A 71,081-nucleotide genomic window follows, 5' to 3' on the forward strand; every position below is an offset into this window, starting at 1 on the left:
GTGTTGCGTTAATGTTTTGTCTAATTGTTTTGATTTTTTTGGCTAAAAAAGTTGGCAAATTCGTTGCATTTCTCAGTGGAGAGGAGGTCTGGGTTTGACTGTTTAGGAGGATTTGTGAGTTTTTCAACCATAGCAAACAGAGTTGGAGAATTGTTGACATTCTTATTAATCATTTCAGATAAATGCAGCTGTCTGGCCTTGCACAGCTCATTGTTATAACTACACAGGCTTTCTTTGTACAAAGATGGAGCAAAGATGGAGCAAAGATGGAGCAGATGGAACAAAGATGGAGCAAAGATGGAACAAAGATGGAGAAAAGATGGAGCAAAGATGGAGCAAAGATGGAACAAAGATGGAGCAAAGATGGAACAAAGATGGAACAAAGATGGAGAAAAGATGGAGCAAAGATGGAGCAAAGATGGAACAAAGATGGAACAAAGATGGAGCAAAGATGGAACAAAGATGGAACAAAGATGGAGCAAAGATGGAGCAAAGATGGAGCAAAGATGGAACAAAGATGGAACAAAGATGGAGCAAAGATGGAGAAAAGATGGAGCAAAGATGGAGCAAAGATGGAACAAAGATGGAGCAAAGATGGAACAAAGATGGAGCAAAGATGGAACAAAGATGGAGCAAAGATGGAACAAAGATGGAACAAAGATGGAGCAAAGATGGAGCAAAGATGGAGCAAAGATGGAACAAAGATGGAACAAAGATGGAGCAAAGATGGAGAAAAGATGGAGCAAAGATGGAGCAAAGATGGAGAAAAGATGGAGCAAAGATGGAGCAAAGATGGAACAAAGATGGAGCAAAGATGGAACAAAGATGGAGCAAAGATGGAACAAAGATGGAGCAAAGATGGAGCAAAGATGGAGCAAAGATGGAACAAAGATGGAGCAAAGATGGAACAAAGATGGAACAAAGATGGAGCAAAGATGGAACAAAGATGGAGCAAAGATGGAGCAAAGATGGAACAAAGATGGAGCAAAGATGGAGCAAAGATGGAACAAAGATGGAGCAAAGATGGAGCAAAGATGGAACAAAGATGGAGCAAAGATGGAACAAAGGTGGGGCAAAGATGGAACAAAGATGGAGCAAAGATGGAGCAAAGATGGAACAAAGGTGGGGCAAAGATGGAACAAAGATGGAGCAAAGATGGAGCAAAGATGGAACAAAGATGGAGCAAAGATGGAGCAAAGATGGAACAAAGATGGAACAAAGATGGAACAAAGATGGAGCAAAGATGGAACAAAGATGGAGCAAAGATGGAACAAAGATGGAGCAAAGATGGAGCAAAGATGGAACAAAGATGGAGCAAAGATGGAGCAAAGATGGAGCAAAGATGGAACAAAGATGGAGCAAAGATGGAGCAAAGATGGAACAAAGATGGAACAAAGATGGAACAAAGATGGAGCAAAGATGGAGCAAAGATGGAGCAAAGATGGAACAAAGATGGAACAAAGATGGAACAAAGATGGAACAAAGATGGAGCAGCAGAGTCTTTATTTATAAAACTTTTATGTTAATGACATCGAAAGAGGAAAAATCTGCTGTTTTCTTTCTTCTTTTCTCACCAGCCCAGACTTTAAAGTGATTTCTCTTCAGACGGATGTTTTGTTAGTTCTTCCTTTCTGACAGCGTTGTCCTTCACAACAACACAGACTCACAGAGTGACCCCTGCGCTTTGTCCAAGTCCTCTAATAACCTGCAGCCAAGGGCAGCACCTGAACACATAACAGTCTTTATTATGAGGTATTGATTTCTGCCGAAGCAGCAGCTGGAACCGTATGCTGTGTTTGTGTTGTTGTGGGGACCTCCTGTCGAGGACGAACAACAACAACCGCTCGCCATCAGGTGAATGATTGAGCTGCGGTCTGAAGGTTTGAGTCTGCGGGAGATGAATACAAGTCAATGTCGCGTCCTCGGACATGATGGAGACACAACTGGGAGGGTGGGTGTTGTTGTTCCTGCGGATCTGAGGCCACTTAATTCTCTCTGCCAGTCTGGTGGGACAGACGCGCTCGTTTTCTGTACGCTCGCCGCACAGACGGGTGGGTACATGGCTGTAGGAGACGCCTGGAATCATTTAATCCCAACAGGACGTGATGGATGACTTCGGGTCTGTCACAGAACCAGAACCAGGACCAGGACTCGGTTTGTCTGAAACTCATTTCTCCTTCAGCAACGGCCACAGGAAAGAGCAACTGAGCTTTCCAAAGACCAGAGATCGCCTGGAATAAGACCCCAAATCAAGATGAGATGAAGAGGAGACGTCCGGGATGCAGAGCAGGAACAAAATGGAGAAAAAGGAGGAGGAGTTTAAACCATTTCTTCCCCTGATCATCAGGTGAAATGTGAGATCTCTGCTCAGCTTTCAGACTATCCAGGCAGACAGAGACTGCAGTGATGTCATTCACCTTCAGGGATTAATAAAGTTTTTTTTTTTGATACTTTCTTTTTATTGTTTTTCTTTAGAACATTATGCAAGGGGAAGAGGAGTGGGGGGGAAACAAATAAAAAAACAAAAAAAATGAAAAAGAACATGTTGGATCACCATGTTTCTACAGTTTGATCAATTTTCGATGTCAGTGTGATGGTCCTTGTCCTGTTGTTTTTATGTATTCAGTCCATTTCTCCCACTTCCGGCAGTATTGATCCTCTTGAGTCCTTTTTTCATGTCAGTTGTTCCATGAAATGTATTTCGTCCATAACTTTCAACCAATCTTCCTGGGATGGTGGGTCTGTCTTGTACCATTTTCTTGTAATTGCCTTTTTACAGGCTACTAACATAATTACCTCCGCCAAGGAGGTTATGTGATCGCCCGAGTTTGTCTGTTTGTCTGGATGTTCGTTCGTCTGTTCGTGCTGCAATCTTGCGACCTGCCACAAGGTGGCGCGACCTCAAGGTGCCAAAGGCAAACAGAGCCAAAGCCAGACACAATGCATATTGCGCAGATTTGCTGTAATTAGCACAACAAAAGATTGCAACGGCAAGCCAGTGTGCATAACTGCATATAGCGTAATAATAACGGTGAACACTGCTTCCCGACAAAACATTATAATAATAATAATATTAATAATAATAATAATTAATAACGGCGAACACTGCTGTTCAATAATGAATAGGGAGAAGGGAATGCCTCTTCTGCTGACAGCGCCAAAGAACAAGTAGCCCACATCAGGAACGTATGTCCATACATGGCTCGCTATCCAAGGGTAGGTTGGCGGTTGGCGGAGGTCTGCACTCTCTGAGTGCATTTCTAGTTTTCAATATGTATCTATCATCTTTCAACACAACATTTTCCATAATAACACCAAGATATAATAATGTACAAGACTTGGATACAACATAACCCAAAATTCTGCACATAACCAAATGAACATCTTCCCAGAATTTAGTGATTTTAGGACAGAGCCAGAACACATGTGAGCGGTTCACATTTACATCTCCACAGCTTCTCCAACATGGCTGGATTAATAAAGTTTTACTGACTTAAATAAACTCTTTCCTTCTGTCTGAGCTGATTCTTTTTTTTTTTTTTTTGTAATTCCAGTTTTTATATCTTTGTCTTTGGTGTTTGACAGTACAGCATTTTACATTGTGAGACATTTCTTATCATTTGCATTACATGTGGTATCAGTGTCATAGCAAAACCAAAATAAAATAAAAGTGCAGTATGAACGATACTGTTCATAAAGAAGACATATTAATTATTATTAATTATATAGGATACAATCAGAGGGAGGTATTCATACTGCAGGCTCATCAGGCAGTGTGATGTAAGCCCAGAACAGGTCCCAGACTGGTGCCTCGGTCTTGTTTGTATTGTTCAACCTGTTGAGCATAAGTTCATATGAAGCTGCCTTTATCATAATGTTTATCCACTCCTTCAGTTCAGGGGGTTTGGGTGTTTTCCACTGTTTAAGTATTGTCCTGGCAGCCGTTGTAGTCCCTGCCGTGATTACAGAGAGTTCTCCGCTTGTTATGTTGTGTATTTGGCTTCTTTATCCCCTAATAGGCATAAATCTGGGAGATAGTTGCTCAGGTTGTCCACCACTGTTTCCCAGAAAGGCAGCATGGCAGGTATGTGTTTCTGACGTTTCCAACACAAGTTATTATTTATCATACCTGCTCTGTTGAGCCTTTGTGGAGTCCAGTAATAGTCCAGCTGATCAAAGTTCGAAGATTTGATGATCAAAGTTTGAATGTTTGCAGATCAAAGTTCGAACGTTTGCAGATCAAAGTTCAAAGTTCGAATGTTTGCAGATCAAAGTTCGAACGTTTGAACGTTTGCAGTTCAAAGTTCGAACGTTTGCAGATCAAAGTTCGAATGTTTGCAGATCAAAGTTCAAACGTTCGAATGTTTGCAGATCAAAGTTCAAACGTTCGAATGTTTACAGATCAAAGTTCGAACGTTTGCAGATCAAAGTTCGAACGTTCGAATGTTTGCAGATCAGAGTTCAAACGTTCGAATGTTTGCAGATCAAAGTTCAAACGTTCGAATGTTTGCAGATCAAAGTTCGAACGTTTGCAGATCAAAGTTCGAACGTTCGAATGTTTGCAGATCAAAGTTCGAACGTTCGAACGTTTGCAGATCAAAGTTCGAACGTTTGCAGATCAAAGTTCGAACGTTCGAATGTTTGCAGATCAAAGTTCGAACGTTCGAATGTTTACAGATCAAAGTTCGAACGTTTGAACGTTTGCAGATCAAAGTTCGAACGTTTGCAGATCAAAGTTCGAATGTTTGCAGATCAAAGTTCAAACGTTCGAATGTTTACAGATCAAAGTTCGAACGTTCGAACGTTTGCAGATCAAAGTTCGAACGTTCGAATGTTTACAGATCAAAGTTCGAACGTTCGAACGTTTGCAGATCAAAGTTCGAACGTTTGCAGATCAAAGTTCGAACGTTTGCAGATCAAAGTTCGAACGTTTGCAGATCAAAGTTCGAACGTTCGAATGTTTGCAGATCAAAGTTCGAACGTTCGAACGTTTGCAGATCAAAGTTCGAACGTTTGCAGATCAAAGTTCGAACGTTCGAATGTTTGCAGATCAAAGTTCGAACGTTCGAATGTTTACAGATCAAAGTTCGAACGTTTGAACGTTTGCAGATCAAAGTTCGAACGTTTGCAGATCAAAGTTCGAATGTTTGCAGATCAAAGTTCAAACGTTCGAATGTTTACAGATCAAAGTTCGAACGTTCGAACGTTTGCAGATCAAAGTTCGAACGTTCGAATGTTTACAGATCAAAGTTCGAACGTTCGAACGTTTGCAGATCAAAGTTCGAACGTTTGCAGATCAAAGTTCGAACGTTCGAATGTTTACAGATCAAAGTTCGAACGTTCGAACGTTTGCAGATCAAAGTTCGAACGTTCGAATGTTTACAGATCAAAGTTCGAACGTTCGAACGTTTGCAGATCAAAGTTCGAACGTTCGAATGTTTACAGATCAAAGTTCGAACGTTCGAATGTTTGCAGATCAAAGTTCGAACGTTCGAATGTTTACAGATCAAAGTTCGAACGTTCGAACGTTTGCAGATCAAAGTTCAAACGTTTGAATGTTTGCAGATCAAAGTTCAAACGTTTGAATGTTTGCAGATCAAAGTTCGAACGTTTGAATGTTTGCAGATCAAAGTTCGAATGTTTGCAGATAATACTTGTGTGTTACTTTGTATTGTTTAAATTTCCCTTTAGCTTCTCTGATGTATTTCCCATTGTTAGATATGATTCTCAGCCACTCCTCTTCATCCATCAAACGTCCCAGGTCTCTCTCCCATATTATTTTCAGGCTCCGACAGTCATCACTGAGCAGTTGGTTGGTTGTGCTATAGACTATAGAGGCTGGGTGGCACTCCGTAGGTAACGTGAAAAAGTCCGTGATGTGGTTTCCATCCTTGTACTGAATCCTGGATGTTATACAGTCTCTGATCTGTAGATATTTCCAAAAATGTCCTTTTCCTTGGAGATTGTATTTCCTTTTCATATCAGGGAATTACATGAAATCAGCAATATGACATAACCCATTAAGGTGCCATTCTCTGAGCCGATTCTTATTAAAACACATAAATAAAATTATTTAAAATTTGCACATTTACAGAGAAACTTTTTACAGAACAATTTTCAAAAAGCAGAATAAACAAGAAGAGAATTAAATAAACGGCAGAAATCATTCAAATTAATGACAATAAAACTCTAGTTTCTAAACGAGGTTCCAGAAGCTGGTAAAATGTTTCAGCCTCATCAGCTTTTATTTAGGGCTTTAAGGTGAGAAAGAAAAGATTAAACTGGGTCCGAGACCAGTTAAATCTGCTGATGTTTCATGGATCTGAGCATTTTTAATCAAACAGGCGCCAAAAATGTCTGTAAAATCTGACAAACGACTCATTTATTGGAATATTTACAGATTTCCTCACAAAGTTTTTTGTATGAAAGATTTGTGAGAAACATTCTGAAGTTTAAACATTTACATTAAAGTCAGAAACAAGCGGGAAAAGCTGCAGAATTTATTAAACATCTTCTACAAAAACACAGCGATAGAAAACATATTTTCTGCTTCAACTCGATCAGAAACGAAACACACACGAACACGCACACAAAAACCCATCAGGGTGGAGGTGGCTCCCCCTGCTGGACACCTTTGGTCATTACATCCTGCAGAGCTGCAAACCTCAGTCGAGTCGTCAATAAACTGATCAACAGAAAAAATGTGGTTTCTTTTTCTGGAAAATGTTGAAAATGTCTTAATAAATGTGAATATTTTCAGAGAATGAGGCAGAATTTGGTCCCAGTGAGCTGACTGAGCAGAAGGTTCTGTTCTGTAAACATTTTAATAACCTTCATAATGATAATACTTTTCTTTTCCTGATGAAACAAAGTAAATATACTTTATTTTCCTGATAAAAACACATAAATGAGTTCATACACAGCCAGAATACTTTAAGTTGTTCCACTTTAATTCACCAAAGTACAATAAAAACGCCTCAAATTCTGCTTTTCTCCAATTTAACTCCAACTGGGGTAAACTGTGGCCGTGGCCACGTTTGGAGGCAGTTAGGATGCTTCTGCCTCCAGCTTCATGTCTCTTTCTGTTAAGTTTTCAGTTTCATTTGTTATTCTAATTTAAATATATATATATATTATAATATATTATTTGTTCCTTTTGTTTCTCCTGAATTTATTTTTGTATTATTTTCCTTTACATCACACTTTTTCCATTTTTCTCCTCCAAATTTTTCCTTTCTTTCTTTTATTTTTGATTTAAATATACATTTTATTTATAAATGTTTTTATTTCTGTTATTTCTCCCTTTATTTATTTCTGTCTCTTTTACAATCCCGTATGCGTTTGTGCTTCATTATGCAAATGAGGGGGCGGGGTTACTGATTGTCAAATACAACAGACAAATCTGATGTCTCCTTTAAGCAGTTTAGTCACATGACCTGTCTGAGTGTTGCAGCTCTGTCACAGTTTTCTGTCACCAGTTCATAACAATAGAAGAAAAGTGACGGAAATTAAATTTCCATCTGAACCCCGACACAGTTTAATGATTAAAGTTCGAACATTCGAATGTTTGCAGATCAAAGTTCGAATATTTGGTGATAAAAGTTTGAATGTTTGCAGATCAAAGTTCGAACGTTTGCAGATCAAAGTTCGAACGTTTGCAGATCAAAGTTCGAATGTTTGCTGATAAAAGTTCGAATGTTTGCTGATAAAAGTTCGAATGTTTGCAGATTAAAGTTCGAATGTTTGCTGATAAAAGTTCGAATGTTTGCAGATTAAAGTTCGAATATTTGCTGATAAAAGTTCGAATGTTTGCGGATTAAAGTTCGAACGTTTGCAGATTAAAGTTCGAACGTTTGCAGATCAAAGTTCGAATGTTTGCTGAGCAAAGTTTGAATGTTTGCAGATTAAAGTTCGAATGTTTGCTGATAAAAGTTCGAATGTTTGCAGATTAAAGTTCGAATGTTTGCTGATAAAAGTTCGAATGTTTGCAGATTAAAGTTCGAATATTTGCTGATAAAAGTTTGAATGTTTGCAGATCAAAGTTCGAATGTTTGCAGATCAAAGTTCGAACGTTTGCAGATCAAAGTTCGAACGTTTGCAGATTAAAGTTTGAATGTTTGCTGATCAAAGTTTGAATGTTTGCAGATTAAAGTTCGAATGTTTGCTAATAAAAGTTCGAATGTTTGCAGATTAAAGTACGAACGTTTGCAGATTCAAGTTCGAATGTTTGCAGATTAAAGTTCGAATGTTTGCTGATAAAAGTTTGAATGTTTGAAGATTAAAGTTCGAACGTTTGGTGATAAAAGTTCGAATGTTTGCAGATCAAAGTTTGAATGTTTGCTGATTAAAGTTCGAATGTTTGATGATAAAAGTTCGAATGTTTGCAGATTAAAGTTTGAATGTTTGCTGATTAAAGTTCGAACGTTTGGTGATAAAAGTTCGAATGTTTGCAGATCAAAGTTTGAATGTTTGCTGATTAAAGTTCGAATGTTTGATGATAAAAGTTCGAATGTTTGCAGATAAAAGTTGGAATGTTTGCAGATAAAAGTTTGAATGTTGGCAGATTAAAGTTCGAACAGCTTTCACACGAACATCTGAGACAGGCTCTGATGGTCGCTCACAGAACAGAGAGAATGTAAATAAATAAAGAAGTTGCAGTCCTTCCTCTTCCTCTTCCTCACCACTCCTTCTTCTTCTCGTCCATGGAGACGCCGCCGGGCCCCAGGGCCACCACCAGCAGCAGCCCCCCGATCACCGACATGGTCTGGAAGAAGTCGTACTTGAGGAAGTCGTGCATGGGCGTGTGGGCGGAGACGCTCCAAAAGGCGTTGAAGGTCACGTTGATGCAGAACAGCCAGGCGACGAGCGTCAGCGCCGCCAGCTTCGTCTTAAAGCCCACGGCCACCAGCAGCATGAGGCCCGTGCCCACCAGGTTCTGCAGCACCTGGATCAGGTCCATGGGAAAAGATCAGCTACAAACACGGGTTTGTGCTTCTGAAGCTTTAAGGCGAGACACGGCAGGCAAAAACAGGGATTTTTCATGTGGTCAATTTTGAGATTTTGGGCCAGTCTACTCCTTCAACATGTGTTCTTTCAACCTGCTATAAAGAAAACGTTGAAAACATAAATTAAAATGTTTACTTTATTACATTTTGTTTACTCGCGGCAGTGCGTTTCGTCCGAATTTACCAAAAAGTTAGCATTCCTACGCGCCATGCCGAGCTTCGTCTGTTTACTGAAGTCTGTTATGACCGGTATCGTTGGAAAGCTCTGAGTCTCCTGCACAATGATATGTCACCCAAATAACTGCGTTTCCTTTCAATCAGTAACCAATCAGGAATGTCTAAAGGCGGATCTATAGCTAATGAGAGAATCTCATTGGCTGCTGCTCGTTTCTGCTAACGTGATTGGCTCAGACGCATCACGTGGTCGACTCTGACGCTCCCGTGTTTAGCTTTCTCTGAATCTCTGAAAATGCCCCATAACACCGCAACTTTCAAAAGTTTGAACGTTCGAATGTTTGCAGATTAAAGTTCGAACGTTTGCAGATCAAAATTCGAACGTTTGCTGATAAAAGTTTGAATGTTTGCAGATTAAAGTTAGAATGTTTGCAGATCAAAGTTCGAACGTTTGCAGATCAAAGTTCGAATGTTCGAACATTTGCAGATCAAAGTTCGATTGTTCGAACGTTTGCAGATTAAAGTTCGAACGTTTGCAGATCAAAGTTCGAACGTTCGAACGTTTGCAGATTAAAGTTCGAATGTTCGAACGTTTGCAGATTAAAGTTCGAACGTATGCAGATCAAAGTTCGAACGTTCGAACGTATGCAGATCAAAGTTCGAATGTTCGAACGTTTGCAGATTAAAGTTCGAATGTTCGAACGTTTGCAGATTAAAGTTTGAAAGTTTGCTGATAAAAGTTCGAATGTTTGCAGATAAAAGTTTGAATGAAAGAAAAGAAAGCAACAATTGAGCTTTGCAAGATGCAATAAAAGAAAATCTATTTGATCAACTGATGAACCATCGGGAAGCAGCTGACCGTAAACTGTCGTTAGGAAACCGAGGGGAGTTAATGACAGTGATCTTTTATTGTATTGTATTGAGTAGGGGTGGGCGATATGGAAAAAATGTTGTATCACGATTTTTTTGCATAAAATCACGATTTTGATTTTTTATCACGATCTTCCATCCAAAAAAAAAAAAAAAAGACCAATTACAGTAGAGTTAAGTCGACATGCTGAACCACAGAAGAGCTAAGGAGTAAAAGAAAGAATTTGGCAATCAACACATTGTAATTCAACTGTAACCCAATTCAAGATGAAAATAAATGATCTAATTAATGACATCTGACACATTGAGAGTGAAGCAACCGGAAATAGAAAAACGAACCACTGATGACGACTTGACTCCACCTCACGATGCCATTTAGCAACAGATGAGCAACGCTGCATGTTCATTTACTGCAGCCACAGTCACGCACTGCCATCACCAGAGCGCCCTAAAGGAATACTTTCCAGCTGTTTAATGTTTGTCACGGTCGCGGTGCATCCCTTTTCTCTTGCACCGTAGTTAGCTTACGAGCTAGCGGTTTCCTCATCCGACCCGAGAGTGCTGCTGCTGGCCGTGAGTTTCTCCCGTGCGCCGCTATGGATGTGCTGTGGATGGTGCCGCTGCTGCTGTTCCCATTCCTGATGTGGACCAGCAGCAGTGGGTTAGGGTAGAAGAAACCCCGAACCAATTCCAAATTACAGAGCTGGATTTCCTCTTCTTCACCAGCTCGTCGGCTTGGCTTTCAGCCATGGCTGTCCATGCGTTTTCTAAGTTTTTACAAACACAACATGGAGGCGTGTAAGAAAGTGTCACGACGCACAGTTCGCTATGATTGGTCGGTTAGGTTAAGGACGCCCTACGTCTGCCGCATCGGCGGGAACCAGCATTAAAAAATAATAATAATAATCATTGCGCTGATTGGCAAAGGCGATCTATACGGTTTCTCTAATTTGGTAGATCGCCTGCGATTCTCCACTCTTCCTCGCCAGTCACGATTTTATATCGTCAGATCGCGCACCCCTAGTATTGAGCTTGTATTCTTAATACGATTATTTTATTCAACATTAGTATTACTAAGGGCCTGAGCATTTATTATGTTTTTGAGCCATTGTTTCCAATACAAATGTATTAAACTCCCCTATTTAAATCTTTAAATGCCGTTTTCTCAAAATCAGTTTTTTGTATTTTCCCAGTATCAATATCTCAGTCTATGGAGCACCTACTAACACCAAACTTTCGAGTTATACACTTAGCAGTATTCTGAAGATATTTACAGAAGGATTTGTTGATAAATCATTCCTGGCCTGATTTATGTGACATTATAATAAAAAAATATGGCTATGGGCAGTATATTTAGATTTCCTAGGAAATAAAAGCAGATATCCTGAAATCCCTCTGTAATTTGCTTTTTATTTTGTGTGTAAACAAAATGAAAAGATAATTTTGCACCTGGCTTTATCATATGTTCAGATCTATCTTCTGGAAATATATGCAAATGTGCGCATATTTAATGAGATAATGCCTAATTTGCATAATTAAACATACAAATCTAAAAGTTTGAATGTTTGCAGCTCAAAGTTCGAACGTTTGCAGATTAATGTTCGAATTTTTGCTGATAAAAGTTCGAATGTTTGCAGATTAAAGTTCGAACCTTTGCAGATCAAAGTTTGAATATTTGGTGATGAAAGTTCGAATGTTTGCTGATAAAATTTCGAACGTTTCCAGATTAAAGTTAGAATATTTGGTGATAAAAGTTTGAATGTTTGCTGATAAAAGTTCGAACGTTTGCAGATTAAAGTTCAAAAGTTTGCTGATAAAAGTTTGAATGTTTTATGATAAAAGTTCGAACGTTCGAATGTTTGCTGATAAAATTTCAAACGTTTGCAGATTAAAGTTCGAACGTTTGCAGATTAAAGTTCGAACGTTTGCAGATTAAAGTTTGAACGTTTGCAGATTAAAGTTTGAACGTTTGCAGATTAAAGTTTGAATTTTTGGTGATAAAAGTTTGAACGTTTGCAGATTAAAGTTTGAACGTTTGCAGATTAAAGTTTGAATTTTTGGTGATAAAAGTTTGAACGTTTGCAGATTAAAGTTTGAATTTTTGCAGATAAAAGTTTGAAAGTTTGCTGATAAAAGTTTAGAATGTTTCCAGATAAAAGTTCGAACGTTTGCAGATCAAAGTTCGAACATTTGCAGATTAAAGTTCAAAAGTTTGCTGATAAAAGTTCGAACGTACGAATGTTTGCTGATAAAATTTCGAACGTTTGCAGATTAAAGTTCGAACGTTTGCAGATTAAAGTTCGAACGTTTGCAGATTAAAGTTTGAACGTTTGCAGATTAAAGTTTAGAATGTTTCCAGATAAAAGTTCGAACGTTTGCAGATTAAAGTTCAAAAGTTTGCTGATAAAAGTTCGAACGTACGAATGTTTGCTGATAAAATTTCGAACGTTTGCAGATTAAAGTTCGAACGTTTGCAGATTAAAGTTCGAACGTTTGCAGATTAAAGTTTGAACGTTTGCAGATTAAAGTTTGAATTTTTGGTGATAAAAGTTTGAACGTTTGCAGATTAAAGTTCGAATATTTGGATAAAAGTTCGAACGTTTGCAGATAAAAGTTTGAAAGTTTGCTGATAAAAGTTTAGAATGTTTCCAGATAAAAGTTTGAACGTTTGCAAATTAAAGTTTGAACGTTTGCAGATTAAAGTTCGAACGTTTGCAGATTAAAGTTTGAACGTTTGCTGATAAAAGTTTAGAATGTTTCCAGATAAAAGTTTGAACGTTTGCAAATTAAAGTTTGAACGTTTGCAGATTAAAGTTCGAACGTTTGCAGATTAAAGTTTGAACGTTTGCAGATTAAAGTTCGAACGTTTGCAGATTAAAGTTGGAACGTTTGCAGATTAAAGTTCGAACGTTTGCAGATTAAAGTTTGAACGTTTGCAGATTAAAGTTTGAACGTTTGCAGATTAAAGTTTGAATGTTTGCAGATTAAAGTTCGAACGTTTGCAGATTAAAGTAATACATTTTTTTTTCATACTTGTATAAGTAATCAACTGAGGAAGTTTCATGGTGATACCTATTATTTTAAAATATTACCCTATTCACCTGGAGTGTCTCGCCTTAAGGACTCGGACTGGTGGAGTTCTGGTCCTGGTTCTGGTTCTGGTTCTGAGTGTTACTCACGCTGATCAGGCTGAGGTCTAGGTGCAGCAGCGTCATGAACATGAGGGTGAGGAGGACTCTTCCTCCTAGCTGGAGGAGGTGTTTGGGGGAACTCTGGCGTCCCAGAGACGGAACGCCGGCGAAGACGCTGCGAGCTTCCTCCCGACACTCGGCGAGGAGGAGCAGGAGGCCGCCGCCCAGCGCCAGATTCCTGCAGGCGAGGAAGAGGAAGAGGAGGGCTTTGAGTTTCACAAAGACCTTCGGCCTGCAGATCATGTGACAGGTGAGGGGGCGGGGCCTACAGGAGACTCACCTCATGAGGAACTTTGGGTCCCAGAGGATGCTGTAGGCCACCGTCTGCAGGAACAAACGGGTTTAGTCAATAACAGTTTCGTTAGTCGCTTAACTCGTCACATTTCCTCAAACTCACAAAAATCCTTCAAAAATAAACTGAAACGATCACGTGACAAGAGAATAAAACTTCTTAATCAGACGAGCGGCAGATTTCAGCTTGTTCAGATCAGTTTTGTTGGTTCTGGTGTTCCTCAGGGTTCTGTGTTTGTACCCCTTATAAATAATAATATCAAAATAATATCGTAAAATAATAAATCGGGCTTTAGCGCGCTCGGCCGCTCTGACAGCTGTGAAAGACAGCAGTTCACTGATATGTGGAGTTTCTGTCTGATTTGACTTCTTTCTGGAATAAACAGAAAGCCTGCAGGTGAGCGCAGAGCTTTTATCACAACCTCGAACAAACAAAAAACCAGAGCAAACTGTCTTCCAATGAAACCTGAGATTTTAACTCGTCACATTTCCTCAAACTCACAAAAATCCTTCAAAAATAAACTGAACCGATCATGTGACAAGAGAATAAAATGAGAATAAAACTTCTTAATCAGACGAGCGGCAGATTTCAGCTTGTTCAGATCAGTTTTGTTGGTTCTGGTGTTCCTCAGGGCTCTGTGTTTGTACCCCTTCTGTTTCTCTACTCATTACCTAAGGATCTTAAGGCGTAAGGATCTGAATGAGCTCACAGTAACTGCCCTTTAATTCACCTGTTACACCTGTCTTTAAACACATCTTTTCACCTCTGTTAGTATCATCTTAACATCCTTTCCGGTCCAAACATCCATTGGACATCATTTCAGCTGCATTCCTAGAACTCTTTAAAGATTTAATAACGAGTTAACTCGTTATTATCGCATTAACTTGCTAATCATTTAACGCCGATAAATATTTTATCGCTCGTTAACGCAGTTTTTTTATTTATTTAAAAAATGATTTTATTATTGTAAAAGTCTGTTGCTCGCAGGCTTTTATTATTGTAAAAGTCTGTCGCTAACAAGCTTTTATTTTGTAAAAGTCTGTCGCTCACAGGCTTTTATTTTGTAAAAGTCTGTTGCTCACAGGCTTTTATTTTGTAAAAGTCTGTTGCTCACAGGCTTTTATTTTATAAAAGTCTGTTGCTAACAGGCTTTTATTTTGTAAAAGTCTGTTTCTCACAGGCTTTTATTTTGTAAAAGTCTGTTGCTAACAGGCTTTTATTTTGTAAAAGTCTGTTGCTCACAGGCTTTTATTTTGTAAAAGTATGCTGCTGTCTGCTGCGGAACAGGAAAAGAAAGTAATCGGCGGATCCACCAAACATGGAGAAGGGTACGGAACTTTTACTCGGCCACTTTCTTTTTAAAGTTCTTCCAGACGGCGGAGTCGACAGAACCAAAGTCATCTGTAAACACTGCCAAGTTGAATTGTCTTCTCAGCGTAGTAGTTCCAGTCTAAAATATCACTTAAAGGCAAAACACACAACTGATAGCAGCAAGTCATTCAAGGTAGGGGTGCGCGATCTGACGATATAAAATCGTGACTGGCGAGGAAGAGTGGAGAATCGCAGGCGATCTACCAAATTAGAGAAACCGTATAGATCGCCTTTGCCAATCAGCGCAATGATTTTATTTTTTTTTAATGCTGGTTCCCGCCGATGCGGCAGACGTAGGGCGTCCTTAACCTAACCGACCAATCATAGCGAACTGTGCGTTGTGACACTTTCTTACACGCCTCCATGTTGTGTTTGTAAAAACTTAGAAAACGCATGGACAGCCACGGCTGAAAGCCAAGCCGACGAGCTGGTGAAGAAGAGGAAATCCACCTCTGTAATTTGGAATTGGTTCGGGGTTTCTTCTACCCTAACCCAGAATAAACATTTTAATGGTTGCCCAGGCCTGGTTTAAAGAGTGGCTCAGGTGTATGCACCTACCTGCAGAGCGATGACACCGAACAGAGCGCAGCAGGCGTGCAGAACAAAGTTCCTGCTGAGGATCAGCACGCAGCTTCCTGCAGACACATGCAGCAGCATTACTCCAACGTTAAAACTTCAAACATAAATCTGAGTTCTGAGCGTATTCTGGCGAGTGTTTGTTACCCAGCTGCCCCAGCAGGTTGATCAGGACGAAGACGTTGGCGAGGAAGCCTCCGCAGCCCCAGACTGAGTCGATGTAGCCGCTCTGGTCCGTCCACTGGAACCACATCCGGACGCTGTCCTCCAGAAAGGTGCTGACCAGACAGAGGCGGGCCACGTGGGGGAGGTGGTGCTTGGTCACCCGCAGGAACTGCAACGCAGGGGGCGGAGCTACGATTAACGGCCGTTTCACAGAAAAACAGTGACTCAAACTGTTTGGTTCTGCTCAAACTGTTTCCCCCGGGCCCCAAAATGACTAAATCCACCCATGTCCACTCAGTGAAAAACTGTTATAGAGCTGGTTACACTGGTTATAGCTGGTTACACTGGTTATACAGCTGGTTACACTGGTTATAGAGCTGGTTAAACTGGTTATAGCTGGTTATAGCTGGTTATAGAGCTGGTTACGCTGGTTATAGAGCTGGTTACACTGGTTATATAGCTGGTTACACTGGTTATAGCTGGTTATATAGCTGGTTATAGAGCTGGTTACACTGGTTATAGCTGGTTATAGCTGGTTATAGAGCTGGTTACGCTGGTTATAGAGCTGGTTACACTGGTTATATAGCTGGTTACACTGGTTATAGAGCTGGTTAAACTGGTTATAGCTGGTTATAGCTGGTTATAGAGCTGGTTACGCTGGTTATATAGCTGGTTACACTGGTTATATAGCTGGTTACACTGGTTATACAGCTGGTTACACTGGTTATAGAGCTGGTTACACTGGTTATAGCTGGTTACACTGGTTATACAGCTGGTTACACTGGTTATAGAGCTGGTTATAGCTGGTTACACTGGTTATAGAGCTGGTTAAACTGGTTATAGCTGGTTACGCTGGTTATAGAGCTGATTACACTGGTTATAGAGCTGGTTATACTGGTTATAGCTGGTTATATAGCTGGTTATATAGCTGGTTACACTGGTTATATAGCTGGTTACACTGGTTATAGCTGTTTATATAGCTGGTTACATTGGTTATAATGCTGGTTATAGCTGGTTACACTGGTTATAGAGCTGGTTATATAGCTGGTTACATTGGTTATATAGCTGGTTATATAGCTGGTTACGCTGGTTATAGCTGGTTACACTGGTTATATAGCTGGTTACACTGGTTATAGCTGGTTATATATCTGGTTACACTGGTTATAGAGCTGGTTATAGAGCTGGTTACACTGGTTATATAGCTGGTTACACTGGTTACACTGGTTATAGCTGGTTATATAGCTGGTTACACTGGTTATATAGCTTATTATATAGCTGGTTACATTGGTTATAGAGCTGGTTACGCTGGTTATAGCTGGTTATAGAGCTGGTTACATTGGTTATAGCTGGTTACGCTGGTTATAGAGCTGGTTATATAGCTGGTTAAATTGGTTATAGAGCTGGTTACTCTGGTTATAGCTGGTTATATAGCTGGTTACACTGGTTATAGGTGGTTATAGAGCTGGTTACGCTAGTTATAGAACTTATTAAACTGGTTATATAGCTGGTTACGCTGGTTATATAGCTGGTTACATAGCTGGTTACATTGGTTATAGAGCTGGTTACGCTGGTTATATAGCTGGTTACATTGGTTATAGAGCTGGTTACGCTGGTTATAGCTGGTTATATAGCTGGTTACGCTGGTTATAGAGCTGGTTACATTGGTTATAGAGCTGGTTACGCTGGTTATATAGCTGGTTACGCTGGTTATAGAGCTGGTTACATTGGTTATAGAGCTGGTTACGGTGGTTATAGAGCTGGTTACAGAGCTGGTTACACTGGTTATAGAGCTGGTTACACTGGTTATAGAGCTGGTTATAGCTGGTTACACTGGTTATAGAGCTGGTTATAGCTGGTTACACTGGTTATAGAGCTGGTTAAACTGGTTATAGAGCTGGTTACACTGGTTATAGAGCTGGTTATACTGGTTATAGCTGGTTATATAGCTGGTTATATAGCTGGTTACACTGGTTATAGAGCTGGTTACACTGGTTATAGCTGGTTATATAGCTGGTTACACTGGTTATATAGCTGGTTACACTGGTTACATAGCTGGTTACACTGGTTATAGCTGGTTATATAGCTGGTTACATTGGTTATAGAGCTGGTTATGCTGGTTATAGCTGGTTATGTAGCTGGTTACACTGGTTATAGAGCTGGTTACGCTGGTTATAGAGCTGGTTACACTGGTTATATAGCTGGTTACACTGGTTATAGCTGGTTACATTGGTTATAGAGCTGGTTATGCTGGTTATAGCTGGTTACACTGGTTATAGAGCTGGTTATATAGCTGGTTACATTGGTTATATAGCTGGTTACGCTGGTTATAGCTGGTTACACTGGTTATATAGCTGGTTACACTGGTTATACCTGGTTATATAGCTGGTTACACTGGTTACACTGGTTATATAGCTGGTTACACTGGTTATAGCTGGTTACACTGGTTATATAACTGATTATATAGCTGGTTACATTGGTTATAGAGCTGGTTACGCTGGTTATAGCTGGTTATAGCTGGTTATATAGCTGGTTACACTGGTTATAGCTGGTTACGCTGGTTATAGAGCTGGTTATATAGCTGGTTAAATTGGTTATAGAGCTGGTTACTCTGGTTATAGAGCTGGTTACATTGGTTATAGAGCTGGTTACGCTAGTTATAGAGCTGATTAAACTGGTTATATAGCTGGTTACATAGCTGGTTACATAGCTGGTTACATTGGTTATAGAGCTGGTTATGCTGGTTATAGCTGGTTATATAGCTGGTTATATAACTGGTTACATTGGTTATAGAGCTGGTTACAATGGTTATAGAGCTGGTTACGCTGGTTATATAGCTCGTTACGCTGGTTATAGAGCTGGTTACATTGGTTATAGAGCTGGTTACGGTGGTTATAGAGCTGGTTACAGAGCTGGTTACACTGGTTATATAGCTGGTTACGCTGGTTAAAGAGCTGGTTACACTGGTTATAGCTGGTTATAGAGCTGGTTACACTGGTTATAGAGCTAGTTACACTGGTTATAGAGCTGGTTACACTGGTTATAGAGCTAGTTACACTGGTTATAGAGCTGGTTACACTGGTTATAGCTGGTTATAGAGCTGGTTACGCTGGTTATTGAGCTGGTTACATTGGTTATAGAGCTGGTTACGCTAGTTATAGAGCTGATTAAACTGGTTATATAGCTGGTTACATAGCTGGTTACATAGCTGGTTACATTGGTTATAGAGCTGGTTATGCTGGTTATAGCTGGTTATATAGCTGGTTATATAGCTGGTTACGCTGGTTATAGAGCTGGTTACAATGGTTATAGAGCTGGTTACGCTGGTTATATAGCTGGTTACGCTGGTTATAGAGCTGGTTACATTGGTTATAGAGCTGGTTACGGTGGTTATAGAGCTGGTTAAAGAGCTGGTTACACTGGTTATAGCTGGTTATAGAGCTGGTTATAGCTGGTTATAGAGCTGGTTACACTGGTTATAGAGCTAGTTACACTGGTTATAGAGCTGGTTACACTGGTTATAGCTGGTTATAGAGCTGGTTTAACTGGTTATAGAGCTGGTTACACTGGCAATAGAGCTAGTTACACTGGTTATAGAGCTGGTTACACTGGTTATAGAGCTGGTTACATTGGTAATAGAGCTGGTTACACTGGTTATAGAGCTGGTTATATAACTGGTTACGCTGGTTATAGAGCTGGTTACACTGGTTATAGAGCTGGTTACTCTGGTTATAGCTGGTTATATAGCTGGTAACGCTGGTTATAGAGCTGGTTTAACTTGTTATAGAGTTAGTTACACTGGTTATAGAGCTGGTTACACTGGTTATAGAGCTGGTTACATTGGTAATAGAGCTGGTTACACTGGTTATAGAGCTGGTTATAGAGCTGGTTATATAACTGGTTACGCTGGTTATAGAGCTGGTTACACTGGTTATAGAGCTGGTTACTCTGGTTATAGCTGGTTATATAGCTGTTAACGCTGGTTATAGAGCTGGTTAAACTTGTTATAGAGTTGGTTAAACTGGTTATATGACTGGTTAAACTGGTTATATGACTGGTTAAACTGGTTATAGAGCTGGTTAAACTGGTTATATGACTGGTTAAACTGGTTATAGAGCTGATTAAACTTGTTATACAGCTGGTTTAACTGGTTATAGAGCTGGTTAGACTGGTTATAGAGCTGATTAAACTTGTTATACAGCTGGTTGAACTGGTTATAGAGCTGGTTAGACTGGTTATATGACTGGTTGAACTGATTAAACTGATTATATAACTGGTAACACTGGTTATTTATGTTTAGACGCCATCTTATCGCAGCACCTCGTCTGCTTTCCTGTAACATTAAAAGTGCTCCTAAACAGGTGATGGAATATAAATGCAACAAATCCCTTTTTATATAGAAAATAGTTAAATTAGTGTATTTAACATTTAGCAATAACTTTCCAACATGGCTGATTGTGTCATTAATAAAACAAGCTGGGACATTTGAATCTGCTTCTGTTTGAGGCCATGCGGGGGATTTAAAAGTGGTTTGACTGGAGGCTGATTGGCATCGTGGGCGTGTCCGTGTGTGTCCGTCAAACAGCAACAACCAGGGAAACTACAGCCCAGCAGGTGGAGTTACCTGTTAAAATGAAAGCGACTGAAACCTGCTTACTACAGCCCAGCAGGTGGAGTTACCTGTTAAAATGAAAGCGACTCAAACCTGCTTAAAATCTTTGAACTGTTGCCAGGTCGTTGATATATATATATATATATACATATATATATATACATATATATATATATGTATTATATATATATATATATATATTGCAACTTAAATTTTTATTGGGAGGATTTTCACAACATTCACATTTTTCAGATTACTTCTTTTGGAACAGAAATTAAATCTCAATCCGCCAACTGCTGCACGACCAGACTCAGTTGGAAATTTTGTCATTTTAACACTTCCGTGACCGTCCGCGGGGACTCACGAACCGTAAGAAATACTTTACAGCCCCGGGACATTTTAAGGATCCTCCTCCTTATTTCGGCATATATGGAACTCTTTTTAAGACTTATTTAATCCTTTTCTTCTCCTCGTGAAACTTGACGTTTCCCTCTTTACGCGGCGGTCTTCCTGTTCCACCCTCCGATAAAAAAAAAATTTAGTTTCTTCCTTTCAGCTCACAAAAGTTCACCTTTTTAGGCATCAGAGTGCCCCGAATTATTCAGCTGACTTTATGTCAAACAACCGTGCCGGCACCGAGCTCAAAGCTGCCGCCAACCACTGGACTTTTTGACCGCGGGTATTCGGACCGAGTCCCAGCCCTGTGTGGGGCCGGCTCAGGGTGCGCGATTCCCGGGTGGAGCAGCTCACCTGGTCCGCCACGTCCTCCGCCTGGCTCATCAGGTCTCCGTGCGCCATCTCTGCCTGAATAAAAGGCACTTTAGGTCCCGGTCCGGCTCCGGTGATGATGATGATGATGATGGTGTCCTGCTGCTGCCTCCTCAGACCCACAGTTCCGCGCACTGAGGAGGAGCGCGCCCCTGGTGGCCGGGCGCGGCGCGGCATGCCACGTGGACAGACCAACAGATCAAATTCAATTCAATTCATTTTTATTCATATAGCGCCAAATACAACAAATCTCATCTCAAGGCACTTAGATAATAAAGTCCAATTCAAGCCAATTGGAATTCAATTAATTGTAATCATAATTATTCATAAAATAATCCAATTCGTTCATATAGAGCCAATTCAAAAACAATTTCCTAACTAAGGAAACCAACAGATTGCACTGAAACAAATAAACTCTGACAAATGTTTCTCTGTTGCACTGATTTCTTTCTTCACTGAACGCTGGAGGATGTGTAACAAACACGATTATGTGCTCAATGAATTCAGATTTAATCAGATATATGGGAGGGGGGGTAATTATTATTATTATTATTGTTCAGATCCTGAATGATCCGGATGAGCTGGTGGTCTCCTCAGGAAAGAGATCGCAGCTCAGTTATGGGCTGTTTGGGCAGTGGCGGCTCCTGACATTTTTTTTAGGTAGTGCATTTTCCCCCCTTATGTCCGTAAGTACCATAAAAGTCAATAGGACTGAGGTATATTTGTCTAGGTAGCAAGACCATTTCCCTAACTTGTTTGTGCCTATAAATTCAGATATCAATTTTAGGCAATATCTCTTTTGTCCACCAGATGGCAACACTGAACCAGTTAAAAGTGTCAAACTAGGGAAGTTACATTGTGAAACCTTCAAAGCAAAACATTTGTCAGTTAATAATCTAACAATCAGTTAATATTACACCTTAACCATTATTTATTTTCCTCATATTGTTCCAGGATTCTATGAAATAAGTAAACACATAAGCTCTTAATGATAAGCTAGCATGCTCTAGCTAAAGGAGCTAGTGTGCACTGGCTAAAAGGGCCAGCGTGCTCTGGCTAAAGGAGCTAGCGTGCGCTGGCTAAAGGAGCTAGCGTGCGCTGGCTAAAGGAGCTAGCATGCGCTGGCTAAAGGAGCTAGCGTGCTCTGGCTAAAGGAGCTAGCGTGCGCTGGCTAAAGGAGCTAGCGTGCTCTGGCTAAAGGAGCTAGCGTGCGCTGGCTAAAGGAGCTAGCGTGCTCTGGCTAAAGGAGCTAGTGTGTGCTGGCTAAAGGAGCTAGCGTGCTCTGTGGTCAAGTGTGAGGTGGTTTAAGCGGGCTGCGTTGCCAGGTTTAACAGTTCCCCCTTTAGGAAACACCATTAAGCCTTAATTAAAACTTAAAGGTAGGGTAGGAGATCCTGGATTTTGAGTCCAGCGAAGCTGCATTTTGAAAATACACAGGTAAAAAGTCCCAACCCTTTTCTTCACTTTCCCCCCGAAGGCACGCCTCTAGAGTACATGAACGAGCACGAAGGTGCACGAGCACTGTTCTGTCAGCAAGCATCGATCGTTTCCGTATTTAGTATATGATAACTATACATTTAATAATGCTAGGTGCTAGCCAAGCTGGCTCTAGTTTAGCTTCCTGCCAAGCTTCTGGACGCGTAATTCGTTCATGAAGAAGGGTACGCGCACAGGGGGAAGGAGGGGGAGGGGGGGGCAGATTGCAGTTGGATAGACGCATCAGAATCCAATCATTGTGAACGGTCCGTTCAGTATGATTGGATACTGTTTTTCCTAGATTGTATGTACTAGAGGCCACTGACACTTTTCATATTTGTGTCAAAACTTTTAATTAATTGGTTGCAATGAGGCTGTGAAGAGTATTTCAAGCAATATGTAAAAAAATGTTCCAGAAAAAGATCCCCTACCCCACCTTTAATAAAAATACCTAATACTGTGCAGTATTTGCTATGTGTTATTTGAAAAAATATATTGTTATTGTTACCATATTATTATAAGCTACTATGCGAGTGCGAGCCGCTTATCTATCACTTAAAGGGACAGTTCGCCTCTTTTGACATGAAGCTGTGTAACATCCCATATCAGCAACATCATTTCTGAACATCTTCTTACCCCCTGCTGCGTCCTGTGAGCAGAGTTCCAGCCTCGTTTTGGTGCTGATGAAGGTAGTCCGGCTAGTTGGCTGGGGTTTAAAAAATAAAGCGTCTTGCTTCTCAGAACAATATGCGTTCAACAGAGTAATACATTTGCATCACAAAATGGTTCTCCAGGAAAAAGTCAGACCTCACAATCTCTTGGCCCTATTTTATCTCCCTTCGTATCACTGCCTGCTGCCGACAGCCCCGCCTGTTACGGTGTTTGCTGCTCGGAAGCAGGGGACTGCTCGCTCTGTGCTTCAGTCTGCACAGCAGGCAGTGATACGAAGGGAGAGAAAATAGGGCCAAGAGATTGTGAGGTCTGACTTTTTCCTGGAGAGCCATTTTGTGATGTTCTGTGGGAGTTGTTTCTCTCCACAGTCGACCTGAACTTAAAGGTGGGGTAGGGGTTCTTTTTCTGGAGCATTTTTTTACATATTGCTTGAAATACTCTTCACACCCCCATTGCAACCAATTAATTAAAAGTTTTGACACAAATGTGAAAAGTTTTAGTGGCCTCTAGAATGAACAATCCAGGAAAAACAGTATCCAATCATACTGAACGGACCGTTAACGATGATTGGATTCTGATGCCGTCTATCAAACTGCAATCTGCTCCTCCCTCCCCCTCCTTCCCCCTGTGCGCGTACCCTTCTTCGTGAACGAATTATGCGTCCAGAAGCTTGGCAGGAAGCTAAACTAGAGCCAGCTTGGCTAGCACCTAGCATTATTAAATGTATAGTTAGCATATACTAAATACGGAAACGATCGATGCTTGCTGTCAGAACAGCGCCCGTGCACCTTCGTGCTCGTGAACAAGCATTGCGCGTTCATGTACTCTTGAGGCGTGGCTTCGGGGGAAGTCTTAAGAAAGGGGTTTCTTTTGACCTGTGTATTTTCAAAATGCAGCTTCGCTGGACTCAAAATCCAGGATCTCCTACCCTACCTTTAATTGAATTAACAGTGAGACAACATCTTATTTCCTAAAAAACAAATAAATAGACACAGATCTCCTGGAAGAGTTGCCTGCTGGTCTGGTTTATTGTTGCCATTGTCTTCAGAGAAGTTGCTGACGGACGCTGAGAAGCGTTCAGCTCCTTTAGGGTCAAACTGCAGTTCCAGCAGCAGCCACCGGGTGGCAGTAAAGTTCACTTCTCAGAGTTCAGACTGTTCACCTGCAGCACATCAGTCAGTCAGGAGCCCACGTCACCCCCCTCTGGGTGCACTGATGCATGATGGGAAATGGTGTGAACAGGTCCGGTCAGTGCGGATCTGAGCCTTGGTCGTCCTCCTTCCTCCTCTGAGCTCTGTGGCTCTAAAGAACCAAGAAACAACAGTCAGGTGTGTGTTACCTGCAGGCTCAGGTGTGTTACCTGCAGGATCAGGTAGTGTGTTACCTGCAGGCTCAGGTGTGTGTTACCTGCAGGATCAGGTAGTGTGTTACCTGCAGGCTCAGATAGTGTGTTACCTGCAGGCTCAGATAGTGTGTTACCTGCAGGCTCAGATAGTGTGTTACCTGCAGGCTCAGGTGTGTGTTACCTGCAGGCTCAGGTGTTTGTGACCTGCAGGCTCAGGTAGTGTGTTACCTGCAGGCTCAGATGTGTGTTACCTGCAGGCTCAGGTGTGTTACCTACAGGCTCAGATGTGTGTTACCTGCAGGCTCAGGTAGTGTGTTACCTGCAGGCTCAGGTGTGTTACCTACAGGCTCAGATGTGTGTTACCTGCAGGCTCAGGTGTGTGTTACCTGCAGGCTCAGGTGTGTGTTACCTGCAGGCTCAGATGTGTGTTACCTGCAGGCTCAGGTGTGTGTTACCTGCAGGCTCAGATGTGTGTTGGCTCAGGTGTGTGTTACCTGCAGGGTCAGGTGTGTGTTACCTGCAGGCTCAGCTGTGTGTTACCTGCAGGCTCAGGTGTGTGTTACCTGCAGGCTCAGATGTGTGTTGCTCAGGTGTGTGTTACCTGCAGGCTCAGGTGTGTGTTACCTACAGGCTCAGATGTGTGTTACCTGCAGGATCAGGTAGTATGTTACCTGCAGGCTCAGATGTGTGTTACCTGCAGGCTCAGGTGTATGTTACCTGCAGGCTCAGGTGTATGTTACCTGCAGGCTCAGGTGTGTGTTACCTGCAGGCTCAGGTAGTGTGTTACCTGCAGGCTCAGGTGTGTGTTACCTGCAGGCTCAGGTGTGTGTTACCTACAGGCTCAGGTAGTGTGTTACCTGCAGGCTCAGGTGTGTGTTACCTGCAGGCTCAGGTGTGTTACCTGCAGGCTCAGGTGTTTGTGACCTGCAGGCTCAGGTGTGTGTTACCTGCAGGCTCAGGTGTGTGTTACCTGCAGGCTCAGGTAGTGTGTTACCTGCAGGCTCAGGTGTGTGTTACCTGCAGGCTCAGGTAGTGTGTTACCTGCAGGCTCAGGTGTGTGTTACCTGCAGGCTCAGGTGTGTTACCTGCAGGCTCAGGTGTGTTACCTGCAGGCTCAGGTGTTTGTGACCTGCAGGCTCAGGTGTTTGTGATCTGCAGGCTCAGGTAGTGTGTTACCTGCAGGCTCAGGTAGTGTGTTACCTGCAGGCTCAGGTAGTGTGTTACCTGCAGGCTCAGATGTGTGTTCTGCAGCCTCAGGTGTTTGTGACCTGCAGGCTCAGGTGTGTTACCTGCAGGCTCAGGTGTGTGTTACCTGCAGGCTCAGGTGTGTTACCTGCAGGCTCAGGTGTGTGTTACCTACAGGCTCAGGTAGTGTGTTACCTGCAGGCTCAGGTGTGTGTTACCTGCAGGCTCAGGTAGTGTGTTACCTGCAGGCTCAGGTGTATGTTACCTGCAGGCTCAGGTGTGTTACCTGCAGGCTCAGGTGTTTGTGACCTGCAGGCTCAGGTGTGTTACCTGCAGGCTCAGGTGTGTGTTACCTGCAGGCTCAGGTAGTGTGTTACCTGCAGGATCAGGTAGTGTGTTACCTGCAGGCTCAGGTGTGTGTTACCTGCAGGCTCAGGTGTGTGTTACCTGCAGGCTCAGGTGTGTTACCTGCAGGCTCAGGTGTTTGTGACCTGCAGGTTCAGGTGTTTGTGATCTGCAGGCTCAGGTAGTGTGTTACCTGCAGGCTCAGGTAGTGTGTTACCTGCAGGCTCAGGTAGTGTGTTACCTGCAGGCTCAGGTGTGTGTTCTGCAGGCTCAGGTGTTTGTGACCTGCAGGCTCAGGTGTGTGTTACCTGCAGGCTCAGGTGTGTTACCTGCAGGCTCAGGTGTGTGTTACCTGCAGGCTCAGGTGTGTTACCTGCAGGCTCAGGTGTTTGTGACCTGCAGGCTCAGGTGTGTTACCTGCAGGCTCAGGTGTGTGTTACCTGCAGGCTCAGGTGTGTGTTACCTGCAGGCTCAGGTGTGTTACCTGCAGGCTCAGGTGTGTGTTACCTGCAGGCTCAGGTGTGTTACCTGCAGGCTCAGGTGTGTGTTACCTGCAGGCTCAGGTGTGTTACCTGCAGGCTCAGGTGTTTGTGACCTGCAGGCTCAGGTGTGTTACCTGCAGGCTCAGGTGTGTGTTACCTGCAGGCTCAGGTGTGTGTTACCTGCAGGCTCAGGTGTGTTACCTGCAGGCTCAGGTGTGTGTTACCTGCAGGCTCAGGTGTGTTACCTGCAGGCTCAGGTGTGTGTTACCTGCAGGCTCAGGTGTGTTACCTGCAGGCTCAGGTGTTTGTGACCTGCAGGCTCAGGTGTGTTACCTGCAGGCTCAGGTGTGTGTTACCTGCAGGCTCAGGTGTGTGTTACCTGCAGGCTCAGGTGTGTTACCTGCAGGCTCAGGTGTGTGTTACCTGCAGGCTAAGGTAGTGTGCGTGCGTCCTGCAGTGCGTGGTTCGAGCGGCGGTCTCTCCGTAGAAAAACTTGTTACAGAGTCGACACACGAAGCCGCACACGGGAACCACGAAACCACTTCCTGTGGAGAGACAGGAAGTAGTTTGGTCACTTCCTGTTTACACAGCCGGCGTCCACCGGAGGGCACCACCTACGTACCGTAAGTCACGTGGGGATCGTACTCCTCAGCGTCCGGCTCCTCGGTGTCGACCATCTGAAACACAGATTACAGCCAGGTCAGTCCCTGAGAACACCTCCAGATCCAGAACCAGGAACAGAACCAGAACGGAACCAGAACCAGAACTAGAACTAGAACTAGAACTAGAACTAGAACCAGGACCAGGACCAGGACCAGGACTAGAACCAGAACCAGAACCAGAGCCAGAACCAGAACCAGGACCAGAATCAGAACCAGGACCAGAACCGACCTCTAACTCCGGCTTTGTTGACTCCTCTTCTCCTTCATCTTCTTCCTCCTCCTCCTCCTCCTCTTCCTCCTCTTCCTCCTCTTCTTCCTCCTCCTCCTCCTCCTCCTCCTCCTCCTCATTAAAGCAGCCGACAGCATCCACGGTGATAAGCTCCTCCCCCTGAGCCTCCTCCAGGACCACCTAGCAGGTGACAGGTGTTACCGAGGTTACAGCATCAAAACCTCTTTTTGGTCATTTTGGTCGTTTTTACTTTTTGGTCATTTTGACTCTTTTTGGTCATTTTAACTCTTTTTGGTCGTTTAGACTCTTTTTGGTCACTTTGGTCATTTTAACTCTTTTTGGTTATTTTGACTCTTTGGTCATTTTGACTCTTTTTAGTCATTTTGACTATTTTTGGTCATTTTGACTCTTTTTGGTCTTTTTGGTCATTTTGTCTCTTTTTGGTCATTTTGTCTCTTTCTGATCATTTTAACTCTTTCTGATCATTTTGTCTCTTTCTGATCATTTTGTCTCTTTCTGGTCATTTTGTCTCTTTCTGGCTGTCTAAGCAGTTGCTGACCTGCTGCTTGTGTTCTGCAGACTTCATGTGCTCCACAAACTTCCTTGGGGTCCTGAAGTGTTGTTTACACACCGGACAGAAAGGTCGGCACAGCTGCTTACACACCTGGATCAGACACAGTGCAGCGTGGTGAGGTAGAGTCCCTTCATCTCTGAGCTTCTCATCTGTCCTCTCACCTTGTGTTGCTTTGTGCGGCGATGGAGGATGACATCACCTGTGAAGTGGGTCTGACAGGTGTCACACCAGCGCTTCGTCTCAGACCGCCGCCCCCTGACAGCATCACAAACACAACTGATTAACTCACACTGAACGCCATCCAGCCCTGACGTCACAAATAGTGTGTACTTCAGAAAAAGGTTTTCTGTACCTCTGTGGTTCAGTCTGAGTATTTTAATCTTAGAATTAGTTTGTTTCCTTATAGCTTCCTTATGTGTGTGTGTGTGTGTGTGTCTCTACCTGTCCAGCAGGATGTGTGTGTCTCTACCTGTCCAGCAGGATGTGTGCGTCTCTACCTGTCCAGCAGGGCGTGTGTGTCTCTACCTGTCCAGCAGGATGTGTGTGTCTCTACCTGTCCAGCAGGGTGTGTGTGTCTCTACCTGTCCAGCAGGGTGTGTGTGTCTCTACCTGTCCAGCAGGGTGTGTGTGTCTCTACCTGTCCAGCAGGGTGTGTGTGTCTCTACCTGTCCAGCAGGGTGTGTGTGTCTCTACCTGTCCAGCAGGGTGTGTGTGTCTCTACCTGTCCAGCAGGGTGTGTGCGTCTCTACCTGTCCAGCAGGGTGTGTGCGTCTCTACCTGTCCAGCAGGGTGTGTGCGTCTCTACATGTCCAGCAGGATGTGTGCGTCTCTACCTGTCCAGCAGGGTGTGTGTGTTGAGGCGGATGCAGTGTGTGATCTGCTGCAGCTTCCTCAGGTGTTCTCGTCCTGACATGTGATCCTGGAACACCTGGACAACACACACACACACACGTGAACCTGCATGTTTGTGCGATTTAGAGCCGATCGTATGCAAACGGCGAGGGATTGGAATTTGCCATTCTGCCACGCCCACAGGCTCCAGCCAGCGGTGAGAGAAGGATTCAGCATCATGTTGTTGAAAGTCATGAAACACAGCTTTAAACCTGCATGAATTTAGGAGTAATATAAAACACAGCTCACTTCCTGTTCAAAGGGGGCGGGGCTTAGTGACGTCAGCAAAAACGATGTGAATGTGATTACAGCTGGTCTGTTAAGACACACAGAAAGTTTCATCAACCCATGACCTTGCATGTGGAAGTTATTCCATCGTGATGTTTCATGGCGAAAGGTCAGACTTTGAAGCTTAGCCACGCCCACATACTGTGATTTAGCCAAAAACCTTTGATAACTTTTGCTCTTCAATGCCTCAAGACTCTGCTCAGTGAGTATGAAGTCCCCACGTTAAAAGCTGTAGGAGGAGCTCAAATACAAAATCTGTTTAAGAGACAAAGTGGCGACTGTGGTCCAAAATGGCGGACTTCCTGTTGGGTGTGGACCAGGGCTCCAAGACACTTTTTCGTAGGTCCTGACAAGACGCACAGGTGTGCTGAGTTTCATGATTGTCGGTGAATTTGGGGCTGAATTTTTTAGATGTTCTAGGGGGCGCTGTGGAGGCATTAGACCACGCCCATCAAATATTGGACTGCACACCTGTTGGGGGGCGGATTATGATCGATCCCAGTGAGTTTGGTGAATCTCGGCTCAAAACTGTAGAATTTAGAGCCAAACGTATGGTAAATGCGCGGTGTCTAACTTCGCCACGCCGCCACGGCCACGCCTTCAACGTAAACATGTTAAGTAGTGTTTGAAGGACAGGTGTGTGTTTCACCTGTGGGGAGCGGCAGCTGAGGTTGCAGACGTGACAGTGGAGTCCAGCTGGGCGTTTCTCCGTCCGCTCCGTCTGTCCGAACTCTCTGCAGTCGCTGCTCCGTTGGATGGTGACCTTCAGAGAGCCCACGCTCTGCAGCTGAACACAGCACAGCCAATCAGAACCCAGACCTGGTTCTGACACATGGGCTGTGTTCCAAAGCGCATACTTTTCCTACTACTCCTACTAACTTTCTGAGTTAGTATGCGAGTTTGAGTAAGCAGAAGTTCCTGGATGCATACTAGATTCTCTGAAATGTTGGGTATGCATCATGAGGTTACTACTCATACTCAAACTAACCAAGATGCAACGTAACGTGACGTCGCCGATCGTCATTTCCTGTCAAAACGGCAGTTTCAAGCTAGCTACAACGAGGGTAGGTTCACTTCCTGTTTTCAAAACAAAAGCACCAATTGTATGGTAATGGCTTTCCCTATGATAAAAGGCAACGGGTATTTTATTTTGTGAAAATAACAGGAAGTGCGTTGCTCACTGCGGCTAGCTTTAGTAGCGCCGAATTCGTGGGAACAAAATTGTAAATAGCCGGTATTTTGTCAGGTTTTCAACACGTTGGGGATCTAAACGACTACTTTCTCTCCTGAAAATGTTTCAAATGTTGCTAAAGTTTATAGAGTTTAGAGCTTAAGAGAAATCAGCTTCAGGCCGGCTGATTTCGGCTCGGGCAGGAGCGAAATGCATTGTGGGTAAATGCTCTGCATACTGTCTGATCGATGAGTATGTAGTATGCAGTATGTACTATGTAGTATGTAGTATGGAAGTATGCAGTATGTAGTATGTAGTATGCAGTATGTAGTATGGAAGTATGGAAGTATGTAGTATGGAAGTATGTAGTATGCAGTATGTAGTATGGAAGTATGGAAGTATGTAGTATGGAAGTATGTAGTATGTAGTATGTAGGATGCAGTATGTAGTATGAAAGTATGTAGTATGTAGTATGCAGTATGGAAGTATGCAGTATGTAGTATGTAGTATGTAGTATACAGTATGTAGTATGCAGTATGTACTATGTAGTATGTAGTATGCAGTATGTAGTATGGAAGTATGGAAGTATGTAGTATGTAGAATGGAAGTATGGAAGTATGTAGTATGTAGTATGAAAGTATGGAAGTATGGAAGTATGTAGTATGTAGTATACAGTATGCAGTATGTAGTATGTAGTATGTAGTATGCAGTATGCAGTATGTAGTATGTAGTATGCAGTATGTACTATGCAGTATGTAGTATGCAGTATGTACTATGCAGTATGCAGTATGTAGTATGGAAGTATGGAAGTATGGAAGTATGTAGTATGTAGTATGGAAGTATGTAGTATGCAGTATGTACTATGCAGTATGTAGTATGCAGTATGTACTATGCAGTATGTAGTATGGAAGTATGGAAGTATGGAAGTATGTAGTATGTAGTATGGAAGTATGTAGTATGCAGTATGTAGTATGCAGTATGTACTATGTAGTATGTAGTATGCAGTATGTAGTATGTAGTATGGAAGTATGGAAGTGTGTAGTATGTAGTATGGAAGTATGTAGTATGCAGTATGTAGTATGGAAGTATGGAAGTATGTAGTATGTAGTATGGAAGTATGTAGTAGGCAGTATGTAGTATGCAGTATGTACTATGTAGTATGCAGTATGTAGTATGTAGTATGGAAGTATGGAAGTATGTAGTATGTAGTATGGAAGTATGTAGTATGCAGTATGTAGTATGCAGTATGTACTATGCAGTATGCAGTATGTAGTATGGAAGTATGTAGTATGTAGTATGGAAGTATGTAGTATGCAGTATGTAGTATGCAGTATGTACTATGTAGTATGCAGTATGCAGTATGTAGTATGGAAGTATGGAAGTATGTAGTATGTAGTATGGAAGTATGTAGTATGCAGTATGTACTATGCAGTATGCAGTATGTAGTATGGAAGTATGGAAGTATGTAGTATGTAGTATGGAAGTATGTAGTATGGAAGTATGTAGTATGCAGTATGTAGTATGCAGTATGTACTATGTAGTATGTAGTATGCAGTATGTAGTATGTAGTATGGAAGTATGGAAGTGTGTAGTATGTAGTATGGAAGTATGTAGTATGCAGTATGTAGTATGGAAGTATGAAAGTATGTAGTATGTAGTATGGAAGTATGTAGTAGGCAGTATGTAGTATGCAGTATGTACTATGTAGTATGCAGTATGCAGTATGTAGTATGGAAGTATGTAGTATGTAGTATGGAAGTATGTAGTATGCAGTATGTAGTATGCAGTATGTACTATGTAGTATGCAGTATGCAGTATGTAGTATGGAAGTATGGAAGTATGTAGTATGTAGTATGGAAGTATGTAGTATGCAGTATGTACTATGCAGTATGCAGTATGTAGTATGGAAGTATGGAAGTATGTAGTATGTAGTATGGAAGTATGTAGTATGGAAGTATGTAGTATGCAGTATGTAGTATGCAGTATGTACTATGTAGTATGTAGTATGCAGTATGTAGTATGTAGTATGGAAGTATGGAAGTGTGTAGTATGTAGTATGGAAGTATGTAGTATGCAGTATGTAGTATGGAAGTATGGAAGTATGTAGTATGTAGTATGGAAGTATGTAGTAGGCAGTATGTAGTATGCAGTATGTACTATGTAGTATGCAGTATGTAGTATGTAGTATGGAAGTATGGAAGTATGTAGTATGTAGTATGGAAGTATGTAGTATGCAGTATGTAGTATGCAGTATGTACTATGCAGTATGCAGTATGTAGTATGGAAGTATGTAGTATGTAGTATGGAAGTATGTAGTATGCAGTATGTAGTATGCAGTATGTACTATGTAGTATGCAGTATGCAGTATGTAGTATGGAAGTATGGAAGTATGTAGTATGTAGTATGGAAGTATGTAGTATGCAGTATGTACTATGCAGTATGCAGTATGTAGTATGGAAGTATGGAAGTATGTAGTATGTAGTATGGAAGTATGTAGTATGGAAGTATGTAGTATGCAGTATGTAGTATGTAGGGGTGGAACGGTACAAAAAACTCACGGCTCGGTACGTACCTCGGTACGGACCCTACGGTTCGGTACATTTTCGGTACAGTGCCGAAGGAGGCGTGTAGCGAGGTTCGAGCACATGTAATAGATATCTGAATCCTGCCTCTTCTACAGTGGAATATGGGCGCATAGCAGATGCGATGTAAATTCCAATTGCTTTGGTAATTTGTTTTGCTCTGCATGTATTCTATCCAGGGGTTGTTGTAATACATTTGGGAGACGTAATTGGTCGGGTCTTTTCATGGTTCTATAGAACGCATCTGACGGAGGTGTGTGGTGGTCGGTAGCTCCGCCCCATGTCATGCTATCACGGCTGAAATGTTTCATCATACCACACAGACAGAACCGGCGCGTGTTTAGTAAGTTAAACTTACACGTGGTCTCCTTTGTCTGCGGCGCGCTGCTCTCCTTTCTTCCTTCATGAAATGAAAAAGTATCGTCTCCTGACTCTCTGTGAGCTTTTCCAGCCTCCATGTTAGACGCCTGATGTGATCGTCCATGATTAATATCACCATCATGCAGACCATGAACACGGTGGCCTCCCCGCTCTCCATATTAGCTTCTTTGTGGTGTTTTTTCTTCTCTCGGGTTTTGTTTTGTTCTGTTTTTAAGTTGAATGTGGCGCTAAACGGCTAACGTAACATGTCACTGACGCGGACGGCTGCGCGGCGCATCAGTCCCGACTCATGTGCGAATGCAGAGTGAAACAGCTCCGCTGGGGAAGGACAGTTATCAGAACGGAATTCGAGTAGGACAGTTCTGATAACTGCGTTCTTATAACTACTCTGTCCGAAAGCGTATATCTCTACGGACCAATCAGAGCTTGCATGTGGCAGTGTTTAAATGGGTCCTGAAGGAAACTCTCGCAAAATAACAGTTCCACGTTCAGAAAACTTCCGTACCGTGTGCATTCTGCGTGGAAATGCGCGTACCGAACCGTGACCCCCGTACCGTGACGGTTCAGTACGAATACATATACCGTGCCGGCCCTAGTAGTATGTAGTATGCAGTATGTAGTATGTAGTATGTAGTATGTAGTATGTAGTAAGCAGTACGTAGTGTGTAGTATGCAATATGTAGTATGTAGTATGCAGTATGCAGTGTGTAGTATGCAGTATGCAGTATGTAGTATGCAGTATGTAGTATGCAGTATTCAGTATGCAGCATGTAGTATGCAGTATGCAGTATGTAGTGTGTAGTATGCAGTATGCAGTATGTAGTATGCAGTATGTAGTATGCAGTATGCAGTGTGTAGTATGCAGTATGCAGTATGTAGTATGCAGTATGTAGTATGCAGTATGTAGTATGCAGTATGTAGTATGCAGTATGCAGTATGCAGCATGTAGTATGCAGTATGCAGTGTGTAGTATGCAGTATGCAGTATGTAGTATGCAGTATGTAGTATGTAGTAAGCAGTATGCAGTATGCAGTATGTAGTACGCAGTATGCAGTGTGTAGTACGCAGTATGCAGTGTGTAGTATGCAGTATGCAGCATGTAGTATGCAGTATGTAGTATGCAGTGTGTAGTATGCAGTATGCAGTATGCAGTATGTAGTATGTAGTATGCAGTATGCAGTATGTAGTACGCAGTATGCAGTGTGTAGTACGCAGTATGTAGTATGCAGTATGTAGTATGCAGTATGTAGTATGCAGTATGTAGTATGTAGTACGCAGTATGCAGTGTGTAGTATGCAGTATGCAGTATGTAGTATGTAGTATGTAGTATGCAGTATGTAGTACGCAGTATGCAGTGTGTAGTACGCAGTATGTAGTATGCAGTATGTAGTATGCAGTATGTAGTATGCAGTATGCAGTATGCAGTATGTAGTATGTAGTATGCAGTATGCAGTATGTAGTACGCAGTATGCAGTGTGTAGTACGCAGTATGTAGTATGCAGTATGCAGTATGCAGTATGTAGTATGTAGTATGCAGTATGTAGTATGTAGTACGCAGTATGCAGTGTGTAGTATGCAGTATGCAGCATGTAGTACGCAGTATGTAGTATGCAGTGTGTAGTATGCAGTATGTAGTATGTAGTATGTAGTATGCAGTATGTAGTATGCAGTGTGTAGTATGCGGTATGTAGTATGCAGTATGTAGTATGCAGTATGTAGTATGTAGTATGTAGTATGCAGTATGTAGTATGTAGTATGTAGTATGCAGTATGTAGTATGCAGTATGTAGTATGCAGTGTGTAGTATGTAGTATGTAGTATGCAGTATGTAGTATGCAGTGTGTAGTATGCAGTATGTAGTATGTAGTATGTAGTATGCAGTATGTAGTATGTAGTACGCAGTATGCAGTGTGTAGTACGCAGTATGCAGTGTGTAGTATGCAGTATGCAGCATGTAGTATGCAGTATGTAGTATGCAGTGTGTAGTATGCAGTATGCAGTGTGTAGTATGCAGTATGTAGTATGTAGTATGCAGTATGTAGTATGCAGTATGTAGTATGCAGTGTGTAGTATGCAGTATGCAGCATGTAGTATGCAGTATGTAGTATGCAGTGTGTAGTATGCAGTATGCAGTGTGTAGTATGCAGTATGTAGTATGCAGTATGTAGTATGTAGTATGTAGTATGCAGTATGTAGTATGCAGTGTGTAGTATGCGGTATGTAGTATGCAGTATGTAGTATGCAGTATGTAGTATGTAGTATGCAGTATGTAGTATGTAGTATGTAGTATGCAGTGTGTAGTATGCAGTATGTAGTATGCAGTATGTAGTATGCAGTGTGTAGTATGTAGTATGTAGTATGCAGTATGTAGTATGCAGTGTGTAGTATGCAGTATGTAGTATGTAGTATGCAGTATGTAGTATGTAGTACGCAGTATGCAGTGTGTAGTACGCAGTATGCAGTGTGTAGTATGCAGTATGCAGCATGTAGTATGCAGTATGTAGTATGCAGTGTGTAGTATGCAGTATGCAGTGTGTAGTATGCAGTATGTAGTATGTAGTATGCAGTATGTAGTATGCAGTATGTAGTATGCAGTGTGTAGTATGCAGTATGCAGTATGTAGTATGCAGTGTGTAGTATGCAGTATGCAGTGTGTAGTATGCAGTATGTAGTATGTAGTATGCAGTATGTAGTATGCAGTATGCAGTATGCAGTATGCAGTGTGTAGTATGCAGTATGTAGTATGCAGTATGCAGCATGTAGTATGCAGTATGTAGTATGCAGTGTGTAGTATGCAGTATGCAGTGTGTAGTATGCAGTATGTAGTATGTAGTATGCAGTATGTAGTATGCAGTATGCAGTATGCAGTATGCAGTGTGTAGTATGCGGTTTGGAACACAGCCATGGATCACCAGGTTTCTTCTTTAACTTTATGAACGCTCACCTCGGCCGCCCGGCTGTCCTCTGCTGCCCCCTGCTCGTCAGGACGAGGAACATCTGCTGAAACACAAGCCTCATCAATGCTGTACTCCAGATAATACAGATAAGCACCACACACACACACACACACACACACACACACACACACACACACACACACACACACACACACACACACCTCCTGCAGGACCACCTGACCCAGGAACTTTGTCTCTATTGGTGGAAGCCGCGGCCTCCTCGTTTCTGTGGGAAACAACAGAGACGACTTCAAACACTTCAGAGTCCCGTATCAGACGGCCCTGTGCTGCGTGTTGTTCCCCCTCTCTCTGCCCCCTGCTTCCTGTCTCTCTGAACTTTCCATTAAAGGCACAAAAGCCCCAAAAAATCTTTGTTTCCATTTTTAAATCATTTTTTTTTTAGTTTAAAAAAAAGAAAACCTGCGTTAATGCACGATAAAATATTTATCGACGTTAAATAATTAGTGCGTTAACGCGATAATAACTCGCCCAGCCCTACTAACAACATATCTGCAGCTTTTTAAAACTGCTCTTGCTCTTTGTAGCTGAAGAAAGAGTTTTTATTAATGTTCAGGAGGATTCAAAGGATGTTTGAAAGAAACATTTTTCATTGAAGATCAAAGGATGAAGCAGCTACAGAAACACAGAGTTCTGTTATCTGAGTTATGGAGCTTTGTTTGTTGAACCATCCTCGTCTCATTTACCTTCGACATGAAGGATCTTCCATCTTTGTGCTCCAGTTACTCTTTCTACTCACCCCTCTTGTCTCATTCTCTTTGACTCCGCCTCCCCTGACCCGTCATCGGACCCCAGACCTCTGGGGTGGCTCCGCCCCTCACTTCCTGTGTGCTCCCCTGTGGGGGCGGGGCTACAGCGTGGCTCTGAAACCTGCAGAATGAAACATGTGAACTGTAACATGTAAAGCCGCCGGGCAACAGCAGGGGGGTGTTTGTGTTTGTGTTAGCTACCTGCTGAGGTGGGGGAGGAGCCACCAGAGCCGCACACACAGGAAATCCAACGCTCGCCATGCTGCCCCCTGCTGCAGGGAGGAAGCACCTGCAGGGACACAGAGCAGCTGATCACAGGTGATCACAGCTGATCAACAGCTGATCACACAGCTGATCACAGGTGATCAACAGCTGATCACAGCTGATCACACAGCTGATCACACAGCTGATCACAGCTGATCACACAGCTGATCAACACCTGATCAACAGCTGATCACAGGTGATCACAGCTGATCAACAGCTGATCAACAGCTGATCACAGGTGATCACAGCTGATCAACACCTGATCAACAGCTGATCACAGGTGATCAACAGCTGATCAACACCTGATCACAGGTGATCAACAGCTGATCACAGCTGATCACACAGCTGATCACACAGCTGATCACAGCTGATCACACAGCTGATCACAGCTGATCACACCTGATCACACAGCTGATCACACAGCTGATCAACAGGTGATCACACAGCTGATCAACAGGTGATCACACAGCTGATCACAGCTGATCACACCTGATCACACAGCTGATCACACAGCTGATCACACAGCTGATCACACAGCTGATCACACAGCTGATCAACAGGTGATCACACAGCTGATCACAGCTGATCACACCTGATCACACAGCTGATCACACAGCTGATCAACAGCTGATCACACAGCTGATCACAGCTGATCACACAGCTGATCAACAGCTGATCACACAGCTGATCAACAGCTGATCACACAGCTGATCAACAGCTGATCAACAGCTGATCACACAGCTGATCAACAGCTGATCACACAGCTGATCAACAGCTGATCAACAGCTGATCACACAGCTGATCACACAGCTGATCACACAGCTGATCAACAGCTGATCAACAGCTGATCAACAGCTGATCACACAGCTGATCACACAGCTGATGACACAGCTGATCACACAGCTGATCACCAGCTGATCACAGCTGATCAACAGCTTATCAACAGCTGATCACACAGCTGATCACAGGTGATCACAGCTGATCAACAGCTGATCAACAGCTGATCACACAGCTGATCACAGCTGATCAACAGCTGATCACAGCTGATCAACAGCTGATCAACAGCTGATCACACAGCTGATCACAGGTGATCACAGCTGATCAACAGCTGATCAACAGCTGATCACAGCTGATCAACAGCTGATCAACAGCTGATCAACAGCTGATCACACAGCTGATCACAGCTGATCACACAGCTGATCAACAGCTGATCACAGCTGATCACACAGCTGATCACACAGCTGATCACAGCTGATCAACAGCTGATCAACAGCTGATCACACAGCTGATCACACAGCTGATCACAGCTGATCACACAGCTGATCAACAGCTGATCAACAGCTGATCACACACCTGATCACACAGCTGATCACACAGCTGATCAACAGCTGATCAACAGCTGATCACAGCTGATCACACAGCTGATCAACAGCTGATCAACAGCTGATCACACACCTGATCACACAGCTGATCACACAGCTGATCACAGCTGATCACAGCTGATCAACAGCTGATCACACAGCTGATCACACAGCTGATCACAGCTGATCAACAGCTGATCAACAGCTGATCACACAGCTGATCACACAGCTGATCACAGCTGATCACACAGCTGATCAACAGCTGATCAACAGCTGATCACACACCTGATCACACAGCTGATCACACAGCTGATCAACAGCTGATCAACAGCTGATCACAGCTGATCACAGGTGATCACAGGTGATCAACACCTGATCACACAGGTGATCAACACCTGATCAACAGCTGATCACACAGCTGATCAACAGCTGATCACAGCTGATCACAGGTGATCACAGGTGATCAACACCTGATCAACAGCTGATCACAGGTGATCAACAGCTGATCAACAGCTGATCAACACCTGATCACAGGTGATCAACAGCTGATCAACACCTGATCACAGGTGATCAACAGCTGATCAACACCTGATCAACAGCTGATCACAGGTGATCACAGGTGATCAACAGCTGATCAACACCTGATCAACAGCTGATCACAGGTGATCAACAGCTGATCAACAGCTGATCACAGGTGATCAACAGCTGTACAATAGCTGATCACAGGTGATCACAGGTGATCAACAGCTGATCAACACCTGATCACAGGTGATCAACAGCTGATCAACACCTGATCAACAGCTGATCACAGCTGATCACAGGTGATCACAGCTGATCAACAGCTGATCAACAGCTGATCAACAGCTGATCACAGCTGATCAACAGCTGTACAATAGCTGATCACAGGTGATCACAGCTGATCAACAGCTGATCACAGCTGATCACACAGCTGATCAACAGCTGATCACAGCTGATCACACAGCTGATCAACAGCTGATCACAGCTGATCACACCTGATCACACAGCTGATCACACAGCTGATCAACAGCTGATCACACAGCTGATCACACAGCTGATCAACAGCTGATCACAGCTGATCAACAGCTGATCACAGCTGATCACACAGCTGATCAACAGCTGATCACAGCTGATCACACCTGATCACACAGCTGATCACACAGCTGATCAACAGCTGATCACACAGCTGATCACACAGCTGATCACACAGCTGATCAACAGCTGATCACAGCTGATCACACAGCTGATCACACAGCTGATCAACAGCTGATCACACAGCTGATCAACAGCTGATCACAGCTGATCAACAGCTGATCAACAGCTGATCACAGCTGATCACACAGCTGATCACACAGCTGATCACACAGCTGATCAACAGGTGATCACACAGCTGATCACAGCTGATCACACCTGATCACACAGCTGATCACACAGCTGATCACACAGCTGATCAACAGCTGATCAACAGCTGATCACAGCTGATCACACCTGATCACACAGCTGATCAACAGGTGATCACACAGCTGATCACAGCTGATCACACCTGATCACACAGCTGATCACACAGCTGATCACACAGCTGATCAACAGCTGATCACACAGCTGATCAACAGCTGATCACACAGCTGATCACAGCTGATCAACAGCTGATCACACAGCTGATCACCAGCTGATCAACAGCTGATCACACAGCTGATCACAGCTGATCAACAGCTGATCACACAGCTGATCACCAGCTGATCAACAGCTGATCACACAGCTGATCACAGCTGATCAACAGCTGATCACACAGCTGATCACCAGCTGATCAACAGCTGATCACACAGCTGATGACACAGCTGATCACCAGCTGATCACAGCTGATCAACAGCTGATCACAGCTGATCAACAGCTGATCACAGGTGATCAACAGCTGATCACAGGTGATCACAGCTGATCAACAGCTGATCAACAGCTGATCACAGGTGATCACAGCTGATCAACAGCTGATCAACAGCTGATCACACAGCTGATCAACAGCTGATCAACAGCTGATAACAGCTGATTACACAGCTGATCACAGCTGATCAACAGCTGATCAACAGCTGATCACACAGCTGATCACACAGCTGATCACAGCTGATCACAGCTGATCAACAGCTGATCACACAGCTGATCACACAGCTGATCACAGCTGATCACACAGCTGATCACAGCTGATCAACAGCTGATCACACACCTGATCAACAGCTGATCAACAGCTGATCAACAGCTGATCACACACCTGATCACACAGCTGATCAACAGCTGATCACACAGCTGATCAACAGCTGATCAACAGCTGATCAACAGCTGATCAACACCTGATCACACAGCTGATCAACAGCTGATCACACAGCTGATCACACAGCTGATCACACAGCTGATCACACAGCTGATCACACAGCTGATCACACAGCTGATCAACAGCTTATCACAGCTGATCAACAGGTGATCACAGCTGATCAACAGCTGATCAACAGCTGATCACACAGCTGATCAACAGCTGATCACACAGCTGATCAACACCTGATCAACAGCTGATCACACAGCTGATCAACAGCTTATCACAGCTGATCAACAGCTTATCACAGCTGATCAACAGGTGATCACAGCTAACACTTACCTGTCCGTGCGCTGCATGCGTTTCACCATGACGACCTGCTGACCTCTGACCTCTCTGCGCCTGCACAAAGTTTAGTTTAAACTTCCTCCACCTGGAGTCATGTGATCATGTGACTTTTCTGTGTCCGCAGTCAGCTGGATGAATGTGAGTCCTGCACACACCTGAACAGGACACATTAAACCACAGAAGAAGAAATAAATGCTTTGTTACCTTTATGGCTGTTTTGTGCCTCCTAATGATCATCTGATAAACTGTATTATAGAATTTAATCTGCCTACATTTAAATTCCAACATCTTTTTAAAACTAAAATCTTCTAAGAAACATCTAGAGAAACATCAAAGCTAAAGGAATAATGAATCAAACATTAAATCATCAGCTTCTGGTCGAAATATCACACAAAATAAATAAAACTTTAATCTCCAAACACATCAGTCAGCTGAATGTTGATGCAGATTCTCAGTCATCCAGGTTAAGCTAATCATAGGAGGGTGAATAAGGGTTTACAATCAGGGTTATTACTCCACTGAAGAGGCTAATTTATCAAGCAAACCGTGTTCTGTGGCTAATTAAAAGCGTATTAGTGTTTAAAATCTATGCCGAATTACACACCGTCCTTTATTATTTCTAAACACGTATTCATCGATATAATATGTGACACGTCAAAAAGTTGATAAGCAAACAAACATTAAATTAGCGGGTTTGTAACAGATATTTCGGGCACTGAGCGGTGTGGCTAACATTAGCATTCCATAGTGACCTAATTTAGGAAAAACGGTTCAATTTTATTCTCTTTTATTCTCTTTTACGCGGTTAGCAGATGTCACCGCTGATCATCGGAATAAAATAATGTTCCTGAATTTAAGGATGGTTGGATTAAACTCACCTTTACTGCTCACAGGAAGCTGAAACATATAAACACTGTGCAGCGTCGGTGCTTGTCCATTAGCCGCCATGTCGCCCCCTGCCGGTCCGGCGGAGGAACTGCAGCTGTCTACATTCACAGTTGGAGCAGGGCTTTCAAGATAGGGTTTTTAGCAGCATTATTTAATAAAAAATAATAATCAAAAATACAAAATACATAAATATATTAATTAAACATGTCATAGATACATTGAAAAAGCTTTTTGTAGGGTTTATTACACAATGTTGTTGTCTTTAAATGTATTCTTTGGACGGAGGGACGGACGGACTGATAGATAGATAGATAGATAATGCACATGCTCAGTTTGTGCTCTTTTCAGCACAGAACAACATTTTCTCGCCACAATGAAAAACACATTTTCCTGTGAGGACACAACAGACACACAAATCCGCCCCAGATGCTCAGATTAAAGCGGGCCTGCATGCGGACCGACCTTCAAAGGACCAGCAAAGCATTCTGGGGAGGAACGAGATGAAAACGTGTGTTTCAGGTCTTTCAGAGGACAAAAATAACCACGTTTTAATGTGTTTATTGTGTAAAATACGGTGTGGGACATCACTGCACTGTGACCTGAAGCCTCTGTGAAAAATGCTCAAAGTGCAGCTTCCTGCTGAAGCTCTGAAAGATGCTTCTGCTGTAAAGTCTGAGCTGCAGGGATCCAAACACACATCTGCATGTTTCCGTGGATACGACACGGTGAAAAATCTGAAGAGGATGGGCTGTGAGCTGTAAGGCTTCCACCTGAGCCTTTAATAACTGCATGTTTCCTGTCTCACTTCAGCTCAGAAACTTAGAGAAGTTTTCTGCACTGAGACGAGCGACCAAAGCAGCAAACTCTCAAAGTTTATGCGCCTCTAAAAAGCAAATCTTCCTACTTTCAGGGAGCTTGTGTTTTATCACCCCATTAGAAGTGTTTTACAGCAGCCAGTGAGCCCCACGGGGAGGGACCAGACGAGGTGTTCCTGAGGTCAATGGCTTCTCCACATGCTGCTCAGCTTCCAGACGGACGGAGAGGATTCCTCTGCTGCTGCTGCCGGTCTCAGTGGATCTCTGGCTTCCTGTGGTCTGAGTCTGGCTCAGTAAAGCAGTCTGAGCATGGAGTTTGTTTCCTGGATGTCGGGCCTCAGGCGCTCTGCAGCTGGAGGAGGACGAGGACCCGGCAGCTCCTCCGCTGAAATGTTCAGAAACGCCACGTTTAAATCAGGGTTTCCAGCTGGATGGAATGCTGAAGGATCCTGCATCCACTGAACAAATAATCTTCTTTCTTAAAGTTCAGTTCCTGGTTCATTAAAGCCTCACACCTAGGGATGGGAATTGATCAGATTTTTACGATTCCAGTTCCATTTTCGATTCTGCTTAACGATCCGGTTCTTTGTCGGTTCCCTTATCGATTCTCATTTGGAGAAAAAGGACAACAAACCGGTCGATCAGCATCAACTTTGTTTAGTTTAGAAGTAACACGAGTCATGACCTCACAAACCCAACAACGGTGAGGTCCACATTGGTCTATCCTGGCCTGGGTAATTTAACTCTTCCTGCTCTGGTGAAAGGAGAAGCTGGAGGTAGAGGTGAACTGGGGGTAGTACCACCAGCCTCTGGCTCTGAGCCAGTCAGGCTCTGTCTCTCATGATTTCATCTAAATGTAATGCCTGAGAAGGCATTCATTTAACCTTAACCGTTACTAACAGCAGCTTTTACAATCAGGCAAATGGCGCTAACATGATAGGCAGTGTTTGTTAGTTAGTTACCTGCAGTGTTAGCCGAGGACATGCTAACGTTGCTAACGTTGCTGGGTTCAGATTCACCAACGTTAGTCCGGAGCGGATCGAAAACGCGACATTCATTCATAGTTATTGCATGTTGGTAGTATTTCCTCCCTTTGGTGAAATATTCACTTTGCAAGTTGCCCTGTTGTCGTCTTTTTTAGGGATGTGTAACCAAACTTTCCAGCGTTTGTACCGCTTGGGCGCCATGTTTACTGTTGGCTGCTGGCTGCGCTGGACTCGCCACGCAACGCTGCGTGATGATGTCATTCGCGCCCACTGGAATCGATAAGGGAACGTTTGCAAAATCGCCAAAACGATTCCAAGGAACTGAAACACTGGGAACCGGTTCTCAACAAGAACCGGTTCTCGATTCCCATCCCTACTCACACAGCTCACAGTCACTCTAAACCAGAGCCGAACCTGATGAAACATTCACAGAAAAGATTTCAGACTGCTGAGTTTCTCATCAACATGTTGAATCCAGGACGTGTTGCTCTGGCTCGTCCACACTCCAGAGTACAGATGGTGGAAATAAGCACTTTGAAAGTGTTCGTTCTTTTAATTCCTGGGTCTTATTGTGGAAACAGGATGGTTCTCAGTAATAACATGTAATAACTGAGTAATAACACAATAACAACTGAGTTATAACTGAATAATAACACAGTAATAACTGAGTAGTAACTAAGTATTAACAGTAATAACACAGTAATAACTGAGTTATAACTAATTATAACTGAGTAATAACTAAGTAATAACTAAGTAATAACTGAGTAATAACAGTAATAACTGAGTAATAACAGAGTAGTAACTGATTAATAACTAGACAACGTGTATCTGCATCAGAACAGCTGTTAGTTACCTGGAAGAAGCTACTTTCCAGCGTATCAAAGACTTGTCAAAGTGTTCTGTGCTTCATCTGAAAGAAAACTTTACATTTTAAAGGATTTCAACAGGCTGGAGCTAAAAAAAAAGGTCAGAGATAAAGAGCCAGTAAAGAAAAAGGAAAATCAGCCGTTTGTTCATTGTTTCGTTTTATTTTGAGTAACAGAAGTTTCTCAGGAACAGATCCGACAGGACACTCGGGGAATCGAACCTGCGACGTTGACGACACGCTCAGCGTGTCCGCGTCACGGCAGAGTGACACATACACTGAGAATAATTACATGGTGCTGATCGGTGCGGATCGCCACAAAGTCTGACACAGAATGATGCGTCCACTGTCTCCGCTGGACACAGGAAGTGACATTTGAGGTCAGTAGATGTCCTGGTCATAGTCTGAGGTGTCCATCAGCTGCTTCATCTCAGACATACTGTTGGCCAGGAAGGACGACAGCTCCTCTGAGAGACAGACAGGTGGGGACAGGTGAGGAAAAGGTGAGGACAGGTGGGGAGAAGGTGAGGACAGGTGAGGAGAAGGTGAGGAAAAGGTGAGGACAGGTGGAGAGAAGGTGAGGACAGGTGAGGAAAAGGTGAGGACAGGTGGGGAGAAGGTGAGGACAGGTGAGGAAAAGGTGAGGACAGGTGAGGAAAAGGTGAGGACAGGTGGAGAGAAGGTGAGGACAGGTGAGGACAGGTGAGGAAAAGGTGAGGACAGGTGGAGAGAAGGTGAGGACAGGTGAGGAAAAGGTGAGGACAGGTGGGGAGAAGGTGAGGACAGGTGAGGAAAAGGTGAGGACAGGTGAGGAAAAGGTGAGGACAGGTGGAGAGAAGGTGAGGACAGGTGAGGAAAAGGTGAGGACAGGTGAGGAAAAGGTGAGGACAGGTGAGGACAGGTGAGGAAAAGGTGGGGACAGGTGGGGAGAAGGTGAGGACAGGTGAGGAAAAGGTGAGGACAGGTGGAGAGAAGGTGAGGACAGGTGAGGAAAAGGTGAGGACAGGTGGGGAGAAGGTGAGGACAGGTGAGGAAAAGGTGAGGACAGGTGAGGAAAAGGTGAGGACAGGTGGAGAGAAGGTGAGGACAGGTGAGGACAGGTGAGGAAAAGGTGAGGACAGGTGGAGAGAAGGTGAGGACAGGTGAGGAAAAGGTGAGGACAGGTGGGGAGAAGGTGAGGACAGGTGAGGAAAAGGTGAGGACAGGTGAGGAAAAGGTGAGGACAGGTGGAGAGAAGGTGAGGACAGGTGAGGACAGGTGAGGAAAAGGTGAGGACAGGTGAGGAAAAGGTGAGGACAGGTGAGGACAGGTGAGGAAAAGGTGGGGACAGGTGGGGAGAAGGTGAGGACAGGTGGGGAGAAGGTGAGGACAGGTGAGGAAAAGGTGAGGACAGGTGGAGAGAAGGTGAGGACAGGTGAGGAAAAGGTGAGGACAGGTGGGGAGAAGGTGAGGACAGGTGAGGAAAAGGTGAGGACAGGTGGAGAGAAGGTGAGGACAGGTGAGGAAAAGGTGAGGACAGGTGAGGAAAAGGTGAGGACAGGTTGAGAGAAGGTGAGGACAGGTGAGGAAAAGGTGAGGACAGGTGGAGAGAAGGTGAGGACAGGTGAGGAAAAGGTGAGGACAGGTGAGGAAAAGGTGAGGACAGGTGAGGACAGGTGGGGAAAAGGTGAGGACAGGTGAGGAAAAGGTGAGGACAGGTGGGGAAAAGGTGAGGACAGGTGAGGACAGGTGTGGAAAAGGTGAGGAGAGGTGAGGAAAAGGTGGGGACAGGTGAGGACAGGTGAAGACAAGTGAGGAAAAGGTGAGGACAGGTGGGGAAAAGGTGAGGACAGATGAGGACAGGTGGGAAAAAGGTGAGGAAAAGGTGAGGACAGGTGAGGACAGGTGAGGAAAAGGTGAGGACAGGTGGGGAAAAGGTGAGGACAGGTGAGGACAGGTGGGGACAGGTGAGGACAAGTGAGGAAAAGGTGAGGACAGGTGGGGAAAAGGTGAGGACAGGTGAGGAAAAGGTGAGGACAGGTGTGGAAAAGGTGAGGACAGGTGAGGAAAAGGTGAGGACAGGTGGGGAGAAGGTGAGGACAGGTGAGGAAAAGGTGGGGACAGGTGAGGACAGATGAGGACAGGTGAGGAAAAGGTGAGGACAGGTGGGGAGAAGGTGAGGACAGGTGAGGAAAAGGTGGGGACAGGTGAGGACAGGTGAGGAAAAGGTGAGGAAAAGGTGAGGACAGGTGGGGAAAAGGTGAGGACAGATGAGGACAGGTGAGGAAAAGGTGGGGACAGGTGAGGAAAAGGTGAGGAAAAGGTGAGGACAGGTGGGGAAAAGGTGGGGACAGGTGAGGACAGGTGAGGAAAAGGTGGGGACAGGTGAGGAAAAGGTGAGGACAGGTGGGGAAAAGGTGGGGACAGGTGAGGACAGGTGGGGACAGGTGAAGACAAGTGAGGAAAAGGTGAGGACAGGTGGGGAAAAGGTGAGGACAGATGAGGACAGGTGAAGACAGGTGGTGAAAAGGTGAGGACAGGTGAGGAAAAGGTGAGGACAGGTGGGGAAAAGGTGGGGACAGGTGAGGACAGGTGAGGAAAAGGTGGGGACAGGTGAGGAAAAGGTGAGGAAAAGGTGAGGACAGGTGGGGACAGGTGAGGACAGGTGAAGACAAGTGAGGAAAAGGTGAGGACAGGTGGGGAAAAGGTGAGGACAGATGAGGACAGGTGGGAAAAAGGTGAGGACAGATTAGGACAGGTGAAGACAGGTGGGGAAAAGTGAGGACAGGTGAGGACAGGTGAGGAAAAGGTGAGGACAGGTGGGGAGAAGGTGAGGACAGATGAGGACAGGTGAGGAAAAGGTGGGGACAGGTGAGGAAAAGGTGAGGACAGGTGAGGAAAAGGTGAGGAAAAGGTGAGGACAGGTGAGGACAGGTGAGGAAAAGGTGAGGACAGGTGGGGACAGGTGAGGACAGGTGAGGAAAAGGTGAGGACAGGTGAGGAAAAGGTGAGGACAGGTGAGGAAAAGGTGAGGACAGGTGGGGAAAAGGTGAGGACAGATGAGGACAGGTGGGAAAAAGGTGAGGACAGATTAGGACAGGTGAAGACAGGTGGGGAAAAGTGAGGACAAGTGAGGACCGGTGAAGAAAAGTGAGTAAAGGTGAAGACAGGTGAGGAAAGGTGAGGACAGGTGGGGACAAGTGGGGACAGGTGAGGAAAAGTGAGGACAAGTGAGGACAGGTGGGGACAGGTGAGGAAAGGTGGGGACAGGTGAGGAAAGGTGAGGACAAGTGAGGACAGGTGGGGACAGGTGAGTAAAGGTGGGGACAGGAAAGGACAGGTGAGGAAAAGGTGAGGACAGGTGGGGAAAAGGTGAGGACAGGTGAGGACAGGTGAAGACAAGTGAGGAAAAGGTGAGGACAGGTGGGGAAAAGGTGAGGACAGATGAGGACAGGTGGGAAAAAGGTGAGGACAGATTAGGACAGGTGAAGACAGGTGAGGACAGGTGAGGAAAAGGTGAGGACAGGTGGGGAGAAGGTGAGGACAGATGAGGACAGGTGAGGAAAAGGTGGGGACAGGTGAGGACAGGTGAGAAAAAGGTGAGGACAGGTGAGGAAAAGGTGAGGACAGGTGGGGAAAAGGTGAGGACAGGTGAGGAAAAGGTGGGGACAGATGAGGACAGGTGAGGAAAAGGTGGGGACAGGTGAGGACAGGTGAGGAAAAGGTGAGGACAGGTGGGGACAGGTGAGGACAGGTGAGGAAAAGGTGGGGAAAAGGTGAGGACAGGTGAGGACAGGTGGGGACAGGTGAGGACAGGTGAAGACAAGTGAGGAAAAGGTGAGGACAGGTGGGGAAAAGGTGAGGACAGATGAGGACAGGTGGGAAAAAGGTGAGGACAGATTAGGACAGGTGAAGACAGGTGGGGAAAAGTGAGGACAAGTGAGGACCGGTGAGGAAAAGTGAGTAAAGGTGAAGACAGGTGAGGAAAGGTGAGGACAGGTGGGGACAAGTGGGGACAGGTGAGGAAAAGTGAGGACAAGTGAGGACAGGTGGGGACAGGTGAGTAAAGGTGGGGACAGGTGAGGAAAGGTGAGGACAGGTGAGGAAAGGTGGGGACAGGTGAGTAAAGGTGGGGACAGGAAAGGACAGGTGGGGACAGGTGAAGACAGGTGAGGACAGACGAGGACAGGTGAGGAAAAGTGAGGAAAGGTGGGGACAGGTGAATAAAGGTGGGGACAGGTGAGTATAGGTGAAGAAAGGTGGGGACAGGTGAGGAAAAGGTGAGGACAAGTGAGGACAGTTGGTGTAAAGTGCGGACAGGTGGGGACAGCTGAGGATGGGTCAGGAAAAGGTGAGGACAGGTGAAGACAGGCGAGTACGGGTGAGGACAGGAAAGGACAGGGAAGGACAGGTGGGGACAGGTGGGGACAGGCGGGGACAGGCGGGGACAGGTGAGGACAGGTGATGTAAAGTGAGGACAGGTGGGGACAGGCGAGGACAGGTGAGGAGGGGTGAGGACAGGTGAAGACAGGCGAGTACGGGTGAGGACAGGAAAGGACAGGTGGGGACAGGCGAGGAAAGGTGGGGACAGGTGAGGACAGGTGAAGACAAGTGAGGAAAAGGTGAGGACAGGTGGGGAAAAGGTGAGGACAGATTAGGACAGGTGAAGACAGGTGGGGAAAAGTGAGGACAGGTGAGGACAGGTGAGGAAAAGGTGAGGACAGGTGGGGAGAAGGTGACGACAGATGAGGACAGGTGAGGAAAAGGTGGGGACAGGTGAGGACAGGTGAGGAAAAGGTGAGGACAGGTGGGGAAAAGGTGAGGACAGGTGAGGAAAAGGTGGGGACAGATGAGGACAGGTGAGGAAAAGGTGGGGACAGGTGAGGACAGGTGAGGACAGGTGAGGAAAAGGTGAGGACAGGTGGGGACAGGTGAGGACAGGTGAGGAAAAGGTGAGGACAGGTGAGGACAGGTGAGGAAAAGGTGAGGACAGGTGAGGAAAAGGTGAGGACAGGTGGGGAAAAGGTGAGGACAGGTGAGGACAGGTGGGGACAGGTGAGGACAGGTGGGGACAGGTGAGGACAGGTGAAGACAAGTGAGGAAAAGGTGAGGACAGATGAGGACAGGTGGGAAAAAGGTGAGGACAGATTAGGACAGGTGAAGACAGGTGGGGAAAAGTGAGGACAAGTGAGGACCGGTGAGGAAAAGTGAGTATAGGTGAAGACAGGTGAGGAAAGGTGAGGACAGGTGGGGACAAGTGGGGACAGGTGAGGAAAAGTGAGGACAAGTGAGGACAGGTGGGGACAGGTGAGTAAAGGTGGGGACAGGTGAGGAAAGGTGAGGACAAGTGAGGACAGGTGGGGACAGGTGAGTAAAGGTGGGGACAGGAAAGGACAGGTGGGGACAGGTGAAGACAGGTGAGGACAGACGAGGACAGGTGAGGAAAAGTGGGGACAGGTGAATAAAGGTGGGGACAGGTGAGTATAGGTGAAGAAAGGTGGGGACAGGTGAGGAAAAGGTGAGGACAAGTAAGGACAGTTGGTGTAAAGTACGGACAGGTAGGGACAGGTGGGGACAGCTGAGGATGGGTCAGGAAAAGGTGAGGACAGGTGAAGACAGGCGAGTACGGGTGAGGACAGGAAAGGACAGGGAAGGACAGGTGGGGACAGGCGAGGAAAGGTGGGGACAGGTGAGGAAAAGTGAGGACAGGTGAGGAAAAGTGAGGAAAAGGTGAGGACAGGTGAAGACAGGCGAGTACGGGTGAGGACAGGAAAGGACAGGGAAGGACAGGTGGGGACAGGCGGGGACAGGCGGTGACAGGTGAGGACAGGTGAGTATAGGTGAAGACAGGTGAGGACAGGTGAGGAAAAGTGAGGACAGGTGAGGACAGGTGAGTATACGTGAAGACAGGTGAGGACAGGTGAGTATACGTGAAGACAGGTGGGGACAGGTGAGTAAAGGTGAGGACAAGTGAGTATAGGTGAAGACAGATGGGGACAGGTGAGGAAAAGTGAGGACAGGTGAGGACAGGTGAGTATAGGTGAAGACAGATGAGGACAGGTGAGGACAACTGAGTATAGGTGAAGAAAGGTGAGGACAGGTGAGGAAAAGTGAGGACAGGTGAGGACAGGTGAGTATACGTGAAGACAGGTGGGGAGAGGTGAGTAAAGGTGAGGACAAGGGAGTATAGGTGAAGACAGGTGGGGACAGGTGAGGAAAAGTGAGTAAAGGTAAAGACAGGTGGGGAAAAGGCGAGGACAGGTGGGGACAGGTGAGGACGGGTGAGTATAGGTGAAGACAGGTGGGGACAGGTGAGTAAAGGTGAGGACAAGTGAGTATAGGTGAAGACAGGTGGGGACAGGTGAGTAAAGGTGAGTATACGTGAAGACAGGTGAGGACAGGTGAGGAAAAGTGAGGACAGGTGAGGACAGGTGAGTATAGGTGAAGACAGATGAGGACAGATGAGGACAAGTGAGTATAGGTGAAGACAGGTGAGGACAGGTGAGGACAAGTGAGTATAGGTGAGGAAAAGTGAGGACAGGTGAGGACAGGTGAGTATACGTGAAGACAGGTGAGGACAGGTGAGGAAAAGTGAGGACAGGTGAGGACAGGTGAGTATAGGTGAAGACAGATGAGGACAAGTGAGTATAGGTGAAGACAGGTGAGGACAGGTGAGGAAAAGTGAGGACAGGTGAGGACAGGTGAGTATACGTGAAGACAGGTGGGGACAGGTGAGTAAAGGTGAGGACAAGTGAGTATAGGTGAAGACAGATGGGGACAGGTGAGGAAAAGTGAGGACAGGTGAGGAAAAGTGAGGACAGGTGAGGACAGGTGAGGAAAGGTGAGGACAGGTGAGGACAGGTGAGTAAAGGTGAGGACAAGTGAGTATAGGTGAAGACAGGTGGGGACAGGTGAGGACAAGTGAGTATAGGTGAGGAAAAGTGAGGACAGGTGAGGACAGGTGAGTATACGTGAAGACAGGTGAGGACAGGTGAGGAAAAGTGAGGACAGGTGAGGACAGGTGAGTATACGTGAAGACAGGTGAGGACAGATGAGGACAAGTGAGTATAGGTGAAGACAGGTGAGGACAGGTGAGGAAAAGTGAGGACAGGTGAGGACAGGTGAGTATAGGTGAAGACAGGTGAGGACAGGTGAGGAAAAGTGAGGACAGGTGAGTATAGGTGAAGACAGGTGAGGACAGGTGAGTATAGGTGAGGACAAGGGAGGACAGGTGAGGACAGGTGAGTATAGGTGAAGACAGGTGAGGACAGGTGAGTATAGGTGAGGACAAGGGAGGACAGGTGAGGACAGGTGAGGACAAGTGAGTAAAGGTGAGGACAGGTGAGTATAGGTGAAGACAGGTGAGGACAGGTGAGTATAGGTGAGGACAAGGGAGGACAGGTGAGGACGGATGAGGAAAAGGTGAGGACAGGTGAGGAGAGGAAAAGGTGGGGACAGGTGAGAACAGGTGAGGAAAAGGTGAGGACGGGTGAGGACAGGTGAGGAAAAGGTGAGGACAGGTGAAGACAAGTGAGGACGGGTGAGGATGGGTGAGGACAGGTGAGTATAGGTGAAGACAGGTGAAGACAAGTGAGGACAGGTGAGGACAGGTGAGGATGGGTGAGGACAGGTGAGGAAAAGGTGAGGACAGGTGAGGACAGGTAAGGAAAAGGTGAGGACAGGTGAGGAGAGGAAAAGGTGGGGACAGGTGAGAACAGGTGAGGAAAAGGTGAGGACGGGTGAGGACAGGTGAGGAAAAGGTGAGGACAGGTGAAGACAAGTGAGGACGGGTGAGGATGGGTGAGGACAGGTGAGTATAGGTGAAGACAGGTGAGGACAGGTGAGTATAGGTGAAGACAAGTGAGGAAAAGGTGAGGACAGGTGAAGACAAGTGAGGACAGGTGAGGACAGGTGAGGAAAAGTGAGGACGGGTGAGGATGGGTGAGGACCGGTGAGGAAAGGTGAGGACAGGTGGGGACAAGTGGGGACAGGTGAGGACAGGTGAGTATAGGTGAGGACAAGTGAGGACAGGTGAAGAAAAGTGAGTAAAGGTAAAGACAGGTGGGGAAAAGGTGAGGACAGGTGGGGACGGGTGAGGAAAAGTGAGGACAGGTGAGGACGGGTGAGTATAGGTGAAGACAGGTGGGGACAGATGAGTAAAGGTGAGGACAAGGGAGTATAGGTGAAGACAGGTGGGGACAGATGAGTAAAGGTGAGGACAAGGGAGTATAGGTGAAGACAGGTGGGGACAGGTGAGGAAAAGTGAGTATAGGTGAAGACAGGTGGGGACAGGTGAGTAAAGGTGAGGACAAGTGAGTATAGGTGAAGACAGGTGGGGACAGGTGAGTAAAGGTGAGGACAAGTGAGTATAGGTGAAGACAGGTGGGGACAGGTGAGTAAAGGTGAGGACAAGTGAGTATAGGTGAAGACAGGTGAGGACAGGTGAGGAAAAGGTGAGGACAGGTGAGTATAGGTGAAGACAGGTGAGGACAGATGAGTATAGGTGAAGACAGGTGAGGACAGGTGAGGAAAGGTGAGTATAGGTGAAGACAGGTGAGTAAAGGTGAGGACAAGTGAGTATAGGTGAAGACAGGTGAGGACAGGTGAGGAAAGGTGAGGAAAAGTGAGGACAGGTGAGGACAGGTGAGTATAGGTGAAGACAGGTGGGGACAGGTGAGTAAAGGTGAAGACAGATGAGGACAGGTGAGGACAAGTGAGTTTAGGTGAAGACAGGTGAGGACAGGTGAAGACAAGTGAGGACAGGTGAGGACAGGTAAGGAAAATTGAGGACAGGTGGGGACAGGTGAGTTAAGGTGAGGACAAGGGAGTATAGGTGAAGACAGGTAAGGACAGGTGAGTATAGGTGAGGAAAAGGTGAGGACGGGTGAGGAAAAGGTGAGGACAGGTGAGAACAGGTGAGGAAAAGGTGAGGACGGGTGAGGACAGGTGAGGAAAAGGTGAGGACAGGTGAAGACAAGTGAGGACAGGTGAGGACAGGTGGGGAAAAGTGAGGACGGGTGAGGATGGGTGAGGACAGGTGAGGAAAAGGTGAGGACAGGTAAGGAAAATTGAGGACAGGTTGGGACAGGTGCGTTAAGGTGAAGACAAGTGAGTATAGGTGAAGACAGGTGAAGACAGGTAAGGAAAAGTGAGGACAGCTGAGGACAGGTGAGTAAAGGTGAGGACAAGTGAGTTTAGGTGAAGACAGGTGAGGACAGGTGAGGACAGGTGAAGACAAGTGAGGACAGGTGAGGACAGGTGAGGAAAAGTGAGGACGGGTGAGGATGGGTGAGGACCGGTGAGGAAAGGTGAGGACAGGTGGGGACAAGTGGGGACAGGTGAGGACAGGTGAGTATAGGTGAGGACAAGTGAGGACAGGTGAAGAAAAGTGAGTAAAGGTAAAGACAGGTGGGGAAAAGGTGAGGACAGGTGGGGACGGGTGAGGAAAAGTGAGTAAAGGTGAGGACAAGGGAGTATAGGTGAAGACAGGTGGGGACAGATGAGTAAAGGTGAGGACAAGGGAGTATAGGTGAAGACAGGTGGGGACAGGTGAGGAAAAGTGAGTATAGGTGAAGACAGGTGGGGACAGGTGAGTAAAGGTGAGGACAAGTGAGTATAGGTGAAGACAGGTGGGGACAGGTGAGTAAAGGTGAGGACAAGTGAGTATAGGTGAAGACAGGTGGGGACAGGTGAGTAAAGGTGAGGACAAGTGAGTATAGGTGAAGACAGGTGAGGACAGGTGAGGAAAAGGTGAGGACAGGTGAGTATAGGTGAAGACAGGTGAGGACAGGTGAGTATAGGTGAAGACAGGTGAGGACAGGTGAGGAAAGGTGAGTATAGGTGAAGACAGGTGAGTAAAGGTGAGGACAAGTGAGTATAGGTGAAGACAGGTGAGGACAGGTGAGGAAAGGTGAGGAAAAGTGAGGACAGGTGAGGACAGGTGAGTATAGGTGAAGACAGGTGGGGACAGGTGAGTAAAGGTGAAGACAGATGAGGACAGGTGAGGACAAGTGAGTTTAGGTGAAGACAGGTGAGGACAGGTGAAGACAAGTGAGGACAGGTGAGGACAGGTAAGGAAAATTGAGGACAGGTGGGGACAGGTGAGTTAAGGTGAGGACAAGGGAGTATAGGTGAAGACAGGTAAGGACAGGTGAGTATAGGTGAGGAAAAGGTGAGGACGGGTGAGGAAAAGGTGAGGACAGGTGAGAACAGGTGAGGAAAAGGTGAGGACGGGTGAGGACAGGTGAGGAAAAGGTGAGGACAGGTGAAGACAAGTGAGGACAGGTGGGGAAAAGTGAGGACGGGTGAGGATGGGTGAGGACAGGTGAGGAAAAGGTGAGGACAGGTAAGGAAAATTGAGGACAGGTTGGGACAGGTGCGTTAAGGTGAAGACAAGTGAGTATAGGTGAAGACAGGTGAAGACAGGTAAGGAAAAGTGAGGACAGCTGAGGACAGGTGAGTAAAGGTGAGGACAAGTGAGTTTAGGTGAAGACAGGTGAGGACAGGTGAGGACAGGTGAAGACAAGTGAGGACAGGTGAGGACAGGTAAGGAAAATTGAGGACAGGTGGGGACAAGTGAGTATAGGTGAAGACAGGTAAGGACAGGTGGGGACAAGTGAGTATAGGTGAAGACAGGTGAGGATAGGTGAGGAAAAGTGAGGACAGGTGAGGACAGGTGAGTATAGGTGAAGACAGGTGAGGACAGGTGAGTATAGGTGAAGACAGGTGAGGACAAGTGAGTTTAGGTGAAGACAGGTGAGGATAGGTGAGGAAAAGTGAGGACAGGTGAGGACAGGTGAGTATAGGTGAGGACAGGTGAGGAAAAGTGAGGACAGGTGAGTATAGGTGAAGACAGGTGAGGACAGGTGAGGACAAGTGAGTTTAGGTGAGGACAGGTGAGGAAAAGTGAGGACAGGTGAGTATAGGTGAAGACAGGTGAGGACAGGTGAGGACAAGTGAGTTTAGGTGAAGACAGGTGAGGACAGGTGAGGAAAAGTGAGGACAGGTGAGTATAGGTGAAGACAGGTAAGGACAGGTGAGTATAGGTGAAGACAGGTAAGGACAGGTGAGGACAAGTGAGGACAGGTGAGGACAGGTGAGTATAGGTGAAGACAGGTGAGGACAGGTGAGTATAGGTGAAGACAGGTGAGGACAGGTGAGGAAAAGTGAGGACAGGTGAGGACAAGTGAGTTTAGGTGAAGACAGGTTAGGACAGGTGAGGAAAAGTGAGGACAGGTGAGTATAGGTGAAGACAGGTGGGGACAGGTGAGTAAAGGTGAGGACAAGTGAGTATAGGTGAAGACAGGTGAGGACAGGTGAGGAAAAGTGAGGACGGGTGAGGACAGGTGAGTATAGGTGAAGACAGGTGGGGACAGGTGAGGACAAGGGAGGACAGGTGAGGACGGGTGAGGAAAAGGTGAGTATAGGTGAAGACAGGTGGGGACAGGTGAGTAAAGGTGAGGACAGGTGAGTATAGGTGAGGACAGGTGAGGACAGGTGGGGACAGGTGAGTAAAGGTGGGGACAGGTGAGGAAAAGGTGAGGACAGGTGATGTAAAGTGAGGACAGGTGGGGACAGGTGAGGACAGGCGAGGAAAAGTGAGGACATGTGAGGACAGGGGGGGACAGGCGAGGACAGGTGAGGACAAGTGAGGACAGGCGAGGACAGGTAGGGACAGGCGAGGAAAAGTGAGGACAAGTGAGGACAGGTGAGGATAGGTGGGGACAGGCGAAGAAAGGTGGGGACGGGTGGGGACGGGTGGGGACAGGTGGGGACAGGTGAGGACAAGTGAGGACAGGTGGGGACAGGTGGGGACAGGCGAAGAAAGGTGGGGACAGGTGGGGACAGGTGGGGACAGGTGGGGACAGGTGGGGACAGGTGGGGACAGGTGGGGACAGGTGGTCTCACTCACCTGCTCCCAGGACTCCCAGTACAGCTGAGGCGGACACAGATCCCAGGTTGTTATGCGCAGTGCACCGATAGGTTCCAGAGTCACCTGGCTCCGCCCCCTCAATCTGCAGCCAACTGGAAAGCTCGAATTTAAGAGGACCACCCCTGGACTAGAAGACAGAGGACATGTTGGACTGCTCCTTTAACAGGGGGCGGGGCTGCAGCTTCAGGTGTCAGGCGTACCTGTACAGAGATGTGGGGGTCGTCCCCAGGCAGGACCACGTCCCCTCCGTCCTTCCTCCAGTCGATCAGCGCCATCGGGAACGCAAAGACCTCACAGAGGAGGACCAGGCTGCTGCCTGTCCCATTCACCTGGCTCTGAGGGGGGACCTTAATGACAGGGACTGAGACACAGGTGGGACAGGTGAGACAGACAGGTGAGCTACATACAGGTGAGCTACACACAGGTGAGCTACATGCTACATACAGGTGAGCTACATGCTACATACAGATGAGCTACACACAGGTGAGCTACACACAGGTTAGCTACATACAGGTGAGCTACACACAGGTGAGCTACACACCGGTGAGCTACACACCGGTGAGCTACACACAGGTGAGCTACACACAGGTGAGCTACATACAGGTGAGCTACACACCGGTGAGCTACACACCAGTGAGCTACATACAGGTGAGCTACACACAGGTGAGCTACACACCGGTGAGCTACACACAGGTGAGCTACACACAGGTGAGCTACATACAGGTGAGTTACATACAGGTGAGCTACACACAGGTGAGCTACATGCTACATACAGGTGAGCTACACACAGGTGAGCTACATACAGGTGAGTTACACACAGGTGAGCTGCACACAGGTGAGCTACATACAGGTGAGCTACACACAGGTGAGCTACATACAGGTGAGCTACATGCTACATACAGGTGAGCTACACACAGGTGAGCTACACACAGGTGAGCTACACACAGGTGAGCTACACACAGGTGAGCTACATACAGGTGAGCTACACACAGGTGAGCTACATGCTACATACAGGTGAGCTACACACAGGTGAGCTACATACAGGTGAGTTACACACAGGTGAGCTACATACAGGTGAGCTACATGCTACATACAGGTGAGCTACATACAGGTGAGCTACATACAGGTGAGCTACACACCGGTGAGCTACACACCGGTGAGCTACACACCGGTGAGCTACATACCGGTGAGCTACATACAGGTGAGCTACACACAAGTGAGCTACACACAAGTGAGCTACATACAGGTGAGCTACATGCTACATACAGGTGAGCTACACACAGGTGAGCTACACACAGGTGAGCTACATGCTGCACACAGGTGAGCTACATGCTGCACACAGGTGAGCTACATGCTACACACAGGTGAGCTACATACAGGTGAGCTACACACAGGTGAGCTACATGCTACATACAGGTGAGCTACATACAGGTGAGCTACACACAGGTGAGCTACATACAGGTGAGCTACATACAGGTGAGCTACATACAGGTGAGCTACACACAGGTGAGTTACATACAGGTGAGCTACATGCTACATACAGGTGAGCTACACACAGGTGAGCTACACACAGGTGAGTTACACACAGGTGAGTTACATACAGGTGAGTTACATACAGGTGAGCTACATGCTACACACAGGTGAGCTACACACAGGTGAGTTACACACAGGTGAGCTACATGCTACACACAGGTGAGCTACACACAGGTGAGCTACACACAGGTGAGTTACACACAGGTGAGTTACATACAGGTGAGCTACATGCTACATACAGGTGAGCTACATGCTACATACAGGTGAGCTACACACAGGTGAGCTACACACAGGTGAGTTACATACAGGTGAGCTACATGCTACACACAGGTGAGCTACACACAGGTGAGCTACATACAGGTGAGCTACACACAGGTGAGCTACACACAGGTGAGTTACACACAGGTGAGTTACACACAGGTGAGTTACATACAGGTGAGCTACATGCTACATACAGGTGAGCTACATGCTACATACAGGTGAGCTACACACAGGTGAGCTACACACAGGTGAGTTACATACAGGTGAGCTACATGCTACACACAGGTGAGCTACACACAGGTGAGCTACACACAGGTGAGCTACATACAGGTGAGCTACACACAGGTGAGCTACATACAGGTGAGCTACACACAGGTGAGCTACACACAGGTGAGTTACACACAGGTGAGCTACACACAGGTGAGCTACACACAGGTGAGCTACATACAGGTGAGTTACATACAGGTGAGCTACATACAGGTGAGCTACACACAGGTGAGCTACACACAGGTGAGTTACATACAGGTGAGCTACATACAGGTGAGCTACATGCTACATACAGGTGAGCTACACACAGGTGAGCTACACACAGGTGAGACACACACAGGTGAGACACAGACAGGTGAGACAGGTGTCCTCACCTGTCCTGCAGGGGCCCGTCCCGCTGCTCCGCAGCTCCGGTTGGGAGAACTGGGCCTCTCGGAACCGACACATGTTCATGTAGGTGGTTCCGTCGCTGCCGCACAGCGGCTGCTGGTCCTGGCACACGCACACGCACTCCTCCTCCTCCCCCTCCTCCTCCTCCTCCTCCTCCTCCCCCCCTCCGGCTCCCCCTGCGGGCCGCGGCTCCGCCCGGCACCGCAGCCCGGTCCCGCACAGCCCGTAGAACACGCTCCGGGCCCCCGGGTCGCAGGCTTGCCCCTCCAGGTTCCCGCACTCCTCACAGCAGCCGCAGGGGTCCGGAACCAGCCCGGCCCGGCAGCCGCGGGTCTCCGGGCACAGGTCCGGCTCACACGGCCCGCAGCTCGCAGAACCGCCGGTTCCGTTCTGCCCCAGCTCGCCTCCCAGCGCCTCATCCAGCAGGTCGTAGTCCCGCAGCGGGTCGGTGCCGAGGTCCGGCAGCCGGTTCGGTACGGCCCGGCATGTGTGCACAAAGAGGCTCAGAAGAACCAGAACCCGCATCTTCACCCGGACCGGGGATCCGGGTCAGCTCCAGCCGAGAAATCCGCGCGTCTGTCCCCAAGTTTCAGAACCAGAACTCACATTCCAGTCCGCCCGGACCTCCGAGAACAGCCGAGAATAGCCGGAGACACCCGAGCAGGCCGAGGTCCGGAGAGTCTCTGTGAGCTGAAGTTCCGAACTCTGTCTGAGGTCCGAACAGCTGAGCCGCAAGATCCAGTCTGCCAGAATAAAACAGCGCGCTTCCGGTCTGACCCTTCAAAATAAAAGGCTTCGTGGAGATAAACGTTTTGTTCAGAGACACATCATTTGTTCCCAATCCTTCTATCTATCTATCTATCTATCTATCTATCTCCATCTATCTATCTATCTATCTATCTATCTATCTATCTATCTATCTATCTATCTATCTATCTATCTATCTATCTCCATTTATCTATCTATCTATCTATCTATCTATCTATCTATCTATCTATCTATCTATCTATCTATCTATCTATCTATCTATCTATCTATCTATCTATCTATCTATCTCCATTTATCTATCTATCTATCTATCTATCTATCTATCTATCTATCTATCTATCTATCTATCTATCTAGCCATCCATCTAGCCATCCATCTATCTATCTATCTATCTATCTATCTATCTATCTATCTATCTATCTTTATCTATCTATCTATCTATCTATCTATCTATCTATCTATCTATCTATCTATCTTTATCTATCTATCTATCTATCTATCTATCTATCTATCTATCTATCCACCCATTTATCTATCTATCTATCTTTATCTATCTATCTATCTATCTATCTATCTATCTATCTATCTATCTATCTATCTATCTATCTATCTATCTATCTATCTATCTATCCACCCATTCATCTATCTATCTATCTATCTATCTATCTATCTATCTATCTATCTATCTATCTATCTATCTATCTATCTATCTATCTATCTATCCACCCATTCAGCTATCTATCTATCTATCTATCTATCTATCTATCTATCCACTCTATCTATCTATCTATCTATCTATCTATCTATCTATCTATAACAGCCCCTTTTATTTTGAAGAGGCACAGTTAGTGTTTCCGGTCTGGGGTGTCTCAGCTGACAGCAGCTCAGACAGCAGCTCAGACAGCGGGGGGATGTCGGGGGGATGTGAGAGGCAGTCCACCCTCCCTGCCTCCCTGCCCCCATCAGTCCAGACAGATGCTGAACTCATCACGGGCAGGAAGCTGACTTTTAAAGTCTGGGGAGGCTCACAGGGGCCTCCCGGAGGTCCTGGGGCCCTCACAGAGACACTCAGGGGTCTCCAGAATGTCTCAGGGCCGGGGCTACAGACAGAGACCCCTTTGTCTTCATGGAGACCCCTTCCTGGAGACACTGTGAGGGTCCACAGTGTGTCCTGGTGTTAGAAAGTGGATGAAGAAGCTCCTCCTCCTCCGCTTTGTGTTTCAGGGCTCTCTGACAGCACTGACAGTCACATGGAAAAGGTTTCCCGCTTTAAAAATCTAAAGTTTTACAAGTCAGAACATACTAAAAACCTTCTGTTCCTCAGCAGGTGTTAAAACTCTGGACCTCCTGCCTCAGATGGTCACATGACGTATTACACTGAGTCTTTAATTATGGAAGAAAACAGAAACAGTCCAGTTTCATGTCGGACCTGTTGCACAGAAACGATGTAGCTCCTCCCAGTTTCAGTAGTATTTAGTAGCTGGTAGTGTTACAGTGTTATAATCCTTTTATCAGGGCTGGGCAACGATTAAAATGTTTAATCTAATTAATCACATGATTTCCCTGATTAATCACGATTAATCGCATTTGTACGCAGAATCCAAAAATGAATCCAAAAGTAGCGTATAGCTTTTAGCATTTAGCTTTATTTTAAATGTGCTGCCATATGAATGAAAGTGCCATAACATTTGTTGTGCAAACACACTTTTAACATCAGCATCTTTCTGTAGTTTTTATGTAGAAGCCTCGCTCCACTGTCTGTTTCCTTGAATGACTTGCTGCTATCAGTTGTGTGTTTTGCCTTTAAGTGATATTTTAGACTGGAACTACTACGCTGAGAAAACAATTCAACTTGGCAGAGTTTACAGATGACTTTGGTTCTGTCGACTCCGCCGTCTGGAAGAACTTTAAAATGAAAATGGCCGAGTAAAAGTTCCGTACCCTTCTCCATGTTTGGTGGATCCGCCGATTACTTTCTTTTCCTGTTCCACAGCAGACAGCAGCAGACTTTTACAAAATAAAAGCCTGTGAGCAACAGACTTTTACAAAATAAAAGCCTGTGAGCAACATACTTTTACAAAATAAAAGCCTGTGAGCAACATACTTTTACAATAATAAAAGCCTGTGAGCAACAGACTTTTACAAAATAAAAGCCTGTGAGCAACATACTTTTACAATAATAAAAGCCTGTGAGCAACAGACTTTTACAAAATAAAAGCCTGTGAGCAACAGACTTTTACAAAATAAAAGCCTGAGAGCAACAGACTTTTACAAAATAAAAGCCTGTGAGCAACAGACTTTTACAAAATAAAAGCCTGTGAGCAACATACTTTTACAAAATAAAAGCCTGTGAGCAACATACTTTTACAATAATAAAAGCCTGTGAGCAACAGACTTTTACAAAATAAAAGCCTGTGAGCAACAGACTTTTACAAAATAAAAGCCTGAGAGCAACAGACTTTTACAAAATAAAAGCCTGTGAGCAACAGACTTTTACAAATTAAAAGCCTGTGAGCAACAGACTTTTACAAAATAAAAGCCTGTGAGCAACAGACTTTTACAAAATAAAAGCCTGTGAGCAACATACTTTTACAATAATAAAAGCCTGTGAGCAACAGACTTTTACAAAATAAAAGCCTGAGAGCAACATACTTTTACAATAATAAAAGCCTGTGAGCAACAGACTTTTACAAAATAAAAGCCTGTGAGCAACAGACTTTTACAAAATAAAAGCCTGAGAGCAACAGACTTTTACAAAATAAAAGCCTGTGAGCAACAGACTTTTACAAAATAAAAGCCTGAGAGCAACAGACTTTTACAAAATAAAAGCCTGTGAGCAACAGACTTTTACAAATTAAAAGCCTGTGAGCAACAGACTTTTACAAAATAAAAGCCTGTGAGCAACAGACTTTTACAAATTAAAAGCCTGTGAGCAACAGACTTTTACAAAATAAAAGCCTGTGAGCAACAGACTTTTACAAAATAAAAGCCTGTGAGCAACATACTTTTACAATAATAAAAGCCTGTGAGCAACAGACTTTTACAAAATAAAAGCCTGAGAGCAACATACTTTTACAATAATAAAAGCCTGTGAGCAACAGACTTTTACAAAATAAAAGCCTGTGAGCAACAGACTTTTACAAAATAAAAGCCTGAGAGCAACAGACTTTTACAAAATAAAAGCCTGTGAGCAACAGACTTTTACAAATTAAAAGCCTGTGAGCAACAGAAATTTACAAAATAAAAGCCTGTGAGCAACAGACTTTTACAAAATAAAAGCCTGTGTGCAACAGACTTTTACAATAATAAAATAAATAAAAAAATTTAAAAATTAAAAAAACCTGCATTAATGCGCGATAAAATGCGCAAGTTAACTCGCCCAGCCCTTATTATAACACTATAATACTACCAGCTACCATCCTTTAAAATAGGTCTTGTTTAGTGACGTATGTAGGAGCTATTTGTAAAGTTAGTTTTTTTTTGGTTCTAGTTGTAAATTTAATTTGCTAATTATGAGTAACTTTATTTGATTAATTTCAGTGCTTTATTTAGATTAGATTTTTCTTGCTTATATTCTTTGTTTGTTATTTGTTTAGACTATTTTGCTAATTGGGCCACACTGGGCACCTGGAGTCCCAGCATGCACCGGGGTGGGCCGATGGTTTTTACCAGGAAAAGGAGAGAGCAGCAGGTTTTCTTTGTTCTTTTGTTTGTTTTATTGTTTGTAAATAAATAATCAGAAAAACGCAAGAATTCATTTTTGGACATTCATCTTCTTTTGCCTGCGTTAAACCACATCCCCCATGATGCATCAGTGGCCTTTTGATTTTGTTTGGTTCAAGTTTAATTTGTTTTTTTTATGGACAAATGGCCACTACAACGTTTTTATCTTATTTTTTCCATCAGTAAAAATATTCTTGAAACATAAAAAAAACCCACAAAAAACTCGGTGAATTCTATCGTTTTATTTAATTTCTTCTTTAACATATTTCTGCTTGGTTTCAGTTCAGACCAGTCTCAGGTGGTCCACAGACGTGAGTCCACGGGGTGGTGACCCCGCCTACTCCTGGTCCCCCGGGGGCGAACATGTGTGGGACACCAGCAGACAGTGGTAGTTCCACAGCAGCAGCAGCACCATCAGCAGCAGGCCGCAGAGCAGCAGCGCTACCAGCAGGGGGCGGCACCGCGGCACCGGAGAGACGCTGCCGGGGGGAGGCGGGGCAGGAGGGGCAGAGTAGCAGTGATGCAGCCGCAGACAGAGACGCTTCGGTCCACCTGGTGGTACTTCCAGCCCGCTGAGAAGGGAAGACATGGTCCTGGACAAACCGGGAAATTTATTTATATAGCACTTTACAGCAACAAGGCGATCCAAAGTGCTTTACAACACAGAAACAACAATCAGGGACAGAAATACAGAAATAAAAACATCAAAAAATCAAACACAGAAATACAGATACAGAACATCAATCAGGTCATTTTAGCTAACAGTAAGATTGGTATAACTATAACAGAGCAAAAGTATATTTAGCTAACAGTAGGATTGGTATAACTATAACAGAGCAAAAGTAAATTTAGCTAACAGTAGGATTGGTATAACCATAACAGAGCAAAAGTAAATTTAGCTAACAGTAAGATTGGTATAACCATAACAGAGCAAAAGTAAATTTAGCTAACAGTAAGATTGGTATAACTATAACAGAGCAAAAGTAAATTTAGCTAACAGTAGGATTGGTATAACTATAACAGAGCAAAAGTAAATTTAGCTAACAGTAGGATTGGTATAACTATAACAGAGCAAAGTAAATATAGCTAATAGTAAGTTTGGTATAACTATAACAGAGCAAAAGTAAATTTAGCTAACAGTAAGATTGGTATAACTATAACAGAGCAAAAGTAAATTTAGCTAGTAGTAGGATTGGTATAACTATAACAGAGCAAAAGTAAATTTAGCTAACAGTAAGATTGGTATAACTATAACAGAGCAAAAGTAAATTTTGCTAACAGTAGGATTGGTATAACTATAACAGAGCAAAAGTAAATTTAGCTAACAGTAAGATTGGTATAACTATAACAGAGCAAAAGTAAATTTAGCTAACAGTAAGATTGGTATAACTATAACAGAGCAAAAGTAAATTTAGCTAATAGTAGGATTGGTATAACTATAACAGAGCAAAAGTAAATTTAGCTAGTAGTAGGATTGGTATAACTATAACAGAGCAAAAGTAAATTTAGCTATCAGTAAGATTGGTATAACTATAACAGAGCAAAAGTAAATTTAGCTAGTAGTAGGATTGGTATAACTATAACAGAGCAAAAGTAAATTTAGCTAACAGTAAGATTGGTATAACTATAACAGAGCAAAAGTAAATTTTGCTAACAGTAGGATTGGTATAACTATAACAGAGCAAAAGTAAATTTAGCTAACAGTAGGATTGGTATAACTATAACAGAGCAAAAGTAAATTTAGCTAACAGTAAGATTGGTATAACTATAACAGAGCAAAAGTAAATTTAGCTAACAGTAAGATTGGTATAACTATAACAGAGCAAAAGTAAATTTAGTTAATAGTAGGATTGGTATAACTATAACAGAGCAAAAGTAAATTTAGCTAACAGTAAGATTGGTATAACTATAACAGAGCAAAAGTAAATTTAGCTAACAGTAAGATTGGTATAACTATAACAGAGCAAAAGTAAATTTAGCTAACAGTAGGATTGGTATAACTATAACAGGTCATTTGAGTAAACTAACAAAAACTAACAAACATGGATAAACTTTCCTCTAAGAGGAAGCATTTAAAATTTAAAAACCGTGTGAGACCGTGTGAGACCGTGTGAGACGGTCCTGGACAAACCGGGTCAGCGTGAGACGGTCCTGGAGGCGCTGGAGGCCCTGGAGGCGCTGGAGGCCCTGGAGGCCCTGGGGGTCCTGGAGGTCCTGGAGGCCCTGGAGGCGCTGGAGGCCCTGGAGGCCCAGGAGGTCCTGGAGGCGCTGGAGGTCCCGGAGGCCCTGGAGGCCCAGGAGGTCCTGGAGGCCCTGGGGGTCCTGGAGGCCCTGGGGGTCCTGGAGCTGCTGGAGGTGCTGGAGGTGTTTGGGTTCAGGTGGGCCTCAGCTGAAGATCACAAACAGTAGAACATCAGAACCCCACAAAGGGTCACACGGTTGGTCATTTTGTTCGTTTACCAAACTCTTCATTAAATACAGAAAAAGTGAAAAACGAACCAGGGAACTGGAGCAAAATATTTCAAAGGCTGGAAATGAAAAGTTCAAACGGATGAATTCAGATGTAAAAAAACAAAACCACCACATGCAGGCTGACTTCTGATGATGATGTCATGTTTTTAGGGCTCTTTCATCGCTTTATAAGGCACTTCATGGACTAACTGCTTCCTGTCGCTCTGAACTCTTCTAACTGTGAGCTGTACTCACTCAGGTCCTTTTTAAAAGATTTTTTGGGGCTTTTTATGCCTTTATTATATAGGACAGTGTAAAGAGACAGGAAGCAGGGAGCAGAGAGAGGGGGAACAACACGCAGCAATGGGCCGTCTGATGTGGGACTCGAACCGGGGCCAATTCATGTTTATTTTTCTTTCATTTCATTCTTGTTTACTCCCTTTGCCCTACGGGTCAAAAATGGCCAAAATAAAGCAACTTAATTGAATTTTAAATCCAAAATCTATTTTGTATGATGAAACCACCTGTTATTTATCTATTCAGCTCAACTCAATACATTTTTTATCATGTATTTTTTGTTACACAATACAAAAAGACAATCACCAGCTTTCAGGATTACACTTTTTTTTTTTTTTACTGTCAGTGGGACCAACAGTTTTCTTGTTTTCTCAGTTTTCTTTTACATAATAAAGGTTTATTATTGCTATTATACAAATGTGAAGTAATTACTTCTGAATTAATTATATTGAAAGGGAAAAAAACAGTGAACTTTTTTCTGGTGTTTAAATGTTTTTATAATTCACGGGTCAAAAATGACCCATAAGACAATCTTTGTGCCCCAGTGGTGTACAGCCCACATGGAAACATAAACAAAAATAAACTTTTTCTAATGATGGGGTCCCTTTAGGAAAAGTCATAAAAGATAGTTTAAGGTGTTTTTTCTTCAGCTAAACATGGTGGTGGGTGGGGAGAACCATGTTATTTCTTTATTTGCAGATGATGTTCTTTTATATTTGTATAAACCTGGGAAATCAATGCCGGCAGTTTTTAAATCTATAGACACATTTAGTGCCCCGGCGGGTTATACGATCAGTCACAACAACCTTTAATGTCTTTAATGTATCCAAGACGGGTTTTAAATATTTAGGTATCTTTGTCACCTCGGATTTAAACAATCTGTTTGAAACTAATTACTCATTCTAAGGGTTAATAATGGTGAGAGAGATAATAATAATAATAATGATAATAAATTTTATTTATGGATATGTAGAGCAGCGCTCGTGTTAGTTTGGGCCGGGATTTCTTTTTGTTTGTTTTGTTTTTCTAATGTTTGTACACTTACAACTGAAAAACCAATAAAAAAAAGAAAGAAAGGATTACTGTATTCATGCAATCACTTTTACAAACTGATGAACTCATTAATGTCTCTGATATCACAGGAACTCTCAGAACTGAGCACGTTTTTAACACTTTAAAGGACTGAAACGTCTCTCAGACTGAAGAAAAGCGAACAGTGAATCATAAACATCATATCTGATCAGTTAAATTTATTTTTACCTTTATTGTTAAATGTACAAATCTGTTTTTATTTAGTTTACTGATGTTTATTATTATTATTATTATTATTATTATTATTATTTACCCTACTTTTCATACTGTATATTTGTATATAGCAAATGTTTATTTCTCTATTTTTTATTCTATTATATTTGCTTGTTTTTCCTTTAATTTTACATATCTTTTATCTTTTATACTGTACGCTGCTGCAACACAATAATTTCCCAAACTGGGATGAATAAAGTACTTATCTGTCTAATATGAAGCAGCCTTTCATCTGAGCTGGGAGGAATCCTGATTGTGGACCAGCATGTTCTGTCCTGTCCACAGATAAGCTGCATTCCTCAGATTTCAGATGCCTCAGTCAGAAACCTGTTTTTATCAGTTTTTATCAGATTTACCCTTTAAAGCGTCACCAGTTCAACACAATGTGTCCTGCTGCCGACTCCTCGCTGAGAAAACGCCTCCGTTACACATGTTGATGCTGTTTCTGGTCCTCTGGGGTCCAATTATTCATCTTTTCCTGGTAGGACCAGGAACAGGAACCGTTTCCTGCAGGTTGGAACCATTTAAACAGGAAGAGGCAGCAGGTTGTTCTGTCAGAACCTTTTTACTCTCAGAGATGCTCCGAGTTTATCTGGATTCTGCATGAGCAGGAAGTGGCTAAACACTAAAAACGGCTAAACACTATCAGGAAGTGTTTAGCCGTTAGCTCATGCAGCTAACAGGAAGCGTTTGGCCATTAGCTCATGCAGCTAATAGGAAGTGTTTGGCCGTTAGCTCATGCAGCTAACAGGAAGTGTTTGGCCGTTAGCTCATGCAGCTAACAGGAAGTGTTTGGCCGTTAGCTCATGCAGCTAACAGGAAGTGTTTAGCCGTTAGCTCATGCAGCTAACAGGAAGTGTTTGGCCGTTAGCTCATGCAGCTAACAGGAAGTGTTTGGCCGTTAGCTCATGCAGCTAACAGGAAGCGTTTGGCCGTTAGCTCACGCAACTAACAGGAAGCGTTTGGCCGTTAGCTCACGCAGCTAACAGGAAGCGTTTGGCCGTTAGCTCACGCAGCTAACAGGAAGCGTTTGGCCGTTAGCTCACGCAACTAACAGGAAGCGTTTGGCCGTTAGCTCACGCAACTAACAGGAAGCGTTTGGCCGTTAGCTCACGCAGCTAACAGGAAGTGTTTGGCCGTTAGCTCACGCAACTAACAGGAAGCGTTTGGCCGTTAGCTCACGCAACTAACAGGAAGCGTTTGGCCGTTAGCTCACGCAACTAACAGGAAGTGTTAGTGTTAGAGCCTGATGAAGTGTACCGGGGGAATCAGACACTTTGATGAGCCTGTTGGCCATCGAGGAGACAGATGTGACATACAGATGTGACAGATGCTGAGCCCACTGAGCTGCTGTCCCTCTCCCTAACTGATGGTTTCTGGACTCTGAGAACAGATGAAACTAACAGATTCAAACACTGAAGAATCAGGATCTGATTAAAGACGTTTTACTGATCCTTCCTGACGTTCATTTCACTGATTTTCTGTTGTTGTTATGTGGATAAAATGAGAGAAAAACATGAAAAAGATCAGAAGCTGGAACAGCTTTGTTCATAGTTGTGTTTGTGAGTTCAGAAAAGGTTAAAAAAGGGAAAAATAACAGAAAAACATGGAAATGTGTTCAGAATCCAGTGACGTCATCAGTGATGTCACCACATGTAAATCAGGTGATAAATTAACTCTGTTTTTAATCTGCAGCCTGTTGGAACCTGAAGGTTAAACCTTTTCTTTCAGAATATTTCCTCCTTCCTGAAACCGGAACCATGAGATGACATTATTTATTATTGTGATTCAGGACGACATGAATCAAAGTGAATCAAAGTGAATCGAAGTGAATCGAACTGAATCGAACTGAAACCAAAAAGACAAACCGTGGAGCAGCTGAGAGGCAGAAAAAGGTTTCTTCCTCACAGATGGGGATCACAGACTCTTTATCATCACGTCTCGCTGCTCACTTCATTATCAACTCTAAAAATAACACGCGTTGCCACAGCAACAGGCTGAGGAGTTTCAAGGTTACCGCGACGACCACGGAGAGGAGCGGAGGAGGCGAACAAACGTTGAGACACACTTGGCCGTGACTCTGAACCGAGACGTGTGAACATGAACCTGCTGCAGGTTGTTTTAAATCAAATGAAAATGATCCGATTTTCTTTATTGTCTTTGGTTTTGTGGATGAAATAAATAATAATAAATAAATGAGGATAAAAGTTCACATTAACCTGGGCTTTAAATCGTGTCTGACTCACCTCTCGGCTCAGCCTGGTTGGCGTCTTCTTCTTCTGTGGTGGAAAGTTAAACACCTGTAGCTTCTTTAAGTGTGTGTGACCCCGCCCACGGCTGCCCCAGCCAATCAGAGGAGCTCTGCTTCACTTCGTGTAGGTGTGTCAGCTGTTGGGCGGTTACCGACCTTCAGACCAAACTCCAGAACTTATACACTGAAAATACACCAACTGAACTTCTGCAAATCATTGTCCTCTCAGGTTATCGTTCAGCACGGATTTCTCATCAGGAAACACAGAAATGCATAAAAAAAAGGGCAGAAAGAAACTTTCCTAATGAAAAAGAGAGCTCATTAATTAACTGCAACAACCGGACAAAATACGTGAATTATGTTCGTTTGTAAAACACAGAAATGTAAGAATGTAAAAGTTCGAATGTACGAGTGTAATATTTAAAAAAATTCAAAATGTAATAATTTAAATGTAAAACTTGCTCATGATTAAAGGTAAAAGAACAACAGGCAAATGACACGAGTGTAACGTCAACTGATTTTAAAAAATGTAGATAAAAAGTAAAAACTGTGAAAGTAATTACCATAACACACATGATTAAGAAAAACATGCAAACAAAATCATCAGAAAGGAGGAAAAAAAAAAGTGTAAAATGCCCAAAAGCTAACGTAATAAGACACAAAAAGTGAAAATGTAAATCATTCACATGTGAGGAGTAAATCTAGCAAATGAATAAAGTGATAAAGAACAACAGATGACAGAAGTATAAAGTGCAAACCAAATCTGTAAAAAAAAAAGGATGGGAGAGAAAGTATGTTGTGAGCTACGTGCTAACGAAATAATCACAAAGCAAGAACGAAATGTCCAAACACTGAAAAATAACATATGCTAACAAAAAATGACGTGCTAACGAAGAATGGCATGCTAATGAAGAAGGCCATGCTAACGTAGAAGGGTGTGGTAATGAAGAAGGCCATGCTAACGAAGAGGAGCGTGCTAACAAAGAGGAGCGTGCTAATGAAGAAGAGCGTGCTAACAAAGAAGGCCGTGCTAACGAAGAAGTACGTGCT

General features: G+C 44.4%; 3 protein-coding genes across 4 annotated transcripts; all 3 read right to left on the minus strand.

Annotated features, from left to right (window-relative positions):
- Positions 1-6,365: 6,365 nt before the first annotated feature.
- On the minus strand, positions 6,366-21,171 carry LOC142381776 (surfeit locus protein 4-like). The gene is made up of 6 exons (XM_075466982.1): positions 21,004-21,171; positions 15,627-15,813; positions 15,462-15,538; positions 13,521-13,564; positions 13,229-13,418; positions 6,366-8,944 (listed from the first exon to the last, which is right to left on the minus strand). The coding sequence occupies exons 1-6, from the start codon at positions 21,049-21,051 to the stop codon at positions 8,678-8,680; spliced, it is 813 nt and encodes a 270-aa protein (XP_075323097.1). The 5' UTR covers positions 21,052-21,171; the 3' UTR covers positions 6,366-8,677.
- A 2,994-nt stretch (positions 21,172-24,165) lies between these two features.
- On the minus strand, positions 24,166-42,268 carry ciz1b (cdkn1a interacting zinc finger protein 1b). Of its 2 annotated transcripts, none has more exons than XM_075468878.1 (14): positions 42,199-42,268; positions 41,315-41,475; positions 37,229-37,316; positions 37,018-37,148; positions 36,422-36,486; positions 36,248-36,300; positions 29,820-29,957; positions 28,825-28,919; positions 28,153-28,246; positions 27,977-28,081; positions 27,418-27,597; positions 27,149-27,203; positions 26,950-27,071; positions 24,166-24,471 (listed from the first exon to the last, which is right to left on the minus strand). In XM_075468878.1, exons 2-14 carry the CDS (start codon positions 41,341-41,343, stop codon positions 24,418-24,420), a joined length of 1,209 nt encoding a protein of 402 aa, XP_075324993.1. In that variant the 5' UTR covers positions 41,344-41,475; positions 42,199-42,268; the 3' UTR covers positions 24,166-24,417. The 2 variants fall into 2 exon arrangements, with proteins under 2 accessions (XP_075324993.1, XP_075324992.1); XM_075468877.1 differs by having other exon boundaries at positions 36,248-36,303.
- A 2,765-nt stretch (positions 42,269-45,033) lies between these two features.
- Positions 45,034-59,957, minus strand: kazald3 (Kazal-type serine peptidase inhibitor domain 3). The gene is made up of 4 exons (XM_075468879.1): positions 59,221-59,957; positions 56,986-57,146; positions 56,765-56,912; positions 45,034-45,341 (listed from the first exon to the last, which is right to left on the minus strand). The coding sequence occupies exons 1-4, from the start codon at positions 59,759-59,761 to the stop codon at positions 45,256-45,258; spliced, it is 936 nt and encodes a 311-aa protein (XP_075324994.1). The 5' UTR covers positions 59,762-59,957; the 3' UTR covers positions 45,034-45,255.
- Positions 59,958-71,081: the final 11,124 nt, after the last annotated feature.

The sequence above is a fragment of the Odontesthes bonariensis genome, chromosome 6, assembly GCF_027942865.1.
Source record: "Odontesthes bonariensis isolate fOdoBon6 chromosome 6, fOdoBon6.hap1, whole genome shotgun sequence".
In the NCBI taxonomy this organism is placed as follows: Eukaryota; Metazoa; Chordata; class Actinopteri; order Atheriniformes; family Atherinopsidae; genus Odontesthes; species Odontesthes bonariensis.

Excerpts from the sequence above, each read along its gene's own strand:
- LOC142381776 (XM_075466982.1), bottom strand. The coding sequence starts at position 21,051 with ATGGCGCACGGAGACCTGATGAGCCAGGCGGAGGACGTGGCGGACCAG. Across the intron at positions 15,814-21,003 it reads CGGAGGACGTGGCGGACCAG|TTCCTGCGGGTGACCAAGCA; the intron begins GTGAGCTGCTCC and ends CCTGCGTTGCAG. Across the intron at positions 13,419-13,520 it reads GACCCAAAGTTCCTCATGAG|GAATCTGGCGCTGGGCGGCG; the intron begins GTGAGTCTCCTG and ends CCTCGCCTGCAG.
- ciz1b (XM_075468877.1), bottom strand. The coding sequence starts at position 41,343 with ATGGTGAAACGCATGCAGCGCACGGACAG. Across the intron at positions 36,304-36,421 it reads GTCAGGTGGTCCTGCAGGAG|CAGATGTTCCTCGTCCTGAC; the intron begins GTGTGTGTGTGT and ends CTTGTGTTTCAG. Across the intron at positions 27,598-27,976 it reads CTGCAGAACACAAGCAGCAG|GTGGTCCTGGAGGAGGCTCA; the intron begins GTCAGCAACTGC and ends GTCACCTGCTAG.
- kazald3 (XM_075468879.1), bottom strand. The coding sequence starts at position 59,761 with ATGCGGGTTCTGGTTCTTCTGAGCCTCTTTGTGCACACATGCCGGGCC. Across the intron at positions 56,913-56,985 it reads ACCCCCACATCTCTGTACAG|TCCAGGGGTGGTCCTCTTAA; the intron begins GTACGCCTGACA and ends TCTGTCTTCTAG. Across the intron at positions 45,342-56,764 it reads ACTGGGAGTCCTGGGAGCAG|AGGAGCTGTCGTCCTTCCTG; the intron begins GTGAGTGAGACC and ends TCTGTCTCTCAG.